The 72,089-nt window shown below is 37.5% G+C and overlaps 3 protein-coding genes and 1 long non-coding RNA gene across 8 annotated transcripts in view; 2 read left to right on the plus strand and 2 right to left on the minus strand.

The window, feature by feature from the left end:
* Nucleotides 1–26,741: 26,741 nt before the first annotated feature.
* Nucleotides 26,742–43,809, plus strand: LOC136686424 (cerebellin-1-like). 2 transcript variants are annotated; one of them, XM_066660198.1, is made up of 6 exons: nt 26,742–26,800; nt 28,306–28,380; nt 28,537–28,591; nt 38,702–39,190; nt 39,336–39,455; nt 40,861–43,809. In XM_066660198.1, the coding sequence occupies exons 4-6, from the start codon at nt 38,912–38,914 to the stop codon at nt 41,056–41,058; spliced, it is 597 nt and encodes a 198-aa protein (XP_066516295.1). In that variant the 5' UTR covers nt 26,742–26,800; nt 28,306–28,380; nt 28,537–28,591; nt 38,702–38,911; the 3' UTR covers nt 41,059–43,809. The 2 variants fall into 2 exon arrangements, with proteins under 2 accessions (XP_066516295.1, XP_066516297.1); XM_066660200.1 differs by lacking the exons at nt 26,742–26,800; nt 28,306–28,380; nt 28,537–28,591 and adding an exon at nt 35,139–35,189.
* Nucleotides 43,810–45,024: 1,215 nt separating this feature from the next.
* On the minus strand, nt 45,025–57,814 carry ripk3 (receptor-interacting serine-threonine kinase 3). Of its 4 annotated transcripts, none has more exons than XM_066660789.1 (13): nt 57,641–57,814; nt 55,403–55,604; nt 54,951–55,272; nt 54,502–54,653; nt 54,048–54,097; nt 53,153–53,305; nt 52,523–52,605; nt 52,329–52,392; nt 51,877–51,929; nt 51,735–51,777; nt 51,549–51,610; nt 46,569–46,587; nt 45,025–46,414 (listed from the first exon to the last, which is right to left on the minus strand). In XM_066660789.1, the coding sequence occupies exons 2-13, from the start codon at nt 55,558–55,560 to the stop codon at nt 46,233–46,235; spliced, it is 1,341 nt and encodes a 446-aa protein (XP_066516886.1). In that variant the 5' UTR covers nt 55,561–55,604; nt 57,641–57,814; the 3' UTR covers nt 45,025–46,232. The 4 variants fall into 4 exon arrangements, 3 of the variants coding, with proteins under 3 accessions (XP_066516886.1, XP_066516887.1, XP_066516885.1); XM_066660790.1 differs by having other exon boundaries at nt 52,335–52,392; nt 53,153–53,308; XM_066660788.1 differs by having other exon boundaries at nt 53,153–53,308.
* Nucleotides 57,815–59,625: 1,811 nt separating this feature from the next.
* Nucleotides 59,626–72,089, plus strand: part of khnyn (KH and NYN domain containing) — a 14,862-nt gene continuing 2,398 nt past the window's right edge. Inside the window, exons 1-8 of the mRNA XM_066651730.1 lie at nt 59,626–59,854; nt 62,359–62,644; nt 63,451–63,585; nt 67,407–69,070; nt 69,340–69,470; nt 69,568–69,664; nt 71,024–71,131; nt 71,598–71,699. Coding sequence (XP_066507827.1) covers nt 62,408–62,644; nt 63,451–63,585; nt 67,407–69,070; nt 69,340–69,470; nt 69,568–69,664; nt 71,024–71,131; nt 71,598–71,699 — 2,474 coding nt within the window. The 5' untranslated portion in view covers nt 59,626–59,854; nt 62,359–62,407. The remainder of the gene's footprint in view (nt 59,855–62,358; nt 62,645–63,450; nt 63,586–67,406; nt 69,071–69,339; nt 69,471–69,567; nt 69,665–71,023; nt 71,132–71,597; nt 71,700–72,089) is intronic.
* The window catches only part of LOC136675266 (uncharacterized), a 2,871-nt gene continuing 1,357 nt past the window's right edge, over nt 70,576–72,089 (minus strand). The window contains exons 2-3 of the long non-coding RNA XR_010796153.1: nt 71,573–71,670; nt 70,576–71,107 (exon numbers count right to left, since the gene is read on the minus strand). This is a non-coding gene — a long non-coding RNA (uncharacterized lncRNA). The remainder of the gene's footprint in view (nt 71,108–71,572; nt 71,671–72,089) is intronic.

A 72,089-nucleotide genomic window follows, 5' to 3' on the forward strand; every position in this document is an offset into this window, starting at 1 on the left:
AGAAACCTCTTACATCTACTGAAGTCACATTAAGATACATCCAGGTGAAGTAGCCACATGAGTCTAATCACCATGTCTAATGTTAACTATGGAGATCAGAGTGATGTAGTTCAGTCCAACATTTTTGGAGATACATTTGTCATCCATAACTAGTTATCTAACATTACCCGATTTCTCTAATGTTTATAAGGCTGAATGCAATCAAATTACGACACCAATAACCTAAAACTTTAGCAAAAGTTGAACTAACTTGATTTGAACAAAAACACTAAGCAAGCTTCTACAAATATCTGGCCATATAATATGTTTTTTTTAATGATCACATTAAAAGTCCCACATCATAAAATGTGCTCACTATGACTGAGGGGTTTGGACCTGCATGCCGTCACTGTTGAAGTCTTTCACTCAGTGCTGGTTTTGCTAGCAATAGAAATCTGGCTCTAAATTAGGTTTCTACAGGTCTGCACTTTCTTTCCAGAAAGCTTCATATGGCTTTATGGAATCCAGACATTTTCACTTAACATGACAACGTTTCAGCCATTCGTGGTCTGCAGAAATCTAGAGGAATTTCATAAACATGTGCAGAAGGTCATGGCCAGCCGTCCCTGTATCAATAAATCACATTGTTTTAACAAGCTATAGTGTTGAATTATGGGAGGGATTTAAGTATGCCCAACCTTAAAATTCTCTGCCTTTGTTTTAATAGGAAATGAAATACAGGGCAACATAACAGTGGTGGTCTTTTTTATGGACAAAATGGCCATTTGCAGCAGAAATAAGAAGGCAAGCATATTCTGACAAGCCTTTGCTTGCAGATGGATTAGTTGAGAGTTTATATCTTAAGTCTGGAAATGTCTGTAGTTTGCAACTGGAAAGTAAACAATGAGTTGGTGCCTATGAGCTAACGGTGAAAGAGGCTCAGACCAGCTTATGCACTACGGTACATGTGAAACCAATCTAAAAAAAATCAGTTTATTCCCCATGCACTCAGGGCTCTGGAACAACCTAATCTGGGGTAAATTAAACCCTCATTTTGCCCTCTCCTTATATTTAGTCAGATGCTATTAAATGCTAAGCACACTATGGCTAGCTTCTGCTAACACTATACTTCCTTTGGACTAGCCTTTTGCTCAGAGTCACACATAGAGTGTTAGGACAAATGAAACTTCAAAGAAAAACCATACGTGGAATTTGCATTGCTAATTAAACCTGGCCCGATGTCTCTGTTTTGGAGAGGGAGGATCAGAATAGTTTCTGATGCTAAGCTTCATTAGGGTGCAGGAAACAGGCCTTTGGAACAGCTCTTTCATTGCATATGCAGCCAGCTGATGAAATGATTTAATCTTTTCCAAAACACAGCTTTTAAAATCAAGACTAATATTTTACTCCTTCACCAGTGGTTGGCGGACTATTCTCAATCCAGCAGTAACTGTGAGCAGCACTGCTCTGTCTGATCTACTCATACCAGCACAACATGCGCTAATGCACCACCAATTAATACTGCTCTGATTTGATCCTGTGGAGGTCTTGCCCATCAAAAAACAGGGTTAAAAGGGGCAAACAAAGTATGCAGAGCAACAGATGGACTAATGTATTTAATAGTCTCTGTAATAGTGTGGCCTGCACCCATATGGGCAATGGAGTTAGTGGAGCACTGGGTGTAGAAATACAGAGCCTCACCAACCCTGAGTTTAGAATCCAAAATGGCTGCCTGCGCAAGAGTTTGTAAAAGAAATTATATACAATTAAGTGTTTCTATATATTTGTGCCTCATTAAATCAGTTGTACACAATACTGTCCAACTTCTGTATGTGGGCATGTTTCTGTGGTGTTTGGATGAGTAAAATATTGCATAATTCGCTGTTATCAACTGATAATTCTAACAAAATTAAATGGGAACTAGCTAGGAATTGAAACACAGGGCACAGTGTTTTCTGAATTTTTACCAGGTACACAGTCAGCTCAGGTGTGGTGTCATTCACAGCTCCAACATCTGACTTATAATATAAGTGGAATGCAGCAATAAACAAGTGCATGCTTGCTCCAAGACAGCTGCATCCAGCCTCTGTTCCTTTTTCCAGCTAGCACAAACACAATATCACTGGACAGCATAAAAACACTTGGAGGGGAATGCCATTGCTAAAGCTATTATGCAAACTAACACGTGCCTGTATTTGCTAACGTGACCCTGATGGATAAGATGACATCCTACCCATCCAGAGAGGCCGAGGCCAATTTTGCTCTCGTGTACGTTTGGTCATAATCTCATGATACCAGCACTTACACTCATTTAAAAAAAATAAGATCAAATAAAATGTCCCACATGACTCAGACATATCAGACATAGAACACTGCTGAGCTGCTAGTGAGCAATGAGGATTGAAATAAGAGATTGAAACCCCGTGCTGTAAGAACAGGTCTCTTTTCCACCAATATATATGTACCAAGATAGAACAGACAGGCCAATTGCTATTGTATATTTTAAAGGTTCATTTTATTTATTTTTTGGAAGGCTGTGGATTTGCACTAGCTCTGATTCAGAGACATGATCAATTAGGCCCAAAATATCAAACTTTCTGACCTTACATTCATCCTGTCGGGCTTGGGTTGTATATGGACCCATCCATAACAAAGAATATAGCCCATGCTTATAACAAAGACTCAGTCCCTTTATTTGTATTGATTAAAATGGACATCACATTGGCTAAGAAGTAAAAAAAAACTATCCCAAACCGCACACTAAATAGGGTATTAAAAAATACTGCATCTTTATTGGAAGGGTAAACAAAACATTAATCTTGGTTCAAACCTTGGTACTGATTTATTTAATGTAAAAAATGCCCTAAATTTAGCTTAATTTGTTACTGCTTCAGTACCTTAAAATATTTAGCAATCAGTCCTTGTTTGCCAGAGACAAGTGTGTTACTTTTCAAAACATTGGCAATTTAGATTAAAGTACTGGCTTGTTGCAAGACTTCTATACTGAACTACAGGGTAAGTAACTATGGTTCTTGTTCATTGCTAAAGACTAGCAGGACTCTTATTTACTTAGGCGGAGTGGAACAACTTGACCCACGCTCTAGCATGTCCATGACCTTCCAAATGAAGCATAATGGATGGACATTTGGCTCTTTATTTAGAGCTGGAAGGCTTATCTGCTCATGACCCTTGTCTGTCACACCCAATATAAGTGTGGCCCAGCAAGCCATTTGAACCCAAGGCTGCTGCAGGGTGTAAATCATCGTCTAGCCGTCCTTGACTCTGATGCAAATTCATCCCACTGAGAGCCGCAGTGGGTCGGCCGCAGCCTGCATTGATTGATGTCTGAAGGGGCTCTCCATAGCTTGTTTCAGAGAGCTGTCCCTAATTCCTAAACCCCCAAATCTAGCTGCCTGACCCTGAGGAGAAGGTTCCTCAGAAGAGGTCAGCTTGTCAAATCCACACATCCAGTGCCACGTCGTTAAACTGGGCTCTTGCATCCTCCATGGTTAATCCATTCTTTTTAGCTATACAGCTGAGGAAGGTTAGGGAACTTAAAAAGGCATGAAAGAGCACACGTACCAGAGAGCCATAACTCTATCTAATATTAGAGAGCACTATTATTGTTTGAAAGGAGGACAGATTTATAGTGTATCAGTATTTAGTACAGAATTAGATGGCAGTTAAGTAACAATAGTAGTGCATGTCTAAAATTCCACATTTAAAAATGAAGGATACTTCATTTTGATGTTCAGATTTGTACATAGGGTTCTAAGGATTTTCATAGAAAATTGCCTCATGTTAGAACTCATGTATGTAGAAAAACATGTATCTGCAAAATAGGAGAAAGCTAAAAACCTTACCTTTCAGTGGAACTCAATGTAAAAGCTGTTATTCTAAGGAATTTGGGGACTTCTGTTGGTCCATTCAGCCTTGTGCCCAGTGATTTCAGGTAGACTCCAGACCCACCATGATTCTGAACTGGATAAGCGGTTACAAACAATGAATTAATGAATGAATGAACAGAGGCCCCTTCATCATGAATGTGAAGGACAGCTTCGGTGTTCAAATGATGTAGTAAACTAAAAATCCACAAAAATGGAGATGCATGTTTTTCTTTGGAGAGCAACAATATAACATTTTTGTTCTTGTAAATACAAAATTATGCCATAATTATTTTTTTATATGACAATTTTTAACCATTCTTGGCCCTAGTATCAAATGGTTATTGTTACTGAGTCTGTTAACTTGTGGCATTATGGTGCCTCGTTCCAAAAAAAGTTGAAGCTGAATGCTCACATGCTGAAGTGGTAGATATATATTTATGACTTCATTCATTCACTGACTGTAACCATTCATCCAGTTCAGGGTTGCAGTGTTTCCAGAGACTGGGCACAAGACAAGATCACTGGGCACAAGACAGGGGATGCATCCTGGATAAGGCATCCTATCAGTGTATGGTTTTGGACAGAGGCAGATTTGATTTCATAGTCACAAAAACAATGACTCGCAGCAGTGTACAGTATCCTGTCCAAATTTAATGACGAACACCCCTACTCTAAACAGCCCTGTTCAGAACAACTTGTTTTAATGCCCGTTTCTAGTAATTGGTACAAATTTCTCCATATTCATTGTGTTAGTTTTGCTCTCTTTAACCTCTACTTTGCACCGTCAAATAAATGTGTGCCCAGGTCTGTGATTGGTGAGGAGGCTGGATATAAGAAGCAGAACAAAATCAGAATGAATTGTTTTATCTCCCGTTTTCAGATTTAGGCAGCGCTCTCCAAAACAAAAAATGAATATATAAATAAATAAATAAATAAATAATTAAAATAATATTTGTGAATTAACAGAAAAGAAAATTGTTTTATTTTTTTCTTCCATATGTCCCTTGGAGTTATCCATTGAATGGTTTTCTTGTGGTACACGCAGTGTACTCTGGGTAATTTTTACCTTCTGATTTGCCATCTGATTTGTCTTTCAGATCACGGAGAACTTAAATCACTTCTTTGTCTTTGCAGGCAAACAACTTAAGCACTAAACACTTACATTTTAGGTTCCAGCTCCAGCAGGACTGGGTATCATCATTTGAATGCATTTTGTTTGATAAGGCTCAGGCGTCCTCCTCTGCTCATGCATTTCAGGGCACATCTGAAAATCATAGATCCCAGCACTCCACGTGGTTTTGATAAGTCCCAATGTGAGCAGCAGTCTCTGAGGGAGGCTTTTGCCCCACCACTGTTTGAAGCTCGGTTCCTTGTAAGCCCTAATGCAGATTTACAGAGTGTGACTTGGGCCTTCATGAAGTGCATGTACTGTACACAAATTTAATGGTTTAAATGAAATATACAGAGATTAAATGCCTTCACTATGTCGCAAAAACAATGGCGATCCATCATTACTGTACAAATGTTCCTTTGATAAGAGATTTTATGGCCATTAGAATGCTAAGATTAGAAATAGCTGCTAAGTATAGAGCAACCACAACATTTCCTGAGCTGGAAAGCCTTGAGTTATAAGAGTAGCTGTACTACCAAATCTCATTAGCAATATTTCAAGAATAATCTTAACCTTTCAAGATAATTGCGTTTACAAAGAGCACTAGTCAATTATCTCAAATGTTGTTTTTCTATCAGATTGCAGGCTCTAATATAATATTTCTAACCAAACAACAATGGGAATCTAAGTATGATTCATCATTTTCAATTACAAAGCCATTTTCATTCAGTTTATAACAATATTATTTCTATATATTGAACACAAATGCATCATTATCTCCCCATTAATTCCAGTCACAACTGCAAATGCACACATGTACCCACACTCAATGTTCATGGATCTTTTCCAGTTTCAAAATGAAGCACACAGCATGCCAAAGATCAGCGGGATTAGGTATCTAGTTGAAGCAGAAACCAAAAAAAAAGGCAAAGCAAAAGCCTTGGGGTGTTTGAGGGGGTAAGCTCTTTGTATTTATATTTGACTCTGTGCCCATTTCTCCCCTAAAACGTCTGGAGTTATGGAATCCCTTCTGTGGTGATTTATGAATAGACGACCATCGCTTATTTTCAGCTCTACAGTAGTGCTGAGAGACAGTAAACAGAGAACTGGACCCTGCCGTAAAGTCTGGACTCCGTCATTTATCTGCGTTTTACGCATCAGGCTCAGTTGGGTGAAATTTACCACAGATGTGTTCCCCTCTCTCAGAAACCCCTTTTTATCTTGATCTTGGGAAGTTTTGCTTCTTAAGGCCCCATCTGCCCTGCACTGACCTCCCAAATCATACCAGCGAATGGTGGGATTAAACAGTTTCAGGAGAGGATGGCAAGCTTTTATTTTTACCGCCGAGTTTTGTGGTGAGCGCCTACGGTTTTGATATTCTAATATAATTTTGATGGCTTCAGCATGAGCAGAGCAGAGATTGGAGAACAGCAGTGGTGCCCAGATCTAGTTTCTAAACATTTCTGCATCCAAATGGTGGGCTTTATATTGTATATTGCAGAACCAGTTGGCATGACCTGTGTTTGAAAACAAAGCCTTTCTCCCTGGAACCCACACAGAGTTCCTCACTGGTTCCTCTTTCGTTAGAATGCCAAACACACAAAGACTTGTCCTAAAGTTAACAAATGAACTGTCCACAAGGAACAACATCAAAATTTCCTTACAGGAAAATGGTCAAACATCCTATAAAGATAATGAATTATCAAAACAAGCCTTAACCTAAAGAAAAAAAAAGTACCCTAACTCAGCTGTACTTTGCCTAGATCTTGTGAATAGTAAAGGAACATGGGGTGGTTACAGTTCAACCTCCTTTCCAGACCAGAATACAAACCAAATCCCACACATTTATGTGATTAAACAAAATCCAGTTTTTTTTTTATCCCAGTATTATACATGTGCGTGGTTTGGCATCACAAACATCATGCTTAGCAAGGATACGCTGGTTTTTATAGAGACGTCGAGTGGTGAGTTCTACCAACAAACATTCCCAGATGCCTCTCCATGATGCTACAATTCCTCAATGCTTCCAAACCTGAAAAGGATCTCTTCATGTTTCACATGAGGACACATCTGTCTATGGTTAAGAGCTTTGCCTCACACTTCAATGCGTGAATCACACACCGATCTCTATAACAAAGGTTTTCTTAAGGTGAATGATGACCTCCAAATGTGAAGTCTGTGTCATTTTGGCATGTAACCTTGTTGCAGAAAACAGGATTCTACAGACCGTTACAATTTGCAGATCCATCCTGTGTCCCTTCAAACAAACATTCTGCCTCAGATTACAATAACCATGGCTGCTTTAACTTATAAACATTGTCTTCAGAGTTTTACACTGTATTTTACTTGTAGACTTCTCTGTTATAATGTGGAGTAGGAAAAATGATGCCATATCACATATTAACATCCAAACTTTAAAAAGTAGTCACATGATTCACAAGGGTATATTTTTGTGCTATTTCTCACACAGCCACAATTTAAAAGTTTATTTTTGTTTGTTTGTTTGTTTGTAAGGAAAATCATTAGAATAACCTAAATAAAATGTGCCATGCAAACAAATTTTGCAATGTATTTATAAAATACGCCTTTTACATGCTATATGTGCATGTGTTTTGATTTAATGCAGGAGATGAATCCACACTATTTCTATAGTACTTCAAAAAGGAATAAAGAACCATTATGGTACAATGTTGCCTTGAGGTAATAGTAGTACTTAAGTAGAATAGTAGTAATTAAAATATATATTGTTATAGTGTCTAATTTTAAGCAGGGCAAACATTCCCAATATTTTTTACCCTATTTGATTTAGTGTGTACTATAGGCATGATATGCCTTCACAGAAGGGTCTGAGTCCTATTTTATTACACACTCCTAACTCCTAACTTTCAGTTCCACCTTAAAGGAACACTACATAATATTTTTACCTTACAATTACAGCTTCAAAATCATTGTGATGCTTTACTGACCTGTAATACAATAGAGTCCCTCTCATCGCTACTCGGGGCTCATCACTACAGAAACTGCACTATGTGACCTTCGTATGAGGGTAGGGAACCTCTCTCCCTCCTTGTTGATTTCAATAGGGAGCTATGAACATGTATTACACTAGGAGGTGCCCCAAGAGCCAAACAAAAAAAAATCTTACCTAGTGTTCCTTTAAATGTGGCAGTAGCCACAGGCATTAGAATGTAATTGCTTCATCGTGGAATTGGTGGAATTGGACATTGATTAACTAACTATCAAGACATTGGCCCACTGCTAGTGATGTTTTAAACTTGTAAGGGACATAATGTATTGAAACCACTTGAAACTAAAGTAATACAATGGTCATGATAGATTTTAAAGGAGAAAATACAATTGAGAGTCTGGTGAGTCGCTTCAGCAGCCAAGTTGGTGATGATTCACAAGGCATATTTCGCCCACACCGCAGGGCCCTACACCTCTTTCCCAAAAAGAATTAAGAAATTGATTTTAATGGAGACATTGGTATTTCTCTGGGTTATATTACCACATGATGGCACATGAGGCATAGTAGTTCTCTTTACAGTGGAACTCATAAATGCCCATTCTTGAAGGATATTAAAAAGGGTTTAAATATATTTACCCTACTTCTGGTGCGCTGTTGGCCTGTGCAGACTAATTTGCCCATTTTATTGAGATCTAATGCTATAAATCTTGTCATCAATAGCCTGAAAAAGAGAAGTCTCGGTTTTGTCAGTCCTTTTCCCAGGCTAAACCACACTGACTGAAACAAACCTCTTCCGTACACAGTGTGTGTATGTGTGTGTGTGTGTGTTCATGGTTTTAGCTCTTTGTGACAAAATATCTCAAGGATGATGGAAAAAAAACAAAATATTATATTGTGGCAGCATTTTGGTGGTCTCCACAAGCAAACATACATATATTTGAAAAAGTAAAAAGGTCTAAAATTTCCATTTCCTCCCAGTTCCTGGGATTGAGGTTAGTTTCAGAGTAGAGGTTCAGGCACTGCATCATCTATTTATGGTTATAAAAGGAGTCAAAGGAAAAAGAATATGAGGGCAATACAGGTTTGTTTGTGTTTGTGTGTGTGTGTGTGTGTGTGTGTGTGTGTGTGTATGTGTGTGTGCCTGTGTGCTGTTACTACACAGCACATTTCTAAAGCTATATGGCTGCTATTCTGATGGAGCTGCATTTTTTTTCATCTCGATTTCGATCTCAAGAGCCAGATGGCCTTGATCATTCCACTTGTAAGATTTATTTGCATAGCACACCTCCCCTGAACTTCCCATCAAGCCGAATTACTTTTCATTGACCTTAATCGCCAATGTAAATCAACAGGTAGGCATGTTCCCTCGTTGGACGCTGTTCCATGGGATTTGTCCCTACTCCAAATATTGACGGTTCCTTAAGGCCCTGTCAAAATACCTCCACCATGGTGTCGGTGTCTGCTCCTCTGAGCGTTTCTGACATTCTTCAAGAGCTGGATTGTCCAAAATCAGCAATCAGGCCTGCAGGATATTTGAAAATGTGTGAGATGATTCGCTAACTCAAACCATCTGTGCTAATAAAGGGCATTTATTCACCCAGAATTCACTCCTTTCACCAGTGTGGTCTGCTACGTCTTTACCTGATATTTATCTGGGTTTCTCGACCTGTTCCACCTCAAGGCCAACCTATTTAACACCACAAAGCATGAAGGCACAAAGGAAAACAAAACCCAAGCTTTTTTTTAAGAATTTCATGGATGATGATGCCTGTAGTTATGCATATTTGTGTTTACACTGCCTGGCCAAAAATGTTGCACACACTAATATTATACACTCGTGCCTTTTTTCAGCTCCATTAGGTACACTGTAATTCTGTAATTACAGATTGTAGTCCATCTTTTGTTCTGCGTTCTTTTGTTAACCCCTTTTCACCCTGCTCTTCAAATGGTCAGGACCCCCCCACAGGACAACCACTGAGCAGGTATGACCTGTGAGGTGGATCATTCCAAAAGGCTGCAGTGACACAGTGCTGGTACGAGTGGATCAGACACAGCAGGGTTTCTGAACTTTTTAAAAATTTCAGTGTCACTGCTGGACTCAATAATTCACAAATAAACAGTGTCCTGTGTCCAATGATGAAGGTATCTGTGGATTAACAACACAAACTGTGCAGCAATAGATAAGCTAATCCTTCCAAATTTACACATACAAGATGGACCAACAAGCTAAGAGTGTCTAACAGAGTATACAGAAATGTGCACCCTTAAATGCTAACAGCACTGCCAGTGCAACACACACGCACCACAAACCCCATGTCGGTGTCACTGATCCACCACCCGAATCATACCTGCTCTGTTATGGTCATGTGGAAGTCCTGGCCATTGAAGAAAAGGGTGCAACTGGGGTAACAAAGTATGCATAGCCACAAATGGACTGCAATCTGTTATTGCAGAACTATAGCAATATGGACAGTGGAGGCAAGGAGTTGGACAATTAATGTACAATATTAGATGGGGGTGTATCATGTCTGCTTCAACCAAACAAAATGTACTTCTGATGCAAACTACAAAAACTAATTTCATGTTCGGAGAGTGTTTGGTAAATGTTTGCAGAGGAAAAAAACCCCACAAATGATACTAACCCATTGGATGCTTTGATATATCGTTGCTATCCAATTAAATCTCCATTTTTGTTGATTTTTAGTTTACTACATCATTTGAACAGAGCAGCTTTCTCTCACACTGTGGACCAAAAAAAGTGCTCCAAAATGACTTGGAATTAAATCTTTTTACATTCACTTCCATTAAAATTTAAGAAGTTTTTTGTCCCTCTATAAAATTATTTTGGAATATGTTTTAATTGGACAGCAATAATATACTTCTTTGCAGTTTCACTTTAGTCATTCTTTTGGCTCACCTTTTGACTTCTTAATAAATTTGTATGTTCTTATTACAGCAGGATATTTAGCTGTTTGTATTTTATTAAATATTTTATAAATGTCTTTAATAAATAAAATTAAATGTAAGGTTTGACTGTAGTGTTTAGTTTTACAACACATGTTGTAAAACTAAACACTAAACTATAACAATGTATAGTTTATTCATATTTCATATTTTTATATTTATCCACATACCCTGAGTGGCCATGGGAGTAGATAGTTATTATTGGCTTGTTTTGGGATCCATAGAGAATTTTATTTATATATATATTTATTTATTTTTGAGTACGGCCACTGAGCTACATACTTTTTAAAATAACATTTGTTTATATGCATTTTGCAGTAATGAAATTCTTTGCTGTTCTTAACTTTTCTTGGTTTATTAAAGCTGTGTTTAGAGACATAGGCTGTAAATGTTAAATCTGATGGTAATGCAACTAGCACTACTATTTTTCTTTTTTTAAACCTAGTTTTCACCACAGATGCCAATCCACCTGTTAAGAAGGAATCCCACAATGCCACCAAGCGGAGTGTGTGAGGGCAAACAGTTCCACTGAGACATGTGAAGACAAATACCAAAGATTTATCCTACAACACATATTTCCTTGTATATTTTATTGAACTGTACATTTGTTGAATTTATTTGTATATTTTATGAAACAGTGGCCCAGGAATATATATATATATAATTTGAGAGGACAGGCCATCACGTGTATGTGCTTATCTCCCAGATATGTTGTGCTTATACATTTGCTCTGACCTCTTTGCCGTAATGGAGATTTTTTTTTCCACCACTTCACCTCTTTCTCTCCCTCTGTTTCCACTCTCTATGTTCTCAAGAAAGAAGCTGATCATATCTGGACTGAATTATTCCTTTACCACTGTTTTGAGTCCAAGGATCTGATAAGAGACTCAGAAATAAAGCCCTGCTGGAAAGGAACATAAACCGTGCCTGACTTCAATCAGCAGTAAAATGTAAACACTATCAAAATTGCACTCATTTATTTATTGATATTGATGACATTTAAAGATTTTATTAAAGCTCAAACAGAAAGCAGAAAGGAAAAACAAGCAGAACAAACTACTTTAAACTCTGCTTCTGAATAAATTGAATATATAAAAATTCCAGAAAAGTTGGGACGCTTAGCAAAATCGAAATAAAAATGCAAATGATATGCAAATAATTTAATGCATATTTTTATTGGAAATTGTGCAACGACAATATTTCACATTTTTAACTGCAATTTGGTCATTTTAAAAATATTTGTGTATATTAAATTTGATGCCAGAAACACGCTACACTGAGCAAAGAGGAGCACATTGTAGTTTTACATTTACAGACAGTAGTCCCCCTTTATCTCTGCATACTTTCATATACCCATTTCACCCTGCTCTTCAAATGGTCAGGACCCCCCCACAGGACAACCACAGAGCAGGGATGATTTGGGTGAGAGACCATTCTCAGCGCTGCAGAGACATAGATCTCCTGGTGGTGGTGTTAGTGTGTTGTGCTGGTATGAGCAGAAACTCAAAATGGGGTTAAACATTAAAATAAATGGAGAAAAAAAGTTCTGCAGAAATTGGACATAAACTGGAAATTAATAAAATGAATTATATAAATTAATAAATGCACAGTTCTCTAGAAGTGTTTGGAAACTATAAATTAGTTTTATTTTTTTTATTTTTATTTTTTCTACTTTTCCCAACTGAGGACAATTCTGCTGTGATCCGTGGCTTGCTTTCTCATTTTTGCCTACACCGGTATCAGAAATTAAGTATTGAGAGCCCACTTTATCAGTTATAATGTCTCCCTCAAGTGGCCACTTGGTGGAATTATTTCTTTGGTTACATAGCTTTCAAGTACAATTTAGGCCTATGATCAGTGTTTCTCTGTATATTGTACATTTTTATAAATCTAAAGACAGGTTTCCAAATTCTGCTTTTCTTCTACTAGTCTTGATTTGTTTTCAGCAGTGATTTTAGCCAAATGCACAGGGATATTAAAACCCATGCCCAATCTGAGCTGATTTACAGCATTCACCCAGTGAACAAGCTGTTAAATACAAGACTTAACAACAAGCAACAGAATTAAAGTGGCTGGCACAAGGGTAAGAAAGACAAAGGAACATAAATCAGAAACTGTTCATTATTTAACATTATATATATTCATTATCTGTAACCGCTGATCCAGTTCAGGGTCGCGGTGGATCCAGAGCCTACCTGGAATCATTGGGTGCGGGGTGGGAATACACCCTGGAGGGGGCGCCAGTCCTTCACAGGGAAACACACACTCACACATTCCCACCTATGGACACCTATGGACACAATCCACCTACCAACGTCTGTTTTTGAACTGTAGGAGGAAACCAGAGCACCCAGAGGACAACCACACCGACACAGGGAGAACACACCAAACTCCTCACAGTCACCCGGAGTGGGACTCCCTGGAGGTCCCTGGAGCTGTGTGACTGCTTTCTTTCTCTCTCTCTCTCTCTGAGAGTTGTGTGTTCTCCGTGTCCACGAGGGTTTCCTTCGACGGTCCAATTACACGTTTGGTAGGTGGATTGGTGACGCGAGGGTGTCCATGGGTGTGAGTGTGTGTTGCCCTGTGAGGGACTGCCACACCATCCAGGATGTGTTTCTGCCTTGCACCCAGTGATTCCGGGTAGGCTCCGGACCCACCGCGACCCTGAACTGGATAAGCGGCTACACACAATGAATAAATGAATATATTAAACATTATATATGTGCAGAAAAAGTGGACCTTATTTAGAAGTTTCCCCTGCCACCTTCCCCACTTTCCCCTGCTTATGGATACCACACCATACAACAAAGAATGACCCTGAGGATCTTTGTCCCATCTCTGGACATCTAGATGGGAGCACTCAACCTTCATTTACATGCTCTTCCACTCTCTTTGATTAAAGAGTTTTGTATGGAAAGTGCTGATGGAAATCAGTGCCTACTGCTCAAGCTCTATCCAAGCATTCATTGCTGTTATTTCTGAAAGAAGATCCATGTTTTGCTTAAGAGATGAAGCTAGATAGTAGATAAATTACTAGTTTGTCAGAAGTTTGGAATACACGCTGAGAAGGAAACCACATACCTGAATTTTCAAACCACAGGTAGGCCTACACTACTGTAATCCAGTACTTAATGCATACAAATAGAGGATATGAGATGGCCTTTGGAATATTTTATTTCCTGTATTTTTATTTATTTATTTATTTATTTTTTGCTCGTGACATTTCAGTTATGTTTTTGTGGATATGTATAGATCAACTCTAAACTAGAACTATATATGTCAGAGCAGTCCGTTTAGCTGTAATTTTACTCTAATCATCAACCACTATGTCTTAGCTGTATGATGCATATCATTAGCATTGTCATGAACTTGAATATTTACAACCTAATAAACATCAACGCATAAAATCCAAAAAAAATTGAATGCCATTTGACAGGTATTAAGTTTTAGAACTGTTCATGTGCCATAAGTCACAGGACAATAGACTGACTTGATATGTTCCACAAAAATGACCGTATTTGGAATGCTTCCATATGGAAGAAAACATTTTGCCCGTATAACAGCATTTTCATAATTGTAATTTATAACTTTAATAACATTCCTACAATTTAATACATATATAGCTCCAGTGCAGGAACGTACAGTACATAAATATATTTATGGGGCTTTCGTTAAGGACTAAAATCACTGAGAAACACTGGTAAAAATGACATAACCCCACCTCCCCATTGAAAATCCTGTTCCAGTCATACTTAAGGGTTATGACTGTACACACATATTGTACAGTCACCTAAGACAAAATGAACCCCCCTGGTGAAATGACATGTTAAAATCATTATCACAAGGACAACCAACATGTTTCAGTCAATTTCAGCACACACTTTCTAAAATAAACAGAAAGTGTGTGAGTGAGAGATTTAAGTAGTTAATTGAAGCAATCACCTTCAAATATGTTGTTCAAAGACTCAACACCTATTCTTTCTTTTGTATCCCATACACACAAACAAATCCGCCCTTAATATCTGCAGGAATTGATGCCAAAACCCCTGTAGATAGAGGGGCGACTATAAAACTGTATTTGTGCATTGGAATGGGCAGTGAGCGAAATATTAAATGTTAATATATAAAGTATATATTAACATATAAACAATTTTAGTCAAACATACACACAAACACAGCAACTGGCAATAACTAAAATTGTTTAAATGTAAATATATACCTTCACAATATAATGATGCGTTATCATGCAGAAACTCCACTATTGCCAGGAACTGCATCTTGAATGATCAATTTAGTACTTACTGTGTTTTTCGATTCACAGCCAGTTTCAAAGGCACTACCAGGTTTTCTGTCATCTCCATTATTGGCCGGATGCCTGGAGCTACTGCAGACAGTATCTCACAGACCTGGCCTGTGTATTGGATAGTTCAAGCAATACGAAAATAATGCCCAAAATCTCAGGAAGAAGTGATTACTGGTTTGGCCTGTTCAGAGAGTGGTCAGGCATGGGTCAGAAACAAAGCTGTCTTATATTAGCTGGAGGCCTGGAAAAATGTATAATGCCAAAGGAGATGAAAATTGTGGCTCTGTAAACAATGGTCTGATGATGACAGCTGCACAGAAAAATAAACTTTCTTCTGTTACAATAGTAAGTTTAAGATGACATGAAACTATGTTGCCTACAGCATTTAGAAGAAAAAAACTGATCACAAGAGTAAAAGCACGGTCTGGACAGGAATTAAAATTACAAAGGGAAATACAGAACACCAGAAAACAAAGAAGAAGGCACAGCAATAACGTGGATTGTGCTTGTGTTTGGGATTGTGTTTGTTTGATTGTGTGTGCGGAGTGGGTTCAGCCCCCTTGCCATCATTCAGTGGAGAGCAATAACAGCAAATGTGTACGTTAGGAAATCCATCTCTTAATTTGTATTCTTAGTAAAATTAACTGAGCTTGTCAATGGCTTTTTGTTGCAAACAAAAAGGTTCTAAACGATACATTTTACTGTTTGAATGAAAGTATCTGAATGTAGCCAGAACAGCACTTTGGCACAGCAGGTAGAGTCGCAGTCACACTGCTCCAAGGTCTTGGTTGATAGATGGATGATATAGAACAAAACATAGAAGAAAGACTAGAGGATTTTGACCCAATACCACAGCTAGAACTGGAGAAAATAATCTACTCGTCAAATTGTACGACCTGCACACTTGATGCAATACCAACAAAACTATTTAAAGAAGTATTACCAAGAAGTCATAATCAATCCCCTTTTAACAATCATAAATTTGTCCCTTAGACTAGGTCACATACCCAAAGCATTTAAACTAGCAGTTATTAAACCCCTGATCAAAAAACCGAATCTTGATCCTAGTGTACTATCCAATTACAGACCCATCTCTAACCTTCCCTTCATATCTAAGATCTTAGAAAAAGTTGTGGCCCAACAACTTAGGTCATACTTGCATAAGAATAACATATATGAAAAATTTCAATCTGGTTTTAGGCCACACCATAGCACCGAAACAGCTTTAGTTAAGATAACAAACGACCTTCTTCTCGCCTCTGATCGAGGCTGCGTATCCATGCTAGTTCTACTAGACCTCAGTGCAGCTTTCGATACAATTGATCATACTATTCTGCTAGAAAGATTAAAAAACATGGTTGGAATAACAGGAACAGCCCTATCATGGTTTAAGTCTTACCTCACAGATCACTATCAGTTTGTAAACGTAAATAATGTTTCTTCTACTCATACAAAAATGAGATTTGGAGTTCCCCAAGGCTCCATTTTAGGACCTTTACTATTCATATTATACATGCTGCCACTGGGCAGAGTTATTAGCAGGCATGGCATTACCTTCCACAGTTATGCAGATGACACACAGTTATACATATCAGCCAAACCAGATGACAAACCTACACTAAAGAAAATGGAGGACTGTGTTAAAGAAGTGAAGCCTTGGATGTCATACAATTTCCTTCTGCTAAACAGCAACAAAACCGAGGTTCTCCTTCTAGGTCCAAAACCTGCTATAAATAAGGTATCAGACTTAATACATAATTTTGACTTCCCTGTTCTCCCGAGCTCATCAGCTAAAAATCTGGGTGTTATAATTGATTCAGATCTATCATTTGATCAGCATATAAGTAACATTACAAGAACAGCTTTCCTACATCTTCGGAACCTTGCTAAGTTAAGAAATTCCTTATCCCTCCCAGATGCGGAAAAATTAGTTCACGCTTTTATTACATCAAGATTAGATTATTGCAATGCACTTTTATCAGGATGCTCCAGCAGAAACTTGAGTAAACTCCAGTTAATTCAAAATGCTGCAGCCAGGGTCCTCACTAAAACTAGAAAATTTGATCACATCAGCCCAGTCTTATCGGCCCTTCACTGGCTTCCAGTTAAATTCCGTATTGATTACAAAATTCTTTTACTCACGTATAAATCCTTACATGGTCTCGCCCCTGAATACCTGCAAGACCTCATCACACACTATGAACCACCAAGATTACTCAGATCTCAGGGCGCCGGCCTCTTACTAGTACCCAGAATTCATAAGACTTCAGCGGGGGGAAAAGCCTTCTCCTACAAAGCCCCTCAGCTCTGGAACAATCTTCCAGCTAGTGTTCGGGACGCAGACACAGTCACTATGTTTAAGTCTAGGCTCAAAACACACTTGTTCAGTTTAGCCTTTGGCAACTAACCTCTGTCTAGTTTAAGGTTGTCATTTCAGGAACTCATGGACATGCAGAATCAGGGTAAACGTGGATGATGTGCTCACAATTTCTCTTGCTTGGAACGAAAGGATGTCTTTGCCTGAGCTCCTTCTGGTTTCCCTCCTCCCAGTCTGTTACAGTCAGATCCGTCACTACACTAATGAAAATATTCACATGCTCTTATTCTCTGCTGCACTCAACTAAACTCACTGCTTCCCTTTACTGTTTTACTGTTTTCTGAGAGAATGGTGGCCCACTGATGGAAGATTGTTTGCTGGATTCTCCTGCAGACCAGACCAGACCAGCTGCTCACCTTATTATTATTATTATTATTATCATTATGTAGCATAATGACACTTCATTGGTGATCATTTAAAATTCAATCTATAGTTTGATCAGAGGAGGATGGGTCCCCTTTGTGAGTCTTGGTTCCTCCCAAGGTTTCTTCCTCTAGCCTCGAGGGAGTTTTTCCTTGCCACTGTCGCCATCAGCTTGCTTGCATTGGGCTTTGATTTAAATGTTATGTTTTGAAACTGTGAAGCTGCTTTGTGACAACGTCAGTTGTAAAAGGCGCTATACAAATAAATTTGATTTGATTTGATTCTTGGGATTGTGGGTTCATGTCCAACTCCAAGTGACTGTCTGTGAGGTGTGTTCTCCCTGTGCTCGTGTGGGTTTCCTCCGGGTGCTCTGGTTTCCTCTCGCCGTCTAAAAACACATGTTGGTAGGTGGACTGGTGACTCAATGTGTGACTGCGTGTCACCCTGTGAAGTACTGGCACCCGCTCCAGGGTGTGTTCCTGCCTTGCACAGTCTCCGGACCCACCGCGACCGTGAACTGGATAAGCGGTTACAGATTATGAATGAATGAATGTAGCCAGATCATCTGATATTTGAAATGACCATTATAGATGTCATAATTCATGTTTTCTGCTCTTCAGATCCAGCAGAAACCAGTGGAACAGTGTTATACATGAAATAGAAGAATAATCAAGTAGAATTTAAATCCTGAAGCTCCAGTTTCTCATTATTTTTTAATAAATACTGATTACTGATTTTCAGCAGTTATACAGATAAATAAAACTCTATTGTGCATTAAGTTTACACAAATGGAAAATTATCAAATGAAAAATTGGCATGTAATCGCTTACAACAACAAGATACACGACAATACCTAAAACCTTTGGCTCAGTATCAATATATATAAGCTATGTAGAGGGATGATTTTTTATATCCTTGAACAAGATGGTCACAGCAGAGGGCAAAAATGACAATTTTGTACCTATTTTTTCTGCTAGTGGGACCTTAAGTTTCCTGCACAATGGCAGAAGCTGAAATGATGAGTGAAGTGGCTGGACAGGGCCATTATAAACTTGAATTACCTTTTTAGCTATGGATTGGTGTATACATTTTGTAATGATAATTGTCTATCTCCAATAATCTTACCGGCCTGATTAACTACCTGCGGCAGCTTGTTCCTACACTTAACTGAGAGGTTCCCATACACTATGGGACACCCAAGACACTATGTTAAAACTGAGAACACTCTCAATAAGTGAACTATAAACCATAATCAAGGAATGTCCACTACCAAAATCGCCAACTTCCTAAGGAGAGAAAACGCCTCTGTCTTGCCTTTTAGTAAAGATATCAGATTAAGTGCATAAAACCCCTTTTTTGCATTAGTTTAAATGAATCAGTGAAACCAAAATTTTGTAATGTCATTATGAAATCGAACTATGAATACTACGATGAAAACCTACTGGATACAAGACATTCATGAATAACGAGTGATTATTTAATCAAGCGATGTGATTTTTCATGTGACAAGTACCATCCACATTATTGCCTCAAATTCATCAAGCTGTGAATACACTGATATTTTTATTTTAAGAGAATCAAACGTTTGTTATAGTAGTTTATCAGTGGGATCAGATCACATGGGTTAGCCTTAGTATCCCCACGTGCATCATTGAGCCTAGGGCTTCTATGACCCAGTTGTTGGTTCACTGGTTTTCCTCCTTTGGAATGTTCAAATGACTGCATACAGGGGCATTTTGGAAATGCTCTGACCTACTCAGCTAGCCATCAGAATATGGCTCATTTCAAAGTTATGCTGATCACTTAAACTTGAACATTTTTGATGCTTCCAGTATTGTCTTCAAGGACTCACTGTTCACTTGCTGCCAAATATATCCCACCTTTCAATAAACGCTGCTGTTACAATATAATCAAATATGATGTTCATGTCAACTGTGAATGGCTTGTATTGGTGACTGGTGAAGGACTAAATTCTGCCACCACCCCACCCCACCCCACCCCCCATTTACTCCATTAATCCAACTCCAACCAACTTGTGATGGTTGGGCAAGATCATTAGCTATTTCCATACAATTTGGTTTACATTTGAATAAAGAGCCTTAGATATTATGGAAAGTAACAATAATAATCCATCTTCCTCACCTAGATTACAAACGAGGTGCCAAGCATCTGTACAAACATTTCAGAAGAGTGAAAGGATTTGCAAAAGTTTATGACTAGTGAAGGATAAAAAGCCAGTTAAGAAAAATGCTGCCATATGAGCTTGGAGGTACAAAGAGAGTGAAGACGTTCTACAACCTCAGAATAACTTTACCACCCAGAAGCTACAGGTAAATGATCTTATTGACAATAAATGTACACTAAAATGTACAGGGCAGTGGTACTCCACAACCAGGGCTGAAAACATCTGATAGTAATTATAGCCTTTTATGCCTTTCTTTCAAGGATTAATTTACTAGGATTATTTTTTTTCATTAGATTCCTATGCATCAATGGGACAGACACTTTTTCAAGCATTATTTGTCACAGGTATGTAAAACTACTAATTGTTCAATAAATAATAAATAAATAATTTAGTATTTACAAGCTCGGTGCAGTACTGTACTAAAGTCACAAAAGGCCACAAATGAAAAAAAAATTGTGGGCACCACTTTAGAATAGACTACATTAATAAAATGGTATGCAAGTAGTTTACAATTTCTTTATTAATGATTATTAATAAAGTTATATACACCTTAAAAGTCACTATTAATCATTTATAATACAGAAAAGGGTGGCCTGTTATTTGCCAAATGGTAAACCAACATCCATCTGCACTGTTAAACATTGGATCTTGCAAAATACTGACTTTACTTTGTCTTCTCTATCAGTCCATATTAACCCTGTCAATTTCAGCACATTTGTTATTAACTTACAACCAGTAATGAGACTGTAATGAATACAACCAGTTCATGTGAAAAATAAATTTCTTAATTCTTCTCATTTTTCTCCTTGCTCTTTTCTTCAGATTATTTGATACTTTTTAGATGCAATGCTTTTTAAATTATACTGCTAAAGAAAAAAAGGATTAACATTTCACCATTTAGCTGTTAAAAATCTTCTCAACAACAACAACGTCAACCTAAACATCCTATTAAAATAATACCAAATACTGGCTTCCAGATGGGGGAATGAAGATCCAGTGGTCATCCAAATTGAAGAAACACTTGCTGTCTTCAAACACAGACTAAAGACTCAACTATTAATGTATTATTTAAAAGAACACTAATCCTGCACTTAAACATCTCAATTTTTCTTAGTCTCTTGAATTGTACTTCCCTTTCCCAAGCATCAGCACCGGTTTTAGCTACATACTACATTTTTACTGTGTATTTCTCTTAAGGGTTCAGCATAGACTCCTGTATCCAATAAAGTCTTAGTTCAACAGTATTTAGACTCTAATGCCATTTCCACTTGTGAGGATGTATTCTCTAAATAAGAAGATATAGCATTTTACAAGTCACTCTGGATAAGAGCATCTACTAAATTCAGTAAATATAAATGTAAAAACAGGTTGGGTATGGTTATCATGAACCTTATTATCATGACTATTATTAAAAAGTAAAATATTTGAATCATGTTTTAAAAACGTGAGATATAGTTTCTGCTTGTTGAGCGCATGTTAAAACCGTACTCAAGAATACATTTTAAGACTGCATATAGTTTAATAACTGGGTTGGTTATTTTTAGTAATTATATCAAAGTTTCTGGATATTGTTCTCAACAGTTTTTAAACAGTTTGTCTTGCAGACTGAAAGTATTTTTCAGTCACATACTACTGTGATTTTCTGTACTGTCTACTATCATGTTTCTGATTCACTCTGTTCAAATGTGCATGGTGACAATGCATCAGTTTTATATCATCCTTGTACAAAGAAAAATGTGGTATTTTTGTAGATTTTTTATTTACTTCATCATTTGAAAACAGCAGCTGTCCTTCACATGCTCAAAAAAACTTCCCTTGAATACCAGTTCACTTCCAAATATTATGACCTGTTAGAACTTGAAAACTTTTAAAATCATTCATTCATTCATTCATTCATTCATTCATTTATTCATTCGTTCATTCATTTATTCATTCGTTCATTCATTATCTGTAACCACTTATCCAGTTCAGGGTCACGGTGGGTCCAGAGCCTACCTGGAATCATTGGGCGCAAGGCAGGAATACACCCTGGAGGGGGCGCCAGTCCTTCACAGGGCAACACAGACACACAGATACACATTCACTCACACCTACGGACACTTTTGAGTCACCAATCCACCTACCAATGTGTTTTTGGACTGTGGGAGGAAACCGGAGTGCCCGGAGTTTTAAAATCATTATATTTTTTAAATCCAAACATCATACATGAATTTATTTAAACTTATTTCATACTCTGATATGTCTTACTTATATATACACTTATACTATACATAAGTATAGTATATACATTTATGTGCTATAGCCACCAAACCATCTGCACTGACCCTTGAACAAGCCTCTGCTTGAAGTGAGATCAGTAACCATTTCCATCCTCTTTGATTCTATTTAAAGAGCCTCAGATATTATGGAAAGTGACAATGGAAATCAGTCTTGGCCAGGTGTCCATCCATCCGTGGAACTTGAGAGGAAATAATGTTTTACAAAAGAGATTTAGCCTATAAGAAGATAAATAGCTGAAGGCAGGCAATCTCTGAAGTGCACAGAGCATGAAGTTGTCTTAGAAGTCATCGGCCTTTGAACTGATGTTTGCTTCTTCAGAATTACAGGTATTTGCCAGTAAACATACAGCCTTTAAACTCTTGAAAGAGGATTCTTCAAGATTTCTATAGTAAAGATGGTGGTTCCATTTAGCACCATGTGTTTCAGATAGAACAATCAATATGGCTTCTCATATTGATGGAGAAAATGAGTTTTTGTATAGCACTGTTTAAAAAAGATTATTTTATATAGCACCCACAATTTCTTATGTTTTAACAAGCTGGATATAATACATTAGCAAAACACATAGTGCTACACAGAAGCATTTTCAAAATGGTGCTAAAATGAGTAATAGACAATTTCTTTGTCAAGCCTAAGAAGGATTTCATCGGCTATAGGACCATTTTGGGATGCAAATTGTTCAATATAAAACTACCTAGAACTATTTCTTTTAGTAGGTAGTGCGGCTTAATGCACATTTCTCATTACCAAATTCATTTCTAGAGGATAAGTATAGTAACTGGTTGTAAATACGGCTTTCAAAAATGGCATAACAGTCTACACCTTGCTTTATCATCACAGTGTATATCTAGCAAAGACAAAGTGATAATGTAAGTTTTGAAGTATACCGTAAACTAAAGAAACAGACAGACGCATAATTGAGCTTTGCACATAAATGAGCCTTTGTAGTTTGTTCATATCCTTATATTTATTTATTTTAGATGAATTTATAAATCAGCTCATATAAATTGATAACACTTTTGTTGACTGTATTATTGAAACTAATGATGGTTTTACCTCCTCAGTTTTAATTCCTATAACAAGACACAGATGGAGCTGGGACTGTTTCAACTCTTGTTTGTCACAGGTAATTGTATTTAAAAAGAATGCCTATTTTGAATGTGTATCTGTCATGTAGCAGTTACTGAGAACATACGATTGAGAACTGAATATTGGCTATAGCTGATTTCTTTGAAAGACTGAAAGAAAGCCTCCTAAAGGGGGAGATAAAGGAAAACTGAAAAATAATTTATACCTTCACTGCCCAATTAAAACATGAGATGGAAAAAACCTTCTCAACTTTACATTGAAGTGGATATAAAAAGATCTTATTCCAAGTACTTTTGGAGCATTTCTACTGGTTCGGTCATCATAAAGTTTTTTACACAATATGTAACTGCTGTGTTCAAATGATGTAATAAACTTAAAATCAACAAATCTAGAGATACATGTTTTTAATTGGATAGAGAGGATATGTAATATATAACTGGTACAACGTCTGTGAGTTTCTCAGAACAGAATTAAAAATAACAGATGCATTTTACACTGAGAACCTTACACCAGAAATGAATAAAAACCAGTGTAAAATTACTACAAAGGTGTCTGGAATTAATGTTAGGATAAACTGATAAGATTATACTCTTTTTTCTATTCACCTGTAAAGTTTCTAAGACATAAGATTTTGGGATGAAACAACAGGGCCACTGCTGTATTGCAGACAGTAACAGGCAGCAGAATAACATCAAATACTAAATTAAATATGTACAAATCACAAATCACAGGAATTCTACAAATCGCCCAATCTGTCCAACATCAGTATCATCTGATCCAAGATTTGAAAAATTGGACTGAAGCTCAAGCTTACTGCAGGCACAACTTTGTGGATTTGGCAACAGTTGTATATGCCACTGATATGGCACTGTTACTACAAGAGGAACAGAAGTACAAATTCAAATCCCAAGCCTGGGTTGGCCTTTATGATGATGTTAATACTTGGCGTTGGTCTCTTAATAACATTCCACTGGGAGCCTTCCAGATGTGGCAAAATACAGAGCCCAACAACATGAATGGATATGAGGAATGTGTCATGATGGACTCAACAGGAAAGTGGCGGGATACTGCCTGTTCTGACAAAAGATCCTCCTTATGCTACAATGGTAAGAAATATTAATAGTCCTGATTAAAACTACAGTGATGAAAAAAATACTTGCAGAACTCTTAAACACCCAGATGTTCATGCAAATTGTTAAATTGCATTACCAAATCAAACAAAGTTGCAATCATTTTTCCACACAATTAACAGAATCCTACAAATTATCATGTTGTAGGTACAACTTTGATGATTACTGATCCTAAAATGATTGTTTCAGATATGCTCTAGGAATGTAATATACAAATCATATGACTAACGTAATTTACTGTAAATTGTGTAATATTTTCTCTTTTACACATTTTTGTACAATTAATAACTCAATTTACATTTGACATTTTTTTTTAAATCTTATAGCAAAGAATGACACCTCCAAGTTTATTCTCATTTCTGATATGAAGAGGACATGGAAGGAGGCTCTAGTATACTGCAGACAACATTACACAGATCTTGCCTGTCCAGAAAATGCCACGGAGGATTCAATACTTTCTTTAAAATTATCAGGGATGGATGCCTGGATCGGCCTGTTCAGAGACTCCTGGAAGTGGTCTGACAACACAAACGTTTCCACCATAAACTGGGCAGAAGGCGAACCTAGCAATAAAGGGGAACATGACAGCTGTGCTTTTCTGGTTAATGGTTGGTTTCGTGGACCATTAGATAGATCCATTGGTTGTTATTTTAATCTGGTGTTTGGTGATCTGTCTTGTGGTCTGATTGGTGATTTATATTTTGATTCAACAGGGTATTCATCCAGTAGTTGGTTTCATTCTGATGACTGCACACTCCTTCGTCCATTCTACTGTCAGTCTGGTGAGTCCAGTTAACAGATTTTGATTTAAGCATTCCTTTAATTAAAAAAAACAAAACAACAACAACATGCATTTATAGTTTGTTTGTGTGTGTGTAAGTTTTAACAGTGAAGAAAAAACAAATTGTTAGAGTGGTGATGCAGTCCAATCAGGATATGAATAGCAGTGTATTGAAATTGTCCCTCTTGGAAAAGGTGAGCATCCAAGATTTTCAAAATTACTGCAAAAAAAATAAAAAAATAAAAAAATATATATGATGATAAAGTAGAAGATAAAATAGATAATAAATCCCCCACCCCACCAGTAACAAGCATGCAGTAAAAATATTAAATTAATGGCTTATTCCATGCTTTAGATCCAGGAGAAACTGGAGGAGCAGGGGATGGTAGAGAACATCACGCTGAGATGGAGATAGCAACCAGATGGAACAGTGTTTAATGAAGAAGAGGCGGAAATCATTCAAAATTTGGAGAACACTAATGTCAACATGTGTTAACTGTAACCACGACTTTAAATGGGAGTTGGAAGTGATATAATTCTTAGTTCTATCTCAGTGATATTTTTAGCAAACTTAACTGGCATTACAGTTATGTCTGTATCTCTATTCGTAGTTTGATCTGGATGAACATCTTACAAATGGAAACGTCTCAGTTTCCATCCCAAGTAGAGGTACTCTCTGCACCAGTGATAATTAGTCATTTATGTATTTACTCATGTATTTAAGCAATGATAAAATAGAATAACCATCTATTTGGTGTTTAAATGTGGTCTTCCTTACACTTTTTTTAAAGAGTCACAAAGAATTTAAAATGGATTCTGGAATCATGAAAACAAATAATTAATACATTGTAACCTAATAAATTTTAATGCATTTGTTATGCTTTCTTATTTGTCCAGTTGCCTCTATTCCTAAGAGAAAAAAAAACACAGTACAAACAAGCTGGCATAAAAAAAAACTAACAAAAAAAAAAAAAAAAAAAAACACAATAAACTTAGAGGGAGCAATCCAAATACAAAGTAAAAACACAAAACACCATGAAGCAATACATTGTAATGTCCATAACAAGTGTACATGTAACTGTAATTAGTATTTTTCTTAATTACAGCTTCGAAGTCACTGATGCTTCACTGACCTTTGACAGGGAAAACAGAACAGTCTTTGCAACTCTCGACTTAGTACTGCAGAATGTACACTATGTACCCAAAAAAAAAAAAAAGTGTTCATTTAAATAGGGAATTCTACAGGTGACAAGCATTAGCAATCAAAGTGTCAGGCCGTCTCTTCATAGGCTGAAGTCACATGATCTCCTGAAGGATTCTGGGAGTTGTAGTTTGGGTGAAAGCCAGACCTGTTGGCTTTTGTCTCCACATGTGACCTGACAGGTAAGATTAGAACAATATTAAGCAGATGGTGTTAATACTATGCCAGAAGGGGATGTAGTTAATCAGATGTAACAAATGTTAAAACAAAAAGGCTGTTTATTATACAATTAATGCAAGATTAAGGAGTAAACCTATATTACATAATCAAAAGTGTAAAAGGACTGCTTACCCAACATTTCCTCTGAGATTATTAATACATATGCCGTAGTAACAGCTTCAGGTAAGGCTTTACAATAGATGGCTAGAAGCTTCCTGTGAGGATTTAATGCCGTTCAGCCATTCATACAGTCATATACTAATGTTCTAAACTTCAGCTTTTGTGATTACTACAGATCTTTGAAAATGTAATGTAATGAAATGTGTGTGTGTGTGTGAGAGAGAGAGAGAAAGAGAGAACAGAAAGAAAGAAAGAAAGAAAGAAAGAGAAAGAAAGAAAGAAAGAAAGAAAGCAAAAGACAGTGTATAGGCTCATACACATTTGCATGCAAACACACACATCCTCTGCCGGTCACAAGTAGATTTCCTCTGACCGTCACTCAGAACTGAGGTCACTAAGGAGTTTTATATAATATTGTCAACACGTCTTTATGCTGAACTGATATAACAAGATTCCCAATCTCAACATACCCCCCACACAACAGCAAACCTTGTGTATTTTCCATTCCTTCAAAAGAAGTGCTCTGTTGACAGGCTGATAAACTCAGCCCGTTTTAGTAATTAGTCTTGAACAGGACACATTCATTGTTGGTTTGCTGCCAATAAGAACACCAAAGTGGATTTTAGCCATATATTGCATAGGTAGACCCTACACTCTGCCAAAAAAAAAAAAAAAAAAAAAAAACTATAAAAACTATAACATTTTTATTAGTAATATTTTAAATATCTAATATTTTAAATATATATTTTTTTAAATTCTTATAGTAATGATCTGTGGAATGTGTTTCTATATTTATTGGAAACAAGATTTAACATTGCTGTATGAAGCATCCTTTCTAGTCATAACCTAAAGCTAAATTGATATTTTTCCAAATGTTCTTCACTGAACACTGACCCACTCTCTGCTTGGCCATGCAGCTGAGTGAGATCAGTAACTATTTCCATGCTTTTTTGATTCTATTTGATTAGAGAGCTCCAGTTCTTATGGAAAGTGACAATGGAAATCAGTCTGTGCCAGCCAGATTGGAAATGTTACCAAGCATCTTTCCATGTAACCTGAGACAGTTTCCTGTTTTGCAAAAGATAATTAACTTCATGAAGGATAAATTGGCAAAGAAAGTAATTTCTGAAGTGCAAGAGTGGTAAAGGTCGTACCTAAGGCAGTCAGCCATATAACTGATTTTTACCTCATACAAAATACAGGTATAAATGACAGTTAACAGGTGATAATATTAGAAAACATTTTTTGCAAGTAGCTGATAGTTATCTATGAATGCAAATGTGTGCTATTATCTATTACTAACTGCAAGATTTTTGAAAGATTTCATGTGTGCTCTTATTTTGTAAAGCTGATGTAAGCTCAGAAGAAAACAACAATCAAAGACTTACTGCCACAATTGGTCTTTGCCTCCACAAAATTACAGGTATGTTTTAAAAGGTTTGATCTCAAAATGATATATTTCTTAAATAAACAAGGACATTTTTTAGTTCAGAATAAAATAATGTATCATATAACTATTGATAGAAATTAAGACATTCCTCAACTCTCTAAATATGCTTTTACTTTTTTATTGTGAAAGTGCCTCAAAAGCATACCAATGGAGCCAGGTCTGATTTGGTGCTTCTTTGCCTCAGGTATGTTTTTTCATTTTACATGTGTATACTATGTACTTTCCACATTACTATATAATTATATTTACTATGTAATATTGAGTTTTATATTGCCTTTACACCATTTCAAAATGTGAGCTGGCTTTTATGTTGTATAAGCATGACAGATTGATCAAATATGAAATGACTACAAAAATAAAATTTCACAATAAAATACCCAAGGTCTAAATAACAGAGTAACAATGCTTTATGTTATCAGAATGCAAAAATGCATCATATGCATCATGAAGAATAGATGTTCTGCGTCAAATGTAAATGTTGCAATATTAAACTGCACACACGAACATCCCTCATACTTTCTAGTTCTTGTGTTGTACAGTTGTGCAATAACACACATTATTTGTATTTTGTTTAAAGTATCATGAGAACAAATCATGGACCCACTACTGTGAATCGAATTAAACCGTGGACTAAACTGTACAGTGCAGTACAGGTAGTGTTGTAAGATAATGGTACAGCAGTGGTCTTAAATGTCCATTTGTATACATTAATAAAGGTTAAAGCATGTAAAGGTTTATGAGGAAATGTGATTTATGAAATCAGTTCAAATACTACAATCTACATATAAAATAATGATCCATGTATGTTCCCAAATTAAAGAAATATGCCATATCTTTGAGGGTCCCACCCCAGTGCAGTGAAAGGTATGGTGAGAAACAATCTCTATTCGTCATGATGCAACAAAGCAACCTTGCAAAATTCTTCTATATGATTGTGCAAATTGTTACTTTTGTTCCCAAAGCAAACCTTCATGTTGTTATAGATCTACACATTTAGTGAGATTGAAATAATTACATCCCACAAATGGTATAAAGATATTATTGATATAATCTGTCTAAATTATATTGAAACGTTCTGAATTCTTCTGGCAGGGAGAAATGCAACATCCAAGTTTATTCTCATCTCAAATATGTAAAGGATGTGGACAGAGGCTCAAGCCAACTGCAGACAGCATTACATGGATCTTGTCTGTCCAAAAAAATGTATAGAGAATCAAGAGCTTAATTAAAAATTGACAAGTGGTAGAGCATGTATCGGCCCATACACAGACTCCTGGAAGTGGTCCAACAACACTAGGATCTCCACCATCAACTGAACATCATTCCAACCTGATAATGCTGGTGGCCATAAAACTGTGCTTATCTAGTTGATGGTTCCACTGGTTGTTGGTTTAATGCTTCATCTGGCAGTTGGATTGGTTTATGGTTTGGTGGTTTGCCTGGTGTCCATCTGGTACATCTGGTGGTTCATCACCTAGTTGTCCATTAGGTCAACTTGTTTGTCTTAGTCGTACAACTGTTGGCTCAGTTAGTGGTTCTTTGGGTGATTGGTTTGCTGCTGATGATTGCTCAGTTCAGCATGCTTTCTTCTGTAAATATGATTCATCAGGTTTTTGGAGGTATAGTTGTTATTTAGAAAAATAGCATGCGTACAAATGTGTAATCATTACAAAAAATACTCATCTACATTCGTTTTAAAGAAAAAATCCCAAAGAAAAAACAAATTGTGAGAGTGTTGGTGCAGTGCATTATTTGTGAATGCTATGGTGCACCAAAACTCTCACAATTATTTATTTAAAATGAATGTAGACTATTTGTTTTGAAGAAAGCCATATTGGAGAAGGTATTTAGGGCCCTGGGATCACATTATTCTAACTTTTAACAGTATTGGTTAGTATTAGCAGTATTGGTATTAGGAGAAAATTAGCACAACCTTATATATGATATTTTTGAGTGCATTAGGGATTTGGAACTGCTACCAAACCACAAACAAATGAAATAACATCCCAGGCAGTGTTTGCAGTCTGCCCAAGTCTAAAAACACAGAACACAAAAGTTGTTCTGATTTTCTGTGGCATCTCACATAGAATGCACACTATTGTGCAATATGCAAATCAATGTTAATATAAAATTAAAACTGAATATTTTACTTTGATTATGAATAATGAACGATTATTATATTTTTGCTTTTTTGCCATGTTGAAACTTTTTCTTCTGGCGCTGTCAAAATGAAGAGAGGAGACCAGTCTGGATGCAATTAATTTGTTTATTGAGCACTCAGGTTCCAGGATGAGGTCTAGAAAATCTCAAAGATCTAAATTGAAAACATCAGTTAAATGACAATGCTTGTACTGTAAAAATGCTCAAAGTGGGATTTTTTCTTCTAATGTTGCTGGGAGCTGGTCAGTCTTTTATTGTTCATTTTTCTATAATTTTGGTGATGTAATTGAGCATCAAGTGATGAGACAGACTGGTGGCATTAACTCTGCTCACCGAAAATTTTATCAGTGTTTACATTTGACTTCATGTTCAGTGTTGTCTTCACTAGAGTTGAATGAAACAGCATTTTTATTTGATAAAAGCTTTGATTTGCTCATCTGGCTAGTGTGGTTTTAAGAGGAGAATACATTGACACACATTGGGGGACATGATCAGAATAAACTAAAAACAGAAAATAAATAAAAAAGGATGAACAGAGCAAAAAGAAAACTCAATATAATTGATATAGGCAAGATTCTGAATGTGAATACTGATTCATTTTCTGCTCAGTGCTAGTGCACACATTTGTGTCTCTCAAATTACAACACGATGTGTGAACAGTTATGCTGTATGAGCAGTTTGGCTGAAATAACACAATGTTGGCCTACATCACTGTTGGTGTGCTTCTATAATGGCTTTCATTCACACAGTGCAGTTTTTAACTGATTTTATTGTAAAACAAAATAATTTTCCCAAACATTCATTAACTGTAACTGCTTATCCAGGTCAGGGTTGTGGTGGGTCCGGAGCCTACCCGGAATCAATGGGTGCAAGGCAGGAACAGATCCTAATAGGGGTGCCAGTCTTTTGCGACACATACTCATACACTCACACCTATGAACAATTTGAGTCCCCAATCCACCTACCTACGTGTGTTTTTGGACCACAGGATGAAAACGGAGGAAATCCATACAGACACAGGTGAATACACCAAACTCCTCAATGACCCACAAATCCAAAACCCCAGGACCCTGAAGTTTTGTGAATGAGACACTACCAGCTGCACCACCATGCTGCCCTTTCCTAAACATAAATTGACAAATAGTACTCACAAATTTTGACTTCATTTAAACAATTCCCTGCACATCTTAATTTTTTTTTATCTCTATAGACAGAATATGCCAAAGATTTTTGAAAGAAATGACCATTTTCAAATGTACTTTAGATGTTTTTTTTTCTGCTTCTGTCCATGACATTTTTCATGTGTTAACATGTAGTTTTGGAGAGTTCTATACATTATTATTAGGACATTGGTGAAAACATATGAGTATATGAAAACATGTAGCAGGACGGTGGAGCAGCAGGTAGTGTCGCAGTTGCACAGCTCCCGGGAAATGGAGTTTGTGGGTTCCAGTCCCACTCCGAGTGACTATCTGTGAGGAGTTTGGTGTGTTCTCCCTGTGTCAGCGTGGGTTTCCTCTGGGTGCTCTGGTTTCCTCCCACAATTAAAAAACACACGTTAGTAGGTGGATTGGTGACTCAAAAGTGTGTGTATGTGTGTTGCCATGTGAAGGACTGGCACGCCCTCCAGGATGTATTCTGCTTTGTGCCCAATGAATGCTCTAGACCCACCACGACCCTGAACTGGATAAGCGGTTACAGATAAGGAATGAATGAAAACATATAAGATTCTGTTCAGAAGGTCAGACATCAACCCTAGAAACTACATTTACGTTGAACTCTAAAGACCATCTGCTATCTTACAAAATGTGCTATCTCTATTTTGTTATTTTATATTTACCATCCCCAGCTTCCTTTACCAGTGTGTCAGTTTGTCATTAACGTTGAAATAAGTACAATTTTATGACAGCTTAAAAAATTTCTTAAATTATAAACTGAATAACTTAAAACAAAAAGGAGGAAATTTTACACTGTACAGTAACATATATATCCTCCTAGATCCTCAGTACACTAAACAAGTTTAATCCTAATATAAGGTTTCAAATAAACTTAACTTACATAACTTACATAATCACCATGTCATATCACAACTGCACTTTAATCACAATCCATAATCATAATGTCATTTCACAACTGCACTTTATGTAAATAATCACAACTGCACTTTATGTAAATAATCACAACTGCACTTTATGTAAATTATGTAAATAATGTTATATATTGCACTTCTGGTTAGATGCTAACTACATTTAGTTGGCCCTGTACTTGTACTATGCACAATGACAATAAAGTTGAATCTAATCTAATCTAATCTAAAAGGTTCCAATTATTGCACTTTTTTGCACAATAAAAGCCTGTAAACTGTACTATTCAGCCCACTGAATCTCTAAAATGGGGGTTGGGTGCTTTACATATATTGCCAAACGTATCAAATATGATACATGATCTTTGGAGGTGGCTCTTTCATCATCTAATGAAAAGAAACACTGAAACAAACTTCCATCCTTTTGGGGCAAGTGTTCTGAGTTCTCTACTGAACTATGAATGAAGTGAAAGCTTTTCAGTGTATTTACCAAACCATTATAAAATTGTTGCTGTCATCATGAAAACATTAGAATCTCAAGACTTTTTTTTTGCTAAACTGAAGCAATTCCATGTATGATTTGTATGATGATACTTGCAGTTATTTGTATGATGTTTCATTCATGTAGTGTATTCAGCCTGTCAAATGCTAATTAATTACAATAAATATTCAGAAAAGATCAGTCTGTTCTTTACAGCAGCAAAACACATCTAGAGAATTTTACTAAGTGTTTTTATGAAACAAAAATGTAGTTTTAATTTTCCAAAAGCCTTTGTGTGCAACATTTGTTGCCTCGGTTTTCTACATAGATTTTGTGAGACAGCTTTAAAGGAAAAAGATGATGATACAGGTGAGTGTGGGAGGTCTGTTGAACGACCTCATACCTCAAGCCAAGGTTCAGACAGTAAAGGAAACAACTGTAGTTCCTCTAAACATGGAACCATGGTTGTGCAGATCAACTAAATAGAGCTATGTTATGTTTTCTTGATAGTTCTGAAGAACAGAGACATTCATTTGCTATTCATGGTTTAATTCAAATCAGTCAAAATTAAGAAAAAATGTAAAGAAGTCTAAAGAACAGTTTTAACTGATTCAGTGAACTAAATGAAATACCAATTAAAATAAAAAATATATAAATTGGTAAATGCCTAAATATACATTCAGAATTTATATGATCCAAAACCTAAAAATTAACAACATTAGGATATTGACTTAAAGGGTCATATAATGTGTGATTTTCAAAAAAATCTGTTTTATTGTATTACTATTCCATAGGTAAGGTTAGAGTTAAAATAAACTCAAAGTGAGGAAGAAAATAAAGAAAAAGTATAACAGTAATCAGACCCACTAGTCCAGGCTGATTTCTCCTAAAATGGGAAGTACAAGCTTAATATTCCCACTCAACCTGCTTGAAAGCACCACTGAATGTTAATTGTCAGAAACCTGCATCCAAGCAACCATGCAGTCTACATAAGTTTGAATGAAATGCCATAAACACCCGGTGCAGGGAGAACAATTAAAGCTGTACATCATGGAAAGCATGTTGGCTACAAGTCAGCCATTGATAATATTTCTGTTCTACCTGTGTCTGGCAATACACCCTGACCATCTCTGAGCTGTAGGGCAAGAGAATCTGGAAGCTTCCATCATTAGAAATGTAGAGAACCTGTAGATGAAAATGGGAAATCTCAGATGTTCTTTTATTTTAATTTACAATAAGTAAATTAAAATAATTACAATTCACAAATGTTCACGAACTTACATTCTTATCTATCTGTCAGATTTGACACAGGCAAAGTTTTCTTATAAAGGAAAATAATGAATAACAATAAAAAATAACAGGTTGCTTTTTTCAAAGCAACAAGTGTTTGTTTTTGATACTTAAGCATGTAGGTTCATTGTAAATACAAAATACGTCTGATTATTATTTTGCAAAAATTAAGGCTACACAATTAGTTATTTTTAATTAAAGACTCAAGACTTGGTGTGGTCGGCCAAGTGGTGGATGCGCTATTTTTTTATTCATCTCCCCTGAGTTGTGCAATCATAAAGAAAAGAATGAAATAACATTTTATTAAGTTCAAAATGTTATTCTCATATGATAAACAGATTGTAAACATAGTGAAGGTACTCTGTTTTACTGTATTTTATTTAATTGCAAACTCTCTAAATAAACCCTACATTAAACCTTTATATGACTAGATGTTGATTGTAGGATAAATCATTAAGAGATATAAATACAAAGCTGAGATAGAGTGTGATTGTGTGGGAGAAGGGTGTTCAGGACAGTGGGAAAATGTGAGGAAAAAATAGATGTGATGTAATGTAATGCCTGCTTGAAGAGGGGGGGTTCCCTGGGAGGGAAGGAGGGGGAGAGACAGAGACAGAGACAGAGACAGAGACAGAGAGATAGAGAGAGAGAGAGAGAGAGAGAGAGAGAGAGAGAGAGAGAGAGATTGAACATTTTATATTTGCTCCTCTGTTGATATGGATGCTTTTTCCTAATCTCTGCAGTAGGTCGTGAAGAATCCCGAAAGTGGTAAGCTTTCAGCTTCAGATATTTCCCTGCAGGCATTCCTCCAAACACTGGACATTTCACCTGCCAAGTAAAAAGTGTATTAACAAAAAACTTGTAGTACAGGCAATGTTTAGATATTCAGGATGCAGCATGTCATCATTGTATTTCATGTAGGTTACTGGAGCAAGAGTACAATATTAGCAGTTTTTTTTTCCCCAAAATATAGAATTACCAACATAATTGTTTTTATTACATATAGTATTGTAATGGATATTTATTACTCTTTTACATGTAGAACCAACAGTATCTTACATGTAACATTACCATATATTCAATATGAGATTCTACATTTAAAACTGAGCCCATTTAACATGTTTTGTAAGTGTTTTCTCAAAGTGAGATTTGACTGCTATGCTACATTGAAAAATTGTTAATCCTGCATTTGTTAAGTTTTGGATTAAGACAAAATAAAATACTGTTAATGATCTTTTAATTTTAAATCAGATTTTGAAGAGTTTTAATCCAGGATTATTATGTCATGAATACAGGGTAAACACTTTTTTAAAACTAGCATAATCTGTCTTTTACATTTCTGAATTGTTAAATGTTGAATTCATTGTAAAGTATATGTATGTTTATCATTATTTAAACTGTAGCCTGCCTTTAACTCTAGGTGTTTTTAAAGTTAGAATAATCTGTGTATAATCTCAGGTGAAGCTGTTTATATATAGCTTTAGCATTTTAAATATTAGTCATGACTGATGAAAGCTGCCAATAATCCCAGTGTATATTATTAATCAGTACTGGGATTTGATATGATTTGCTCAGAGTCTGGGTTGGCTTCACTATATTTATTGCATCTGTGATTGCATTAGAGTGTGTGTGAGTATAGGAATGTTTATGAGTGTGTGTTTTGTAGTCAGATGGTTTCTCAGTAGGTGCAGATTGGCTGGCTGGTGTCCCTGTGTATGTGTGCGCACATGCCCTCATGATTTCCATCTCTGCCAAACTATGATATCATCCTCAAGTCGGCCTTTTTACCTTGCAGCCTGGCAGTTGGTTATAGGTATGATAAAGACCCCCTCCAGTGAGAATCAAATTTACCATTTTAGCATGTCATTGTGGGGTTTATATGCTACAAGCTGAAACATGAGTGAAAAACAGAATCAATGCCATGGCTAAGCATGTCCTCTTTGAATGTGCTGTCTTCTAAACTGACAAATTCAGACAGCAAGGGTTTCTTGCATCATAAACCTAAGGAACCAATCCCATCAGTTGCAGGGATGGGCTTTTAAGCAGCAAGAGAGCATTGGTGAGGTGGGTAGAAATAGAGGTAGGGACTAAATGCATGTTCATACATCCATGCACAAGGGGGCAGCACCAAATTCAGGGCCCTATGCACAAGCAGTGCCCATAGGCCCCCCTTAACCACCAAACACGCAAAAGGGTCACAACTGTGTGGTAGGCTATGCAAATTTAAAAAGTATATATTTAGAGTTTACAGACACAGATTAGGCACAGATAAGGCATCATGTTACCACTTCTTGTGTTATTGTTATTCGAGTGACAAGTCCTGATGTCAAGTCACTAATCCACATGTCTGTGCCAGATGAGCCCAGGTGACACTTTAAAAGTGTAAGTCAGTGGGCCAGTTTTGGAAACAATCTCACTAGGCTGCCATTTCTGGTTTCCTTGGCGATAGTCTCTAGCAAGCTCAGATTGTCCCACTTCAAAGGTTCTCAGTGGTGATTGCTTTTCAGTTGACTGCTTTGTTTCTTTAAAGGAGCAATCTGTAATATTGACACTAAGCGTTTAAAATCGAAACTATAATGCAGTTTCAAAACAGTGGACAGAGCTTTCTGCCTCCTCCCCAGATGTGAAGCTCGACCAGCTTTGTCTAGTAGAAATATTTCATGTAACATTTTACACTCCAATGTGTGGCCAGGTCTACAAACAGTGTCTCGCAGCCATGAAATGACCAAATGAACATAGTTAATGTTAAATTTTATTGGACCCAAAAAGCCCCATTGCCCTTCTAAAAAATTCTAAAAAGAGAGGAAACATTGGCCCTGTGTTTAAAAAGTGGAGGCAATTCACTAGTAGGACCGTAAAATGATTGGACAGAGGGTGGGATGAGAGGCAGGATCTCGGAGGGCGGGATCATAGGATTACATGTGGCTGATGGTGGGTTTGCTGGCATCCTGAACATGACTTAGTGATGTCCTCTATTTCACAATTAATGCCAGGCCACCAGACATAGCTCCTGGCCAAGCTCTTCATTTTAAGACCTAAATGTCCTTCATGTAGAAACTCCAGCACTCTGTGACAAAGCTTGGGTGGAATAATGACTCCAAATTACAAAGCCTTGGCACACCATTGTAGGATCTTGGCCCATTTTCCTCTTTACCTAAAGACAAGTGACAGGCAAATCCTCCATCTGTGTGAGGTTAAAAAGTTCAGCTGGATCCAAAAACACAGAAAGTCCTCCTGGCTCATGAGGGAGACAAGAAATACCTTTTAGCTTCTGTGTAGCATGGTGCCTTTAAACTGCAGGGCCGCCATTGTGGCAGGGACTGATTTACCAGGTTTGAACATAGCCACAAGTGGCTGATGGTCAGTCATCAGTGTAAAATACTTGCCATAATGGTACTGGTTAAATTTCTTAACACCCCAGACTAAGGTTAAGCATTCACGGTCAATTTGGGTAAAATTTTATTCGGTCTTGTTTAAGGACCTCAAGGCAAATGTATGCCATTCAGAGCCATCTTTTATCTTATAGGAAAGCATGGCCCCAATTCCACATGTTGATGCATCACAGGCCAAACACAATGGCAGATCTGGGTTGTAATGTGTCAGTACCTTCTTTGATGTTATCAGTTGTCCTGCAGTCATGAATGTTTGTTCACAGGCTTTTGTCCATTTCCATACATTTTTCACTTGTACAAGATGTGCAACATGATTGCTATGTTTGGTAAGAACCTGGCATTATATTGACAAGACCTAAAAAGGAGCACAGCTGACTAAAATGTTCAAGTCTGTGTCAGGTCTTTAAGAGAGCATCCACCTTGTCTTGTGCTTTATGAAGACCTTCCTTGTCAATCCTGTGTCCGCAGTAGTCTATTGCATCTTTGAAAAACTCGCACTTTTCTTTGTCTGCTAGTCTATATAAGACTGCCTCCAGGTTGGTAGGATGTGCATTTCCATCACTACCAGTCACTATTATGTCATCTAAATAGCACTGAGTTCCAGGAATACCTTGAAGAACTGATTGATTTTGCAACACGTCCACCATATATTTGAAACTCTTTGTTGCTGGTTTAGTTGGTGCCATCAAGTTATGAAGTAGATTATATGTTTTTTCAGCCATTACGCCCAGTAGCATAGCCACTTGTCTGTCATCCTCTATTTTGTTAGCAAGACAGTACTGCTCAAGTCTTGCAACAGAAAATATATATATTTTTTGTTTTGCCAGTGTTAGCTAAACAAAATAACTCTCACTCTCTCTCTCTCTCTCTCTCTCTCCGTGTGTTTAGAATCAACTTGTCTCTATCTGCACACTCTGTGGGAATCCTTGGAAACCATCACTAAACAGATGCTTGTAGCTAACTAACTTTTTTTCATACAACAATATGAATAACTGGCATTTATAATTGAAAATAAGACAGGTCCATAATTTCAGCAATTACTCCCAACTTCTCTTAATTCACAGAAATCAGGGTAATCAAAGACATTTCTCCAAAGAAATGTACAGGCCTAAAATGTGCCACCCTGTCATAGCTCTAACTGGGCTCATGCTACTGTTTCCTCTGGTGGTCAGAAGCCAGAATGACACAGAACCCATAGTCCTAGAAGGGAAGTGTTTGGTAGTATGTGACTCCACTCCCACCACAGAACCAGCTAGTAATGCTCTGGGCATGTCGGTGCGCTCGGGTACTGGACGAGTGGCTTTTTCTGCCATCCGCAACACTAACCATGAACCATCAGAGATGAGCAACCGGACAATGACTATCTACTTTGACCAGGTGAGTAATGGATGCATTGGTGGCTGAATGGATGAATGCTTGTATGGATAGATAGGTGAATAGATGTAGATATAGATCAAGATAAATCAAGGGCACCTGAATTAATCTCTTGTTTTCAACATCTGCTGTGTGTCTTAAATGCAAGGTTTTGGTGAATGTCGGCAGCCATTTTGACCCTGCAAGGAGCATCTTTCTGGCTCCTAGGAAAGGGGTGTACAGCTTCAGCTTCCATGTGGTCAAAGTTTACAACAGACAGACCATACAGGTATGCCATAAAATTAAGATTATTTTACAGTTAATTTGCTTATGACTAGCAACAGAAGTAGCAGATCCTTCATCATGTGTTTTTGATCCTCCTGTCTCTTTATCATTTTAAATATATATATATATATATATATATTCAAGAAAGCTCTAAATGCAAACCTAACCAACTTCAGTTACAAATTAGTTGTTTTGGTAATTCAAACAGTGAATAAAAACATACAAGTTCAACTTCAGTCACGTACAAACAACAGCCTTTCTTTCTCCTTAAACATACCGTTGCACTTTAAAAGACAAGTCAGATACAGTGTTACTGTCATGGCTGTAGGGAGGACGAGGAGGCGGATGTACATTCAAGGAATCTTTAACCAAAACTAAACCTAAACTAAAACCAAACACAAAAAGCAAGACACTGGAAACACACTAGAATGTACTGAAACAGAAACAAACAGAACAACTGCAAACTGGTGTAGACAAATGCAAAACACAAAGAAAAACACTGAGCAAAACACACAAAAGCAATATATATATATATATATATATATATATAGTAAAATCAAGGAACACCTGAGGGGCAAGACCACAGAGGAGACACAGGTGGAGATACTGACCAGAGGGCGGAGCTAATGCAGAGACAAGCAACCAAAATAAATAGAGAGCCATGTGCAAACAGAGCAAATGGTAGGGAAACAGACATACAACAGCATAGGACAGCACAAGACAGGGCAAGGGTGTGACAGTTACTTATAATTACAACTTATAAGTACATTTTCAGTTAGATTCCCTTAACATTCAGTACTAACATCTGTTCTTCAAAATGTTTGCATTTTCTATTCCCTTTTATCCTGCACTTCTAAATCCTGGAGCCGATACAGTATGTTAGATTTATTTTAAAGGCTGGCGAAAGCAATGAGATTTTACCATTTCACCCAAAGTGCTTGTTGACTGCGGTTTTGTAGTTTCGCCCAGACTAACCACACATTGCTTATGTGGTGGAGAAAATAAATACAACTATTAAGAGTTGAAATCTAACAGAGCATTTGCAATCAGAAAGTAGTTTATTTAACCTTAATGTGGTCAACACACAATAGCACAGAGTACTATGTGAATGTGGACAAAGAAGATGTTTTCACAGAGAGTTTACAGGTAGTTTATACGTCATAAGCATAAGATAATCATTCTAAGTTTCTGCAAGCTTAACTTCCTTAGAGACATCCCAGTTTGATATACAAGATGAGGGACAATGTTTTGTTCTGGTAAAGCACTGACCTCGAACTGACCTGACCAACACTTAGTTTGTGAGTTCTGTTGATGATTAGAAATGAATATACAGACAAGCAGACAGGGTCTTTCAACAGAGACATATACAAATTTCAATTACAGCTTACTGTGTCTGTATCTCCCCTTAGGTAAGTCTAGTGTTGAATGGCTGGCCAGTGATATCAGCATTTGCTGGAGACCAAGATGTGACCCGTGAGGCTGCGACCAATGCAGGGCTCATTACCATGGAGAGGGGGGACAAGGCCTATCTCAAACTTGAACGTGGAAATCTAATGGGTGGTTGGAAGTACTCCACCTTCTCTGGGTTCCTTGTTTTTCCTTTATAGAAGTCACTAAAGGAAGGAGAACCAAGGAGATAAATAGAACTGGACTGATTCTACAGGGAACAACATCTCCTGATTGGGCATATACCAGAGATTTCCAACACATGACCTATAAATTGCAGATTGAAAGGAATTCCATTTACAAGAATATGTAAGAAAACCTGATGTACATATCTTTGTTTTTCTCCATTTTGTGCTGGTGCTTTCAAAAGCCATTCATTGTCATTCCATTTTTTAGCATTTGCATGACTCCATAGTCAATACCATCATGGAGGCACTTGAACAAACATGTGTCATCATCCAATGTCTAAGGCAGCCATTTTATTAAGATCAAAGTGCAAATGGACACAGGTGGATACATGGCCACTGACTTGGTTCTATTTATTATCACTTGTGCCATCTGTTAATCTGGCACAACAGGTCAGAAGAGAGCCAGATAGATTTCTGTGATCAGGGTGCCAAAGACTGCACATTCTAATGTAAATCTTGGCTGTGGACATATTAAAGTTATGTTTGTCTGGCACAGGTTCCTTGCTCTATGTCCTGTTTAGCCAGTTGGGGTTGGAATGGAGGGCGGTTACACATTATATTGTATCCAGCTGGAACTCTAAGATATTCACACTCTTAAAAATATCAGCATATAATTTGTGCAGGTAAAAATTAGAGTTACTCTACTGTGCAAACTCAAAGACAACACTCTATTTACTGAATTTCCCAACAGCTATTGAGTACAAGTTCGTCATTAATTGATTTTTTTTCTGAGGAGGTCAGGTTTATTATAATCCATCTAGATGATTCCAAACTGGAGTTCAAAATATGAAAAATATAAAGGAAGGTTTGGTATCCCTAAAAGACATTTGAGACTTAGTAGACCATCAAAATGGTCCCCATCAGGTAAACAGAAGTTAACGCTTCCATTTTTGAGAGGCAGAAGAAAATCAAGCTTCATTCACACATCTACTTTTATAGATCTAGCCTTCCATTGTGAGAATACAAGTGAACACCGTGGGTGTATAAGGATGTGGCTTAGCCAAGAAGCTCTTACTGAAAAAAAGAAAATCGCAAATCAATTAAAGGAGCTTCCGGATTTCCCAGAACAAAGGAAAGACAATGGGCCCCAGAGCCATCTATGAATGAGTGTGGGATAACAGAAAATTTTGGAAAACAATTTCTAAGACTGAAATTTGAGGTTGTGGAAAATTTTCCCTGCAGATTTCTTTGAAAAAGTAGAAGCAAGCATCTTGACAAAAGCTGTAATAAACATTAAACAAACATAACATTACAATTATATGTTAAGTTTTTTAACAGCTTCTCTCCAGTATGAAGCTGAAAAATATATAAACTTGTATTTAATAGAAATTGTGTCTTGTATGACCTTTGCTCATAACTGTAATTCTAAACATGATCCATTGAAAGTTTTTTTTTTTGGAAACCTTTAGTATACCTTCAGGACACTGCAAGGTTCACTTTGAATATCGAATATTTCAACTTTCCACAAGGTCTGTTTACTGTCTTCTGTCAAAGCTGCTGGTGGAGTTCTCAATGAGTTTCCTCTCTAACTGTTCTTTTGCTGTAGTCAGAAACACACCCCTAGTTTTGTGGAGGACACTGGGACATTAAGGCTCAGTGCTGATTGTGCGGTTCCATGTCCATGAGATTCCGGTGACAGATGGGGGTGTTGGCGGATATGGTGCCAGAACCCTGCAGAGAACACCATGAACACTGTCATTGCTTGTTAGTGTTCCACATCATTACAGGACATTGGTTCCAAAGAGGAGGATTTGGTTGCATCTTCACAACATTTAGTCACTGTCAAAAAAACACTTGGGTCCAGTTTTTTTTTTTTTTTACATTCTGACCCATTACACAATACCAATTACACTTTGCTATTCACATATACACAGCACGTCTCTAGATAATCAAAGCAATTTTCAGACTTTGGAACATTAGGGTGTCACCTCAGCCACCTCCAATGTGCAGCATCCACCTGGATAAAGCAACAGTACCCAGTTTGCCCCAGAACATTAAACACATCTGCAATTTGGCAGAGAGGAGACAAAAGGGTGCGACAGAGCCAAGAGGATGCCCTTGCAGATTTAGCAGAACAGTGGTTCGCAAACGAAGGGGCCAATGGGGGTCAAAGCAAGGCAAATGAATGAGATGCATAATGCACTTGTAATAATTCCACTGTAAAGTTGATTTATGACTGTATGTTGGTTTGTTCATTACAAAGCTGCAGTAGTATTTTGTGAATTACAATGTTTAAAATAAATCACACTAGAGTTTGGACACAGACATCTACCTGTGTGTTGAAGTTGTATATGTATATTCATCTACAAGAGAAGGGTGCTACAGAAACTTTTGGGAACCACCGGAGCAGGACATCAATCCAACACTCCAGCTCTGTTCCAGGATAGAGGATCTTTTTATGCCCTAATAGAGTCAGGACTGACATTTTACATTTCATCTGAAGGATGGCAACATTTTCTCAGTATGGTATTCCCATTGCTACACACATGCATTGGAATTAACGTAGACCACAGGGATAGAGCTCCTTGCTGGCCCTACCAGCGCAACCACCACCAGCCACCCAAACTTTCCTGGTAGCAACAGCATCGAGGAAAGCTCCAGTTCCTGTCAAAAGAACATATGGCTCTTTTCCACTGCATGGTACCTACATTACTGAACCTATGTAACTTTGCAAAACACTGTCACTAATGGTAAATGCAGGCTTGGGAAACGAAAGCAATAGCAGGTGTGATATTAAATGTTGCTTACTCATCATGTTTTGCATGTTTCTTTTTTCAGATGGGACTAAACACAGCTCAGCAGCCCATTTCAGACAAATCTGTGTAGATTTTTTGTTCCTTGTTTCACCACATTTTACTGATGTTTGTGCTGGAAGTCAGCATTTAATCGCCTGGTGTGACAAGGCTTCCTTGCCAGTCAGTGATCTGTAAAGTTTATACATCATGGTGAGGTGAGTGAGCTGCTCAGCTCACTGGGAATCAGGAGTGAATGCTACCAAACAATACTTCGTTCCAGGTACCAGGTACAAAAATTGCCTTAAGGATAAGCAAAAAATGTCTGAGTAGAATCATGTAGTGTAGGTACCAAGAAGTTGAAAAGTACCCATAGTTAATGTCACCCAGGAAAGCAGGCAGCCACCGTTGCCCTTACTGTAATTTGATGATTCATTTATTCTTCTGAATTCACTATTTTTATGTTAATGATCAAGTGAAACCTGCTATCATAGGATAAAATCAGTAATTTAATAATGTATATGAAAAATAAAACTTATAATGAAGCTTATTACCTATTCATAAAACTATAACATTATAATCATACACAAGATATGTTAAATATCTTTTTCCAATCTATTAGAGCTTCAAATATGTACCACCACCCCACTCTAACGCAGCCACAATATTCTATTGTTTAAATCCTATACTTACACATTAACGTTGCTGTGGGTCCGTTTATGATCTGATCAGTAACCAGCTACCCTAACAGCTCAACACCCCAGCCCCCAAAGCTAATTTACAAATAGGGCATAAAATAATATTTTTTAGAGCTCTACTTTGAATATGTGCTTTAAAAATGATTTGGTTTGTGTTGAATCTGAACCCAACAGCAACCCCTAAGTGGAAAGTAAGAAAATAGATTTACAAAAAAAATCTTGCTTTCATTGTCCTCCAGCCCTTCATTAATTGTCTGATGTTTTAAAGTAGTAAGTTTAACCTAAATTTATACCTTCAAAATCACTGTAATGCATCACTGCACTGTAATAGATAGGAGCCTCTGCCATTGCTACTCCAGGCTCAGCACTGCAGAAACTGTATTATGTAACTTTGGGAGGAGAATAGGAAACCACCACCCCCTATCCACCTTTAAATACACTCTACAACTGTAGGGAGAGCCCAGGAACAAAAACAACCTTACCTAGTAAATCTTACCTAGTATTCCTTTAATAGAGAACATTTTATGAAGTGTTCATTTTACAGTACAATTTAAAACAGATAGTAGCTAAAATCAAAAGTTGTTGAAATATTCAACTTACTCTTATTATTAAAATTTTAAGATTTAATATTTTTCATGTAATTACAAATTCATATTCTATTTATATCATCAAAAATACCTACATCTATGCACTTAAACAGGGGCATATTTTTTTCTGAAAGCTGTGAACAATATATAAACCACTAGATACTAGCATGTTTTAAAGGAATCAATAGTAAGAAATTTTAACTCTTCACTATGATTAGTTTCACTGATTGAGAGGTTGTTGGTTGTGTATAATTTTGCGAATAAAGAAATTGCACTAAAATGTGCAGAAGGCTACCATATGTAGGTAAATTAACACCTGTCCAGTGTTGTGTTCACTCATTTTGACTTAGAAAACCAACAAAGTATGTCATCTTACCAGAGGTGTCTGAAAATTTCAGTCAATACATTGCTCTAACAAAATATGTTTTAAAAAACATGTCAAGTTCTAAAGTAGTTTCTATGTTCCTTAGAGACATGATCAAACTTTAGAAGATATTTGAATTGTTCAGCTTTAAGGTGATGAATTTTAAACATGGCATCACAAAAAATGTGTAAACCATATTTTGAACTTAAATTATTCACATGGCAATCTCATATTGAGATAAAGGGACTCTTGTGAGATCATTTACATGCACCACAGTGAATCTCTATAGTTGGAAAGCTGTTAAAATAATGACTTCTCCCTCTAGGAGGTGAACACCTATGACATCGGTTCAAAGCAAAACACTGAGATTAAGCAGTAATTCTTGAAAACATATCTTTGAATATGAATATACAAGAAAATATTTAAAGTAAATTGATGTTTAAAATGTTCAACACAGGTAATAAAGTCCATTCATGAACTCTGGGGGAGGGAGTGGTGGATGCTTTAAAGGTGTTGGGAACGGATGCTATATTTAAAAATGGTGAATAAAATATAAAATGAAATTTTGAAAAGGATGAAAACATGTTGTCATAACCTAAGAGCTTTAAATAGAAAATAAAACAGATAAACGCCTGGGGTCACAACAGGGTGGAAAAAAACAAGTTCTGCGCTGTAACGAAACATAGAAAACGGCATTACTTTGAGGGCATCTCTCAGAATATTTCTGAGAGTGGATATGCCTCATAAATCCATAAAATATAGAGGGTCATGATTTGTGGTGGGGATTTTGTTGCTCTTCAGAAGGCTGATAGGTGTTTTGAGTGCTGAGTTGAGGGGGCGCTGTGGGGTGTCTCTGCCTCTTTTTCTTTGCTGAAAAATTTATGTTCATGGTGTTGCCGTTGCCAATCTGCATTCCAGTGACGTTGGTTAGGTGGAAGTTCACAGAACCTAAGATGGAGAAGGGAAGGAGAAGAAAGAGGAAGTCTGTAAAATTCTGAGCTTCTGCTTTTAGTTCCTACTAGTTCAAGTGAGAATGTTTTTGATTGGTTCTGGTTTGATCCAGAGAGGTTGGCATAGTCTTGTGGGTGGAAATAAGGCTTACCTGGTATTGAGAATTGGCGCTGGCAACGGAAAAAAGAGAAGAATTAGGTTTCAGTGGTGCCTACTTATCAAATCGACCTTTCATAGCCAAAATCAATATTAGAACTGTCACCATCAGCAATAACTCCTGTGAGTTTCTCTGTACCCAAAAAAGAGAAGAGAAAATCTGCTGACTCACAACAATGTTCAAATTTAAATGTGCTGCAGATTACTGAATCTGCTGTTGTCTAAGATTGGGGAAACACATCTAAATGATCATCTGTGGCTGTCAACTGTTAACTGATACAGACACAGCTAAAAAGATATGATATGAAATATGAAAAATGCTGGAGTTTTCCATCAACATGCTTAAAGTACTATTCAATGAAATTTGTTTTTCATGAGCAGATTGAGCTCTGTCATTTTGACTGAAATATATATCAAACATAACGTGTGTAGAAGGCATTCATTTTTTTATAATACACTGTTAAAAACTGTCACTATGGTTCTATCTTTTGCTATCACTGTGGTGATCCCCTCAAGAGTACATATTCTTTACATTTAATTAAGGAACATTTCACCTTATTCTGTTATATTTATAGATTTTAAAATTGTTTTGATATAATATGTCCCAGGATTTAATAATATATTATTTTATTTTTAACAGTTCTATAATGAATGTTTACAAATATTCTCCTCTCCTTTGAGGAAAATAGACAAGAATGTAACGCTATCATATTTTTTATTCTAAGAGTGTAAACTCAGCAATTAAAGAATGTTCCCCATAGAAATATTTTATTAGAAAAAATATAAAGAAATATTTACCAATATGTCAATTTAGGCATTATATACATAACCTTGAATTAGGTATACAGCTGTTATTTTTCAGTAGGTAAAAGGCAGCAGAATCTTACAGGTGCTTTGATGGCTCACATGTAAATATTATTTAGTTAGAGGAGTATTATATATATTGTCTCCCTAAATAGATAGATAGATAGATAGATAGATACTTTATTGATCCCCAGGGGAAATTAAAGGTCTCAGTAGCTTACAGACTTAGACATCACGTACACGAATCACTAAACAGCAATGGACTAATAGAGTTTTAAAAAAAAAAAAAATAAAAAAAAATCAAATACCCAAGAAGCTGACAGTGTGCTTAAGAATAATCAATCAATCAATCAATCGTCAGAGTAATCAAACATAGCCTGGCAAGAATCTGTGATACTGTGAGCAGCTGGGGATGATCTCTTTTGTGCAGCATATGATTTAAAATTTGAAAAGGTGTGGATAATGCAATGGGTATGGAATGTGCAATATAAGTACAGTGCAATAACAGTGCAGTTTCAGAATTAGAAATAAATATATTAAATAAAATAGTGCAAGGCAATTTAGTGCAATGTACCTGTATTAAGTATACACCTACTATTGTAGCTGTCAGATTAAGGTACACATGAGGTAGATGAGTTGGTTGACTTGTCCAGTGGTTGACCTGTCTATTGTCCAGTTAGGTACACATGTGCAATATGGAGGAGGTGGAGGTGGTGGTGGTGTTGGATGGACAGACAGACTATGCAGAGAAGTCCAACTCTCCTCTCCCCTTTAGTGAAGCATTGAACAGCTCAATAGCCCTGGGGACAAATGACTTCCTCAGTCTGTCAGTTGAGCCTGGCAGTGAGCGAAGTCTCCAGCTGATCAAGCTCTTCTGCTTGGTTATGATACTGTGGAGTGGATGGCACTCATTGTCCAAGATGCTAATCAGTTTGTTCAGGGTCCTCTTGTTTGATATGGAAGTGATGCACTCCAGTTCAGCCCCCACCACAGAGCCAGCTTTCTTAACCAGCCTGTCTAGTCGCCCAGCATCCCTCTTCTTTATGCTTCCTCCCCAGCATACCACAGCATAAAAGAGGACACTGGCAACAACAGTCTGGTAAAACATCCTGAGGAGCTTACTGCAGACATTGAAGGACCCCAACCTCCTCAGGAAGTACAGCCTGCTCTGCCCTTTCTTGTAGAGTGCTTCAGTGTTGGCTGACCAGTCCAGTTTATTGTTTAGGTGTAAGCCCAGATACTTATAGGTGTCCACCACCTCCACGTCGACCCCATCAATGGTGACTGGTAGCAGGACAGGCTTTGACCTGCGGAAGTCCACCACCATCTCCTTGGTCTTTGAAGTGTTCAGTTGGAGGTGGTTCAGTTTGCACCATTGCACAAAGACCTCCACCAGGCTCCTGTACTCCTCCTCCTGCTCGTTCCTGATACACCCCACAATTGCAGTATCATCAGAGAACTTCTGCATGTGGCACGACTCAGTGTTGTAGCAGAAGTCAGATGTGTACAGGGTGAACAGGACTGGTGAGAGCACAGTACCTTGTGGAGCTCCTGTGCTGCAGATCATGGTGTCGGAGAGACAGTTCTTCAATCTCACGTACTGTGGCCGCTCTAACAGATAATCTGTAATCCAGGTTACCAGGTGAGCGTCCACACCCATCTGTTGGAGCTTGTCTCCCAGTCTGAGAGGTTGGATGGTGTTGAAAGCGCTTGAGAAGTCAAAGAACATGATTCTCACAGCACTGTTCCCCTTGTCCAGGTGTGAATGTGTCCTGTGTAGGAGATAAGTGATGGCATCCTCCACGCCCACTTTCTCCTGGTATGCAAACTGTAGTGGGTCCAGTGCATGGCGTACCTGGGGTCTCAGTATGCATAAGACCAGTCTCTCCATTGTCTTCATCACATGTGATGTTAGAGCCACAGGCCTGTAGTCGTTAAATTCACTCGGGTGTGGCTTCTTAGGGACAGGGGTGAGACATGATGTCTTCCACAGTGTTGGAACTCGACCAAGACGGAGACTCAGGTTGAAGATGTGCTTCAGTGGCTCACCCAGTTCAGCAGCACAGGCCTTGAGCAGCCTTGGACACAGTCTGTCTGGCCCGGCAGCCTTACCAGGTTGTAGTCTCCTCAGCTGTCCTCTGACCTGATCAGCCGTGACGATGGGGGGAAGGGGGATGGGGGCAGGGGAGGTGATTGCCTCGGGGGGTAGTTGGATGGCTGGAGACTGATGGCTGTTGACTGCAGCCGTTGACACCGTGTGGGGGAGAGGTGTGATAGCATGTGATGGGGGTCGCCTAGAGTGTGAAGGAGGTGTTGGTTGGTCGGGCAAGCACACAAGAGCAGTGTCCGAGTCAGTAAGGGGTGGCTGGCATACCACTGCCATCGGAGCTGGATCCGGATCAGGGCGGTCAAACCTGCAGTAGAACTGGTTCAGCTGATTCGCCATGTCCAGATCCCCCTCCACAGAACTGCTGCTCTTTTTGAGGCCAGTGATGGTCTTCATACCATCCCAAACCTCCCTCATGTTGTTCTCCTGCAGCTTCTGTTCCACCTTCTTTCTGTAGTCCTCCTTAGCCTCTTTCAGCTTAACTTTGAGTTCCCCTTGTACGCGCCTCAGCTCTGCCATGTCTCCCTCTCTAAACGCCTTTTTCTTCCTATTGAGAAGGGCCTTGACATTGCTGGTAATCCAAGGCTTGTTGTTGGGAAAGCAGCGTACAGTTCTCGTGGGAACAACAATGTCCATACAGAAGTTCAGGTAGTCCGTAGTGCAGTGTGTGACCTCCTCTAAGTCCTCCCCACTCTGCAGCACACTCCAGTCTGTGGATCCGAAGCAGTCTCTCAGAACCTCACCTGCTTCAGGTGTCCATTTCCTGAAGGTGCGTGTGGTGGCTGGTAGCCTCTGTACTTTGGGCTTGTACATTGGCTGTAGATGAATGAGGTTGTGGTCTGACTTCCCCAGCGGGGGGAGTGGCGTGGCACTGTATGCATCCCTCAAATTTGCGTACATGAGGTCTATTGTTCTGTTTTTTCGAGTAGGGCAGTTAACAAACTGGTAGAAATTCGTGAGAGTGGAGTCCAGTGTTATGTGATTGAAGTCGCCCGAGATTGCAAAAAATGCATCAGTGTGTTGAGTTTGCAGCCTAGCGATTATTGAGTGGATGACGTCACACGCTCTGTCCGGAAGAGCACGCGGCGGAACATAAACACACACCACAATGGCGTGCGAGAATTCTCTCGGCATGTAGTACGGTCGAAGACTGACCGCCAGTAACTCCACATCCTCACAGCATACAGTCTCCTTCACTGTAACGTGTCTGGGATTGCACCATCTGTTGTTAATGTACATCACCAGTCCACCTCCCTTCTTTTTGCCAGAAAGTTTACAGTCTCTGTCCAAGCGAGCCACACTGAAGCCGGGCAGCTCAACGTTAACAGTGGGGATTTGGCTAGTTAGCCATGTCTCCGTAAAGCATAGCAGGCTACACTCTCTGTATAACTTTTGGTTTCTTACCAAGGCAGCCAGTTCGTCAGACTTGTTAGCCAGAGAGTTCACGTTTCCCATAACCATCGAAGGAACTGCGGGCTTGTATCTCCACTTCTTCTCCCGCCGCCTCGTCTTCACTTTAATCCCCGCACGGCACCCTCTAAAGCGCCATAGCTCCTCCGGGATGTTTACGTTAACTCTGCCAGCGTTCTTCCGTAGTGCAATCAGCTGATTCCTTGTGTACACAAGTTTGCTGTCGCTGGGTCGTTGTGATCGGTCCATATCCATAGGATATAATAAAACACTCCTCAAGGTGTGTAACCAAAAAGTTTCAAGATAAAAAAGTAAACAAAGACTTAGAAAAAACAAGCGGAGACGGAGCTACCTCGAGATGCTGCCACTGTCGTCGGCGCCATTTTGAAATTTTATTGAAATAGTAACTTAACAGGAGGAAGAAAAAACCTTCTTAACTTTAAATGGAAGTCAAGGTAAAAAAAAATTTTATTCCAAGTAATTTTAGAGCATTTCCATTGGTCCATTCATCATAAAATATGTTACACAGTTTGACGGACAGATGCTGGGTTCAAATGAGGTAGTAAACTAAAACTCCACAAGAATGGATATAGAGATTTTTAATTGGACCGTGACGATATATATATGATATATGAATAAAAGTTAATCATATACCTGGGGAAATGAAGGTTTTTGATTGATGGGAGGTACTTTGTCAGCGGGTTTGGCCTTTGCTCCTGATACACAACATGAACAAGCAAATGTAAGTGTTGTAATAAAATGGAAGACATAGTTCAATAATAACAGACTGCGATCAGATATGAATGCCACAACTAAGATCATTAGACTGGCTGAGGTTACCTGGTAGTACTTGGGGTTTTGAGAATGCATCACCACCTGTGTCCTAAAAAAATCAGGAGCTTTCTTTAGTGAGCTCATATAATTAGAACAATGATAGTTCTAACTCTGCATCTTTAAACTTCCACCTTTAAAACATAATTACCTGCACAGGCTGATGAGAGTTCACAGACTGATAAGAGTACCCTCTATGATGTCCTAAGGGAAAAGAACAAATAGAGTAAATCGGATAAATGAAACTGCTTCGGTCATTCTACTTATGTAGTGTGTATTCTGAAAATGTAGTCACTAAAAGAGGCTAAAAATAAGAATAAACCACAGAAAGTTGATATATATTTTTGGTCTGCTCCAAAATTAACCAAACAAACTAAGTCAACATTTCCTGTTAACAGTGGTTAACTTAGTGTAACATCAGTACACTGCACAAAGTGATCTACTTAGTTACATCAGCAGCCATGGAATAAAGTATTCTAGTCTTTTATTATTTTAATATTAATCTTACATTCTTTTCACTGTAAATGCAGCAAATCCTCTCTATTTTAATTAAGTGCAGAAAGCTGCTAAACAGTAGAGACTGGTAAACAGTAGAGAATTTACCATTACTTGTGTTCGAGTTGATATGAAATGAATGCATGCTGGAACAGCAGTTGTCGTTGTCATCCTATAAATGAGAGAGAGAGAGAGAGAGAGAGAAAATCTGAATGATAAAGATAAATTATATAATAAAAATAAAATAAAACCCTCTAAAAGCACATAAAGCTCAAGGTGAAAATTCACTTAGCAATGTGTACCAGTTTGTTCAGAATGACACGGACATCATCATAGACTTTCTTTTTGTGCTGCTCGAAGACAGTCTCAGTGACCTTAACACAATCTAAAAGGAACATTGAACAAACAACAACAATACATGAAAAAAATATTGTTTTGGAAAAACTAAGAAAACAAGAAGACAAGGAATGAAAATTATACTTTAGCTCAAAATCCATTTACATTTCACAGGCAAATAATTTGACTAATGCTATCAAACCAATTAATTAATTATATTTTATTTTCCATAAATAACAGTTAATTATAAAGAGAACTTTCTTTTTAATTCCACAAAATGCTAAATGAGTAATATCTGTAAATTACCTCTGTTCTGACTGAATGCAGTATTTTATGGCACAAAAAAAAAACAGTTCAAATATTTTATATCAATTCTTAATAGTTTGAAGGCCATAAAACAGAGCTAAAGAGCTGCCGACTGCACAGATGGACATAAGTAAATATAATGTATCAATAAACATCACAAACTAATGAATTCAACCCTCATTAAAATCACACACCAACCTATCATTAATATTTGTTCATGTTTTCTCATGTCTGTCCCATTAGTGGCCTGTGGTCATAAGGGTCATTATATGCTTAGAGTAGCATCTCACCCATAAAGGAAGGTCTCTGCTTAGGGTCAGCATGCCAGCAATGCTCCATCAGCTTCTTCAGTTCACTAAGCCCTGATGCCTTCCTGGTGTCCACAGAGCTCAGATCAGGCCTGTCTCCTTCAGGAATGCGAAACCTCACCAGGCTAGACACAACTGCTGAAGAAGCAAAGCCAGGTGTGATAAAATATGAGCGACTGAGACACCACTGCAGAATCTAAATTTAATTACTGTTACAAACCACTCACGCTCCAGCTCACCTGAGTACTAATCAGTTGCACCTGCACCTCATCAGCCACACCCCTTTTGCAGCCTTTAAGTTTCCTCTCTCCCCTCTCCTCCTTTTGAAGTTTTGCTTTCTCATGCAGCTTACTGAGTGTTTAGTTTTCTACTCTACCTTCTTGTGTTTCGACCTCTGCTTTCCCCACAGGACCCGCCTGTTGCCTAACCCTTGGATATTCTCTGGACTCCGCTTACCCCTGTGTGACCCATGCTACACTTCCTGGAGTAAACCTGTCTCTGCTGTCCAATTCTCTGCTAATATTCTAAGTCCTGTCAGAAATAAAACTCCTGCATTTGGACAATTACAACAAGTATTACAATTACATTTAGATATTGTTGTCTTGCATCCAGCAAGAATGGACAAAAAAACTTGTAAAGCTGCAAAAATAAGTATTCTTGGTTCCCAAATATTTATTTTTATAACAGTTGAAGTATGCATAATATATACAATTTATATATATATATATATATATATATATATATATATAAAGAATAACTTTTTAAGGGTATACTATGAAAGTAAGTAATGTAACACGAAGTTATCAAAATTTGAAACAGTGGTCTAGATATGTCTGTGGGTAAAGGTTTCAGGGGGTTAAAAGTTGTGGATACTCACCATTGTATGGCTCTCTTCCAGTGATAAGTGACCACAGCAGTATACCATAGCTAAGAAAATTATAAAAAAACATTATATTATACATGCTACCCTCTAACTCGCACCCTATAAAATGAAACAAACAAACAAACAACAAAAAAATAAAAAATAAAAATGTTAACACAGTACATTCACAATTCGCTAATATCAAAAGACACATATTTTTGGATAAAATATTATCCGCAAGAACAGAACAGTGACGAATACATTTTTCTTGCTAGCCACTTTCAGACCACTTCATTTCAAGGTTAATTTTGTTAAATAAAATGACAATTGTCCTTTTTAATACCATGCAGCAGTTACCATAAATGACAATAGAGTAGGAGAATGTTTGAATTACAAATATACATTATACAAAAACTCTTTAAAATTAATTTGAACACCTAATAAATACCCTTCAGTAAGCATTTCTCACCTGTAAATATCAGAGGAAAAGCTGGGAGTATAAGAAGAACACTGAAATGCTTCTGGGGGCATGTAGCTTGTAGTCCCAGCCAGCTCCTCACATTCCCCTTTGATCATTCTGGAAGCACTTTGGGCCACTTTTGCCAGACCAAAATCTGTAAGCTTAGGAAATAATTTCCTCTCAGATTAGTTCATTATAAAATTATATTACCATGTGACTTCTAATGTTTGTAAACAATGTTTGTTACTCAAGAAATGCACAATTTGGGCCCAAACATATGCTGGCTGATTAAGTGGGAGAAGAAAAGTGTGTTTATTTAATTTTTAGCCAAATAATTCCTTTAAGCATATTTAAGACTTTAAGTACAACAAGGTATTCTTCAGCAAAATCAAGTGCTTTCCTATTTGGATTTGCGCAATCAATTTTCCATTAATAACCCCTTAATGTGTTAAGGGTACCTTGGCATTGAGGCTGTCATCCAGCAGCACGTTGCTGGGCTTCAGGTCCAGATGCAGCAAAGGTGGTTTCAATTGGTGAAGGAAGTTCATGCCCAGTGTGATCTGGTGTGTAATGCGGAAGGCAAGGGACCATGGTGGGGGTCCATTCAGAATTATTTGGAGGTCTGCCAGAGAGCCCCTTTCCATATACTCCATCACCAAACCAAACTGAGTGGAGTTTTTCATTGGAGTGTGACCTTCATACACACCCAGAATCCTCAGCACGTAGGTACTCCCACCATGACGCATGAGATCAGCCTCCCGGAGGAGAGAGGAACCAGATCTAGGAACAGTGAGGAAGGAGAGATTACAATGTGATGATTTTATATATATATATATATGAAGTAATAGATATTAAACTAATTAAAGCTGATTTAGACAAGAAAGAAAAGTCACAAATGTGCAGTATTTACCCGTCATTAAACCGTAATAACTTTATGGCAACATTCATCCCCCATGTTTTATGTTTGGCCTTATATATCTGTCCAAATCCACCTGAACCAATTCGATGCCAGGACTCCAAGCTGTCACTACCTATAGAAGTTGGCAAGACACAGCTGGACAGCTCCATTTCTCACAGTGTGTAGGAGAATATATTCTTTTCCAAAAATGCTTCTAGAAAAAGAAAGAGGAATTTAGCAAAACATTGCCCGGATAGCCCACAGTAGATGCTTACTTTTTATTTGTTTATGTTAAGGCTGGACAATATATAGGTTCAGCATCTTTGCAATATGCCCATTTACACTAATGCCATCAAAGGACTTTAAAAGTGATGTAAGATAAAAAAAATCTACTCAGGATTAAGGGTTCTTGCATACTCAGTTAATTGCTAATGAGAAACATGCATGCTCTGCATGCACAGCAAACTACCAAGAACCATCTTTCCTGATCAGTTTATTTTAGCCCGGCAAAACAGAAGAGTAGTCTGTGAATACAAAGTTGTCATTGTGACTTGACTAGTGTATTAAACTTCTAATACCCTTGCCCAAAGTCATTCAGAAGAGCAGTCACAGATAAGCTCCTCTCATTTGGAATTATAACAACTTTATAAACAGAATTATTCAAGTCTTCTGGTGGAACTTCCAACATTTTTCATATCAGAACCTAATTAACACTGAAAATCAAATATTTCAAAATACCATGCAGACATGATTCATATTCTATCTATCTATCTTTACACTTATATAGCGCCTTTCTAGACAGCCAAGGACGCTTTACAATCCTCACTGCTTAGAACGCTCAGAACACTCAATCCACACACACACTGGTGAGAAGCGGCAGCCAAACGCACACAGCGTACTCTCAACCAGGAACGACCATCCACCTGGAGGACTGCATTGGGCACTAGGATTTCACCCAGAATAGAGTGCCAATCCATATCTGGGCACACACATTCACTCACACAAACAGACATTCATTCACATACACACTCATTCACTCACAATCGAGAAGCCAATTCACCTACCCTCCATGTTTTTGGACTGTGGGAGTAAACCGGAGCCCCTGGAGGAAACCCACACAGACACAGGGAGAACATGGAAACTCCACCCAGATGGGACTTGAACCCAAGATCCTAGCGCTGAGAGGCGAACGTGCTATCCACTATCCACCAAAACTCAAAATCTGGCCTTAACATTATAATTTAATTGTTTATATGAAGGTTAACAAGATCAAAAATACAGTTAACTATAAAGGTCAGCTCTGAAAGAAAAAAAACATATATATAATTAATTAATAATAATTCAAACAACTGGGTGGCACGGTGGCACAGCAGTCACACAGCTCAAGGATCCTGGGGTCATGGGTTGAAGTCCCACTCCGGGTGACTGTGAGGAGTTTGGTGAGTTCTCCCCATGTCCTTGTGGGTTTCCTTCAGGTGCTCCAGTTTCCTCCCACAGTCCAAAAAACACATGTTGGTAAGTGGATTGGCTACTCAAAAAGTGTCCATAGGTGTGAGTGTGTGTGTCATTCTGTGAAGGATTGGCGTCCCCTCCAGGTGGTGTTCCTGCCTTGCGCCCAGTGATTCTGGGTAGGCTCCGGAACCACCGTGACCCTGAACTGGACAAGCAGTTACAGACAATGAATGAATAATTCAAACATTGAGGATTGACCAAAATAATCCAGAATGATCTGATACAAATTAGTTCATCACAGAAATACTAATTTAGCCAGGGCTTGAAACGTGTCCAGTGGCATTTTATTTTTCATAGAAAAAGTAGCCATTTAATTTTCACAGAAAATGTCAATGAACCTAAATGAAAAGCTGACAACGTTTTTGATAAATAATTTAGTAAACAAAAAAATATTAATACATTTCTTTGAGGTAATACATGTCAGACGTCTGGTTACTTTTACTAAGATTGTGAGCAATATTTGCTTGATGTGTTTCTCAGAAAAGGAATATTTCACAGCAAATGCGTTTGCATAACTTTGTTTGTATTTTAATGATGTACTTACAAAGATAATTTTAAAAATCACAGGAGTTGCCCTTTAATTTGAACTCAGATAAACCTAACTTTGAGAACCAGTGAATCAATTTATTTTTCACTTGTAGACAGTCTAAACGTACAGTAAACGAACCCTAAAAAGCACACTAACATATGTCAATAACTCTTTAAAGTTAACACGTTACTCTTTGAAGTTTACGTTACCTCAGGCACAGTCCATAGTGAAGAGTGAACCTCAAAAGAGGCTAAAACAAGTTTACAGCAGCTCAAAGCAGCGGCATGTCTTCTGCTTGTTGAAACGTTGGTCTAGTGAAGTGTTCTGTACTGAAATGGCGACGTTCAGACAAAAACAGTTTCCATTAAAGTGTAGCTTATCCTCACTTCCTTAAACGAGAGTGGAAAAGACAGAAACGTGACGTCACTCAGCTATGTACCATCCCAGTAAACAAGGAACGTCCATGGACGTTCAAAATATGTCTAAAAATAGTCTGTCCGTCAAGGACATATTTTAAAATCCATCTTAATAAGTTCGTTAAGTGGTGACCAATCGATAGCGTCAGTGGACGTCCAAAATGCGTGTTATACAAGTAATTTATTTCGGGACCAATTAATAACGTCAATGGACGTCCAAAATACGTCTAATAGTCGTTTTTTCAATGTCTGTGTTTGGACGTCTTTTCAACTTTCATTTTCAACCTTAAGAGAACGTTGATTAGACGGCAGTCATTACATTATTTCAACGATGAAATACACGGCTAAATGTTTAGTGGGATGATTAATACATGTAGTAGTACATGTAATAGTGCCTGAATTTAAAGCTAACTCTTTCAAAAGCGTTCAGTTCTCTGATTCAGCCATTCATAAGTCAATGAACCTTTGAGCGCAAGACAGGGACACAGCTCAAGGTTTTAGAATTCGAATTGCACCTCACTCAAATTACAGCTAATCAACCTACTAATATGTGTTTTCGGACACTATTCTGATTATCCAGATTGATCTGAGGTTAGATGCCTTGCTCAAAGACACCCCAGCGCATTCAGACGATGGAGACAGTGTTCTTCACTCCCCTTTACCCCCAGTTTCCTGCTTGGAATGAGTATCATTGCAGTCCCAAATGCTCTGCACCAATATTTAGGCCAAGTTTGTTGTAGTATCTGGGGAAGACAAAACTGCAAGACCTGTTGGAGAAAATGTTTTACTGTTTTCAGTCAGTTAATGCAGGAATGGGATGCTAGATTTTGTTAAAACGTGTACATTTAAAATCTGTTTTAAATTGTTCTGTGATAGTTGTATGGTGATGAAGACTGACCTGCCAAAACAGCTAGATTTTAAACAAAAGAGCTCAGAAACAAAACGCAAGCTTAAGCTATATGTTTTATGAATGTGAATTGTTTTAAAGGTAAAACTTATTTCCACATCGTCACGCTGCCGTTTCAATTCCCCAAGTACGAACGGAAATATTATGTTGAATTCTGTCGTCACAGGAATTTCCCTCGGTCTACTTCACCCCCAGCGAGGCGCAGACCGAAAATTCACAATGAGTCAAATCAATGACTCAGTTCGCAAAGAAGAGTCGATTCACAAACTGAGAACCGCCCCCCAATTTTTTATTTTATTTTAGTATTTCTAATAAATAAATAGGTACAAATGTATATGTTATGATTCAATTAATTGAGTTGTTATTTTAAAAATGAATAAAAAATAAAACTACCTGCAAAACCATACCAACTAAAGATTCTATACTCTGTATCCTATACTAACAAACAAACAAGTCAATGTCATTTAGATAGATTGCAATAAATGACTGGCCGTTGTAACAGATTGATGTTTGACGTTTGGAGACATCGCCCAACAAATCAAAACAAACAAACAAATAGATAAATAAAAATCGTCTCTTAAATGTGAGTCGGTTCCAAAAGAACCGAGTATTTGTCAAACGATTCATCGGTATTCTGCTTGCCACACAGTTTTAATTTTTTCAATACAGTTGAGTTCCACGCTGCCACATTTTGTCCAAATGAATCGTTTTTATATAAATGCAATTGCGGGATATTTGCAGATTTAATGAGTCTGAAAACAGCGTTGTTTTGTAGGTCACATCATGTGGGTTCTTTAAGGTAGTGGCTCCGCCTACTCAGAGTTTCCCTAAGTTTCATTTTGTCAACAATAATAACCCACGTTCATGGCGAACACGACGTGTTTTTAACCCAGAACAGACAACTAATTGTGCGAAACCGCTTTAACGAATCCTACAATTCAAACGTTTTCAACACAAAGCTGCGAACATTGTTTTGGGTGATTTAGACGGTGGTGATATTTGTTCGTTGATCCCGGAAGACAGGACCAAAGTCTGTAATCGAAACTTTAAAAACCAACAGGTGAAAAAGCCTGCGGTCTCTCGGAGCATACCTGATCATGGTAGGTCAATATTTTTCTTTTATTAAACTGAATATCTAGTTAGCCTACTGGTCTGCATTCCTCATTAAAACGTATGTATCCACGTCTTTTCTCTGGGGATCTCCTTTATATTCCAATCTAAAATTAAATAATACAAAATACTATTTCTACAGCTGCTATAAATATGCATATGTACACATAGTGGTGTATGAAGTCTCTAAAGGGTAATTTCTACATTTTTAAAACTATGAAATCTTCTATAATATAACCCGAGGGTAACTTAAAGGCATACAATCTCTATAAAACCATAAAACTTTACTCTGTATCAGAGGTACATCTGTGTAATTATTATCAAAAAGGGGATTGCCAGTGTATGGTTATTACACTAATTATGGATTTAAAAAAATACAAAATTATCTCTTGCCAACAAGATGAAGCTAAGGTATGCAATTATTTTGTTATTGTAGACAGTGACATGTAAGGAACTGTTTCTAATACAAGAGTACTTCACTCAAACATTCCCTTTGGAATGATAAAGCTTTACCTTCCTTCTTGAGATAGCTTACTGCACTTCAAATGGAAAAAAATAGATTTAGAAACACCTCTCATTGACTAATGTTAATAAGTTGAGACTTAATAAGAATACAGGATAAGCTACAGTGTCACAAAATCATCTCAATTACAAAGTCATTGAGTAGTAACAATGTGAATATTGCTACACTCTACCAGCAAAAATAATGTCCTACAAATTTTACATTAAATGTAAACACAATTTTATTGGACAGGATTAAGAAACTAAACAGACCAAGGGAGCTACACACAGGCCTAAGACTAAACAAACAGAAATTAGACAAACAAAACATAATATATACAAAATCAAGGAACTAGGATAGAATCATTAAGAACTGACTGAAGAGGTACAGACAGACAGACAGACAGACAGACAGACAGGACAGAACAGACCAGACCAGACCAGACCAGACTGGTTCAGAAATGTAATGTCCACCAAAGACAACAAGGGGCTTAAATATAAGAACACAGACAAGAAACACCTGGGGAGGTTAAGGAGAGGGCAGGGCAACAAAGGAGACACAAGTGGAGACACTGATCACAAGGCGGGGCTAGGGCGGAGCTAAGGGGAAGACCAGGACAAAAACATCACAGAGCTATGTGCTACTAGCGCATGGCTTACCAGGAAACAAACGAATCAGGGCAAGGGCGTGACATCCAACAATACACCAGATATTGATACCTTACTTAATTGACACACTTGATAAAGCTGGCCGGTAGGGCTGTGCCATGTCGTATCATTTGCGATAATATCATATTTTTTAGAACAATAAAAAAAAAAATTATATCATGATAATCATGATATTCTGATTTGTTTACATAATGACTCAGCACAGCAACTATTCTGTATTTGTTTTGTTATTAACTGTGAAGGTTTATGTTTACTTTTTGTATATTTGTGTACGTTTGCTGTTTGCACACACTACATTTTCTGGACTTTAGGTTTTTGTTTGTTGCTTCTTCTGAATATTTATTTGTATATTTGTTATATTTGTAGTAAAATAAAACCATTTAATATTATTCATATATATCAAAATATATTTCATTTAATATAATTAATATTAATATAACATTTATGTTGTTGCAATAGTCTATTCTTAAAATTAATAAAAGTATTTTTCAATGTTCTGTTCATATCGCCAAGAATATAGTTATCGCCAAAATAACCTGAAATATTGTGATATTGTTTTAGGGCCATATCACCCACCCCTACTGGCTGGTATGCTTGGGGTACTGATAAGGTGTCATTTTCCATATCAATCACATTCCGATGTATTCTATTCTCAGTATGGCTACAAGCCAAATTACCATTTGTTTACTCTCTTTACATATCAATCACCTTTCCCGATGCATTCTGTGCATCCCCCTCTACAGTTTGTTTCGGTTATCTCCTCTCTGTGGCCCAGAGACAAAAGGAATTGATTGAACGGAAGGTGTCGATATGCTGTTATTTGAAACACACGCACACACATAAGCCTGCTGTTCACACAGAGAATTGAGGAATAAAACAATTTCAGTTACACAACCATACATGGTTATTGCTGATTAAAAATACCTCTATTGGTTATGAATACTTTCAATAAACAAATTCAATCACACCTTACATTGAGGAAAATATACATTCTGACTGCTTAATGACCTCATTGTCTAGATGATTCAGTGAAGCCTGGAGGAATAACTGTACATAGGATAAAATCTGTCATGCTTGGAATCTTAATGTTTCTGGTGTAAACAACAACTAGAGAAATGGGCTTCTTCAGAAATCTAAGCTTTCCTATAGAATATTACATTAAGAAAACACTAAATGCTAGTTTTCAGTTGGAAAGCCACTTTAAGGTGTATTCCGTTGAATAAATTTAACTTGGCTTATTATTCTCAGTATATTTATTTGAGAGTTGTTATAAAGTCAAGTTTTAATATTACCATTTTCTATTATTGTCTCTCCACGCCTTCAGATACACTTTAGTAAGTCCTGAGAGTTGTCATCTACAGTCCAGATTTGTCATGGCCCACTCAGCCAACACAGGATTGAGTAAAAAGCCAGAAGGGGAGCAGCACATACTGGATGAGTTCACCTGCCCTGGAGTGCTGCGAGGCTCTCTATTGGACCAGAAAACAAAAGTAGAGCGAGTTTTTAGTGTGACTCTGAGCATTGGTGGGGGAGAAGATTCATATACATCTCATGATGGACAGATTTGGCTGCAGCTGAAAGGAAGGAAGACAGAAGTAGACTCAGCAAAGGTGATTTTTTTCCTTTTTTTTGTACTGTTACATAGTCATTCAGAATTCTTCTGAGCTTGTGTCAGCCATGAGCTTTTTTGGACTTATTTCAGCTTTTGATCAGATCTTAAACATAGCCATCAACACACACAAAAGATATTTTAAATTATAAATCAAATATAATTACTATATTATATTTAATAAATTATATATTCAATTATAGATATTAGTACAGAATATTGTTGCTGTCGAATCAAAAACATGCATCTCCATTTTTAGTTTACTACATTTGAACAGAGCAGTGGTCCTTCACACTGTGTAAAAATTGAATGATGAATGAACCAATAGAAATGCTTCATAAAATTACTTGGAATAAAATCGGTTTACATTTATGTCTATTCAAGTTTAGGAATTTTTTTCCTTCTCCTGTAAATTTTCTATTTTGGTGATACATGTCTTTGAATGGACAGTGACAAAAGGATGAAATTATGTTAACTAACCAAAGGTTACCACCACAGTGACAGTGTTTTGGTCCTTGGTCCACCAAAATATTGAACTTTGGTGGTTTAGCCTTTTTTAAAATGTGCTCAAAGATTTTCTTAGCCTTAAAAAACAAACAAAATAAACCCTCACCCCCCCCTTCAAAAAAAAAAAAAAAACAATAATTGCAACCTCTAAGAAACTAATCATTTTGTTGTGTTTTATGTCTTGTAGAAATGTCTTCACATATTCCAATGTTGTATTTTACATAAATGGTTATCTCTAGGATTTTCTTGCAATATATACAGTCCAGGGAACTTATATCATATGTCTTGTTTTTTGCTCAGCTTTTTGTAAAAGGCATAGTGAACCAGGAGACCCAAAAGAAGGTACCATTTCCAGAAATTCTTCACTGTGTATTCTGTGGAGCCAAAGGTGTGTTCCTTGACTCGCTAATCAGGAGCACCTCAGCACAAATTGTGGTGAGTATATAAACAACTGGTGTTTGATACAGATGGTTAGATCATTACTATTATTATTTTTTTTTACCTAAAGTCTAGTGATGGGTCGGAAGGAAAAATACATATAAGGCAGGTCTTGGGGGAAGAAGTCACTGAAACTTTCCCAAATGTACCCACCTTTCTCTCTTACAATATGTGACTCCATCTACTTGCTCACTTTTTTGAACTCCCACTGTATACCACATCTTACAGGACAAATTTGAGACTCAAATAAAAAATTTGCTACAGATTATTTCAATTATAAATAATGACTGGGATTTGAGGGTAGGATAAGAAAGCCAATATATGTCTGCTGAACGTTGTTTAAATGGAATGGAATGCAAAATACATAAGACATGAACCATAATATATATTAATACCATATTTAAGTACAACGATCAAACATAAAAACAACAGCAACAACAAACTATAATGCTCTGCATGTGTTAGTTTTCTCCTCACTCTATCACACCCTGCAACTTTGGAAGGGGCTTTTAATTAGCCCATAAATGGCTGTTTTGGGAGCAGAGGTATCAACTTTTAGAATCTCTAAAATGTGCAGGGCAGTGAGAACCACTGCTTTAGGTGATGTGTGTTCAAATATATCATGATGTCCAGTTATGAATAATCCATCCATACATTATCTGTAACCGCTTATCCAATTCAGGGTCACGGTGGGTCCAGAGCCTACCTGGAATCATTGGGTGCAAGGCGGGAATACACCCTGGAGGGGGCGCCAGTCCTTCACAAGGCAACACACACACACACACACACATACAGTCACTTTTTGAGTCGCCAATCAACCTACCAATGTGTGTTTTTGGACTGTGGGAAGAAACCGGAGCACCCGGAAGAAACCCACACGGACACGGGGAGAACACACCAACTCCTCACAGACAGTCACCCGAAGCGGGAATCAAACCCACAACCTTCAGGTCCCTGGAGCTGTGTAACTGCGATACTACCTGCTGCGCCACCATGCTGCCCAGTTATGAATAATATCAATTCTAAATATATTACAGAGTTATAGATAAGAAAATGTTGTCAAGAGCTCACTTGATTAGTGTATCATCCACAATCTACAGTATTCAGTAGGGTTGTTCATATGCTAGAAGTTAAGATTTTAGTGGCCTGGAAGGTGATGATCCACCTGGGGCTAACAATCCTGTACACCATATGTCCCACTATGACATGCTAAAGACAGTGTAACTCTGTGAATATAAAGTAAGGAAAGGCATAATCAGTTGATCTAATATTTGAGATAATAGTAAATTAGCTTTTCTATCATTTCACATTCTGAGTTACGATGGTTCATTCATTTATTCATTCTTTATCTGTAACCACTTATCCAGTTCAGGGTTGCAGTGGGTCTGGAGCCTACATGAAATCATTGGGCGCAAGGTGGGAACACATCCTGGAGGGGGCGTCAGTCCTTCACAGTGTGACACATTCACTCACACATTCACACCTATGGACACAGGCAGAACACACCAAACTCCTCACAGATATTCACGCAGAGCAGGACTTGAACACCCAACCTCCAGGTCCCTGGAGCCGTGTGACTGCGACACTACCTGCTGTGCAACCGTGCCGCCCACAGCTGTTCATGTTCTTTTCAATTAACAAAACACAAATGCATACTAAGTTTGTTATCTCAACTTAGTTTTCTTACTAATAAAGTGTTATATTTACATTGGGGTTAATATATTGTAACATTTCAAATGGTAAATATTTTAAAAATATATAAAAAAAAAAACTTGGACTGTTTAAATGAAAATACATGCATATGTCATGTGGGGACTTGGGCAAACAAGGAGACAAGGAGATCATATGCTAAGATGAGTGCAATGATTTAATAAACAGAGAATATAAACCCAGACAGTGAGAATATATCGGTCCACTGGCATAAAAAGGCTGGCACACCATTAACTGTAGACCACTGATGATCCTCCATCGGACCACTCAGATTGCTGTCCTGTACAGGATATAACTAATTTTTAATCTCCTCAAACAGATTTTAAATTCACAGAGACTTTTATCCTGGAAAACAAACTAATACAAATATTACCAACACCTATGAGAGATATAATAATGAGTATAAACCTGATATAAAATGATTATGCTAAAAATGTTGACACTGTGCTGGATTAAAATGATTTACTAATCTTATTTATAACAAATAACAAATAGCCCAATAACAAAATAACAAAATAACAAAAGAACCTAATGAAGGAAAAAAAATGTAAATTGGACTGTGAATGGAAAAGTGCTAAAATGTGGCATTTTGTCTAAAATTCTGTTTAATCAACAGTGGTCCACCCAGAAAACGCTGTGCAAAACACTAGTGGACCTCCAACTTTGTACACACTTATGTCTGTATTTATGTACTTGTGGACTTGGGAAACATTATCAGTCGCAGCCCAAGTGTGGTTTCATTAAAAAATTCCACCTCTATACAGTCCAAAGACCCAGATGTGTTCTTGCTCCATCTGTATTATCAAGAATGCATTGAAACCTGACTTCTGTAGACTTGAAAGTGTTAGATATCCCAGAATGCATCTTTTTAGTTGGTGTAATTGAATAACTAATGTATTATTGCCATGAAAATTCCATTATCATCTTTCACTGAAATCCCCATCCTTCATAGACCCTGACATTTTATCATTGTGTAATGTTGCCCTGTTTATATTCATGACAGGATACTTCAACTGGTCTACAACATCCTGTATTTTGTAATGTTAATCAGGTCATATGATCATAGAACCTGTAGCCCTTGCTGTTTGTTTCTAGTTTCAGTTTGGGTGTCATACACATTTTGAGACTGACAGCTAAGTTGCATCATGATAGATTACCTACCTCTTTTAGTAAAGTTTGCTTGATTGCTAATATTTACGCAATAATACATGAGAGGGAGTGCTATAAGGTGAGATATTGGCACAAATCTGTACACCAGTGCCAATATCTCACATTATAGCATGAACATCGAGTGTAGTATTGCAATTATATCACAGCTCATTATCACCATGCATTATTAGGTTTTAAGACAAAGAAGACAGTGGAAATTTGTTAATTAACCTTCCGCAAGGAAAAATAGTTCCATTCTGTCACACATTCCTTTTTGCTCTTTTCAATGAATTCTGGATCTTTAACTTCTGCGATGTTAAGCCCACCTAAGTCAGGACAGAAGCAAAGATAGATGCATAAAATCAGTAAAATGGCATGGTTTAACCATTGTTTACAGTGGATTCAGATCTTTGTGATATCATACACTAAACGATGCCAAGTTCTTTCTGTTTAAATTAAAACTGAGTATTTTAGAGTATCGCTCCAAAGCTGTGCTGCGGAGCTGGCAAATGAGAGCAGTGGAGAAAAAAGATGCACACATTTATTTTCCATTTTCTTTTGTTTACAAATCAGAAAGCAGAGGCTACTGCGCCATAAATTTGAACATTATCTGTTCAAAATAAGGTGCACGAATGGAAAATGAACCTGTTCCCCATTGGATAAAAAAGTCCAGGCACAGCATGGTCTTGTAGGCACTGGTGTTATTGCTAGGTTATATGTATTTTGCATATGTGATACCTGAAGAACTTCGGTCAAACTGCCATTATTGTGTAATGTTGGCACTCCTGGAATGTTTCTCAGCCAATCACATTGCAGGGTCGGAACTAACTGGTATAATGATGATTTTATGATATATAATCTGTGTCTGAATATTACAAAAGCATCTTCTTGGAATTGTGTTGGTTTTTTCATCCTAAACCTTTAAAACCTCCTTTTACTCTTGGTTCTCTCCTCCCCAGATTGCATCCTCAAGTTGTCTTCTCATCTCTGGTTTGGCTGAGTCTGTGGTAAAGGCCTACTCCCTCATTAACAACTTGGTAGATAAGTACAGGAATGGCCAGGAACATATTAATGATGCAGCGGGGGAGTGTTTGGATTCACGACGGGTCTTCAAATCCTTGGTGGAGGGGCTGGAGGACAGTTATACTCTGGATCTATTGGTACTTCCAGTTCTGGTTAAAGAATTCCTTTTGGACTTGGTTAAGCAGTCAGGAGTGGACACAAGTTTGTTGCACTCTGCTTCAGTTTCAAGCAGTAAAACACTACTGAAGCTGCAGGAGGGCATGGATAGGCCAATGGACAGCAAATCTATGGAGTATTCCACAACTGGGTTTGTTAGAAATTCCACATTCACTTTAAAACCAAATGGAACATATATACCAAATACATCTCAATCAAATTTCTCAACTAAATCAAACACTTATGGCATCAACGATCCCAGAAATTATGATAACGGAGACCCAATAAAAGAAGAAACATGCATAAGAGGAGAGTCTGTAGTTCAGTTATTTCGTAGTTACAAAGGAGATGTGGGATCTGGGGCTCATCCAGTGTGTGCAACGGAAAAGGACCAAGTAAGAGAAATGCATACATGGTATGGAAGGGCATTCCATGATACAGAGGAGCAAAGAGGGTCAGAGCCACAGGTACAGCAAGAGGAGAACCTTCTTTCCACAGGGAGCAAAGAGGAATATGAGCACCTCCTGAAATTCTTCACTGCAATGGGCTACAATGAAGATGTAGTATGCAGAGTTCTGGCTCGTACAGGACCCAGAGAGGCCTCTAAAGTCCTTGATTTAATACAGCAAGAGCAAGCCAAATCTGATATTCAAGTCTCGGATCATGCAGCTTTGCCTGGTAAGGCAGTGAAGGCAAGTTTGAGTCCGAATGTGGTTTCAGGAGCCGAAGAGGATGACTTTGTCCTAGGTGTGGTGAAAAAGGCAGCTGCCACCTGTGGGTACACAGAGGACGAGGTGGCTGAGGTATACAGTAACCTCCCTGAATTGACACCACACGAGCTTATTCGTGAACTGCAGAAAATGGGCATGAAAGACCCGGAGAATAGAGAAGACAACGAGAGGAAGAAAGCAGAAGAAATGAATGAGCAACAAAGAAAAACAACAGCTCTTCTGAATGTGAGGGAAAAAGATTTCAATAGAGAAAAGCCTGAACCAGCAAAGCGAGAGAACAATATAAGGAAGAGTATAGGAGAAAAATCTAAAATCTACAGAGGAGTTCCAGAAGGTGGAAGAGAAAGACAACTTGTAGAACCAAAAGTTCTGGATGTAAAATCAGGCACGAAGAACTGGGCCGGCAAACCAGAACATCCTTCATCTTTTCAAAAACAGCCATTTCATACAACCCGTCCTGCAGTGTGTGGGCCTCCTCAGCCAGTTTATCCATTGCCACAGCATCCCAATGCCTCAGAAGAGCAAATGACTGCCCCACCAGAAACCCCAGCTACCAAAACTAAGGGCCCTCCAACCAGCAAAGCAGGGGCAGTCACAGGACCACAGCGCTTCTTGGAAGGCTTGGAGACACCCTTTGTTCTACACCTGCCAAATGACCCTGGTGACTCAGGGCTGCGGCAAATCATCATTGATGGGAGCAATGTGGCAATTAGGTAAGAAGAAATCTTTATAATGCTTTGTACTGTTTTTAGGTCTGTGGTGGGCAACGCTACTAATGTTTTGAGGACTTGTTGGACACAAGAGCGAAGTTAAGAAGCATGCAACTGAATGCAGATATAGAAAACCCTTTCTATTTACATTACATTCAGGGTAACAAAAAATACATGCTAACAAATATATTGTACAGTGGTATAGATAATATTATACAGCATGATGTGTGGTATGATTATGAATATGGATTCTGTTTTGTAATTCCTACAAGCCACGGCCTGGGGACATTTTTCTCTTGTCGAGGGATAGCTCTGGCTGTGCAGTACTTCTGGAACAGAGGGCATCGCAAAATCACAGTGTTTGTCCCCCAGTGGAGACAGAAGAAAGACCCAAAGATCAAAGGTAATAAATACTGCATGACTGTATATACTCTTGCCATTATGGTTTTGAAGCAGATAATTGTGTAGGTCTTTGTATTAACAGTACATTTTATTTTAAGAACAACACTTCATGACAGAACTCATGAATCTTGGTCTCCTGTCCTTAACCCCTTCAAGAGAAGTCACAGGACAGAGAATAAACTGCTACGATGACAGGTATATTTTGTGTTTTGAATGTTTTTCAGTTATCTCTCTTTGTCTGAGACAATTGTTCTGTACTGGTATGATTTGTATCCTTTATGTCAGGTCTAAATGGTTTAAAATATATATACTGTTTTTATTGTGCTTTAAAATGTAATTATAGAATTGTCTAAAAGCGGAAAAGGATCACTAGGCCCAAATGGAGAACATCTCCACTGGAGAGTGGAAAAACACCCAGGTGTTGGACAAAATGCAGAACAAAAACATAATTCATATGATGAAGGAAAGGGGAGCACAGAAAGCATAGAATGACCTTGGGACATAGATAAGGAACCTTTTTAAAAAACACATGAACATTCGTTTGAACCTAATAGTGTGTGGTAAACAATGTTTAACGTATTTGGAAAGAACCTAATGGAAACCAGAAGTCCTTATATGTACATGGGGAATAAGGTGCTTTTGGTTTTATTGGGATCCAACTTAGCCCATGGAATGTATAAAAAAGGAGGGTAATATTCTTATCACCCCTGAACACTGTATAAAAATGTGAGCTACATGCATCCTTTTTTTTCTTCCTAGACCTACCCAGGTTAATGTGCCTGTACCTTAACATGTTTCAATAAAGAATGGAAAAATGTTCTCTATAATGAATGGAACCTGTAAAAAGAAGTTTGTTATTATTAATTAGGCATTGACAAAAGCAAAGTCAGGCGTCTAGGTAGAAAAGCCTTTTTGACTCCTATACAACTTTTATACTTTGTGTTAAATTCAGAAGCTTCAGAATTAGTTTTTGTCATTTTTTTCATTGCAGAAGTATTCAGAATAGGACAGTTAAACTTTAAAAATGAATAATTTATTATTTCCTCTCATAGTTACAAATCTTTTGACATATATACCTAATTTGGTAAAATACATAAAACGACAAGCAATAAATAAACACAAGAAATAACAAACCCATTTTTGTAACTTAACAACATTAAAGTTCCTTGCATGTGCCTAATTTGTGACCACATTTCGTAGGTTATATGCATAAAAGCAAGTGAGCTTTAAACATAGTGTTGGGTACTATTTTCTATATGATTTGATGAGCATAAATATGTGATTAACTGCACATATAATGTGGAAAAACTGCAATGAATTATTTTAATCATGTGACAACACTACAGATAGAATAGTTTTCCATTCATAAATTATGTAAAAATCGTAGAGAAAATGCAAAGGAAGTGCACAAAACAACATTAACACCAGTACTGTGACAAATCTATTATAAAAATGGTTATACGTAATACATGTTGTAATGTGTTTCATAGCATGTTAAAACCAAAATTCACATTTGCTGCCTGTAAACCTCTAAAGCAGTAATTTTTCCCCCAGAATTATGCTACAGTTTGCACAGCAAACAGATGCAGTGATTGTAACAAATGACAACATGAGAGACCTTGTGGATGAGTCGGTTGCCTGGAAGGAAATCATCAAGAAAAGGTTAGTTGTTGGTAAAAATGGTCAGTAGCTTCTAAATATGTAAATGTAAATATGTTTCCAAACAATCAAATACTTAAGGTGTTGAAACAGATGTTCAATAGAAATAAAGGGTCCAGTAGATTCTGGGAAGAATTGGCTTTTATATGGTCTTTGTTTTAAGATGCTGTTTCATGCTCTAAACACAAGCAAGTTTTTGCAATGGTAAACATAGAAATACGAATATTTAAACAATTATTATATTGTTCATAGTAATACTGATTTATTAAAATGTAAAAAAAAACTGTATTTCATCATGTTTATCAAAATGAATTATTTGAAGGTTGAGTATGACTGATGAATGTTTTTTATGGTTGAGTTATGTTTTGCTTTAACACCCCCATTTGGTCTATGGTCATTCCATAACTATCATTTGTGGTAATTCTCTTTTCCTCCTTAACATACCTGGCCTATTTTTCTCTCTCTGCAGACTGCTGCAGTATTGTTTTGCAGGGGGTCTCTTCATGGTGCCGGATGATCCGCTGGGCAGAAGTGGACCTCACCTCAATGAATTTTTACGGACACAGAACAGGTGTTATGTTATGATTCATATATTATATACACTCTCTCGACAAAATATTCTATGTCTGAAACAATAAACCTGGGAACCTAAATGAGGTTAACAGGTTTTTATAATGTACAATATGTGGGAGGCAAACTTATACAGATACATTTACAGCTTACTAGAGTTGTCGTTTGAATAATAAAAAAAACATTTGCTGCTATAATGGCAATTAACTACATTGAACCTTGTACTAATAGATATTTAAATGTAAAATAAAAGAATGAATGTAAAATCAACACATTGGAAGTTATATTAGTAATGTATATAGATTAAAAAATTGAATCAGTTTAATCAAGTTAAAAAGTGTGATATATATGACAAATTGGACAGGGCAAAACATTCTTTTTACTTCATTAT

Source organism: Hoplias malabaricus, chromosome 2, assembly GCF_029633855.1.
Source record: "Hoplias malabaricus isolate fHopMal1 chromosome 2, fHopMal1.hap1, whole genome shotgun sequence".
Taxonomy (NCBI): Eukaryota; Metazoa; Chordata; class Actinopteri; order Characiformes; family Erythrinidae; genus Hoplias; species Hoplias malabaricus.

Coding starts and splice junctions, on each gene's coding strand:
- LOC136686424 (XM_066660198.1), top strand. CDS start 38,912: ATGTACAGGCCTAAAATGTGCCACCCTGTCATAGCTCTAACTGGGCTC. Junction 39,191..39,335: donor TGACTATCTACTTTGACCAG/GTGAGTAATGGA, acceptor CTTAAATGCAAG/GTTTTGGTGAATGTCGGCAG. Junction 39,456..40,860: donor ACAACAGACAGACCATACAG/GTATGCCATAAA, acceptor ATCTCCCCTTAG/GTAAGTCTAGTGTTGAATGG.
- ripk3 (XM_066660788.1), bottom strand. CDS start 55,560: ATGGAGCTGTCCAGCTGTGTCTTGCCAACTTCTATAGGTAGTGACAGC. Junction 52,393..52,522: donor GTGTCATTCTGAACAAACTG/GTACACATTGCT, acceptor TCTCATTTATAG/GATGACAACGACAACTGCTG. Junction 51,930..52,328: donor CAACTCGAACACAAGTAATG/GTAAATTCTCTA, acceptor CTTTTCCCTTAG/GACATCATAGAGGGTACTCT.